This window comes from Trachurus trachurus (assembly GCF_905171665.1).
Source record: "Trachurus trachurus genome assembly, chromosome: 22".
NCBI classification, from domain to species: Eukaryota; Metazoa; Chordata; class Actinopteri; order Carangiformes; family Carangidae; genus Trachurus; species Trachurus trachurus.
The window spans coordinates 23774305-23846393 of record NC_139907.1 but is presented as its reverse complement, the minus strand read 5'-3'; the positions used below and the strand labels follow the sequence as shown (position 1 = coordinate 23846393).

Genomic DNA, 72089 nt, shown 5'->3' with positions numbered 1-72089 from the left:
AATTTAAGTTGCATGATATGTTGAGTATTTATTTTGGACTGACAGAGAGTCAGTCGGATGAATGGTCCTGAATAACTTGCAATTTCAATTCTTTGTCTCTTTTTTTTTCTTTTTTAAATCCGAATACCGTTTGTAATCTAAGCTGTTGAACAATCAGGCTGTACTAATACCTTAACTTGCAATAATATCTGTACAGTTTATCCAAATATACAGATTACTCACTCTGCTTTCATGCCACAGTTTTTCCTCTACTTATCAGTTGTTTTGTGTATTAAACAGTCTGTAGTTGTGTTACTGATATTTCATAAAGGCATTGAAGTGACTTGATTTGAAGTCAATGTTTTATACAATATGATTTAATGGTCACCAATGAATAAAATATGATTTTATTCTTACTATTTTACTTCAACTAAATAAAAGTCGGTTTTACCATTAAATTACAGATTCACTAAACAATTAAATTCAAGTCAACTTTTTTTCTTCTTGGCCGTACTTGAGTGCCAGAAACCTGAGGTGAAAGGGTGTGGAGCAGACAGTGATCCTGTGGATGCACATTTTGACCCGAGGACGCCTTCAACAGGAAACAACAGCTGTAGGTGATGAGGCAGGAGCAGTGACTCTGCAGCTGGAGTTCAGCTGAAGAGAGAGAAGAGGCGATGTTATCAGTACCAGCTCACTGAAAGTCTCTTACACACTGACGAGGTGAGTTTAGGCCCGTAGCTGTGGGATCTAGTGTTTGTAGAGCTGGATCCATACGAGGCGCTAAAAGTCAGAGCAGCAACTCTCTGGTGTGTCTGCAGTGTTTTGCCTGAACGTCCATTAAAGGTCGTCATCATGTGGACAACCTGTGTGATCATGCTGCCTGCTTCACATGGAGGCCTGCACCGCCCGTGTTCTTCATTAGTCTAACGACGTCGCCATGTCTCCAGGCCTTACTAATTAACTGACGAACACAGACCGGCGGCCAGCGTACAGACGTCTTAACAAGGAGAAGAATCCTGTAAAGCAGAGCGAGTCAGGTTTAATGTAGCTCCTCCATCATATCTTCACTGACAGACAGACTGTGACTGGGAACTAACAGGCAGACTGAGTCTGATTCTTGATTTCATCTGTTGCACAAGTCGATTATCTTTAGATTGACTGTGGTGCAATGGATTCTGGGTAATGCACAACTTCAGAAAGAATTTGACAAAGACATTTTACTTTGAAAATCTGTTGAAGACTGAAACAATAAATAGAAAACTCTGATTTCGGTTGTGCTTCTGATCAGCAAAGGTGTGATTGATTGTTACCATATCTTATTCGTCTTAAAGGTCCAGTGTGTAAAATTTGTCGAGGTTTATTGGCAAAATCTGAATATACTAAAGAATACATTTGTATAAGTGTATAATGTGTTTGGTTTTCATAGACTTATAATTCTTCCTTTATATACACATGGGAAGGGTCTTGCTTAGAGAGTGTCGCCATCTTGCACCGCCATGTCTGTATGAAATGGAAAATCCAGCCAATCAGAGAGCATGTTTCAAGAGTGTCACGTTCATAAATAAATAATATAATTATTTAATAGATAAATAATAGAATCAGAATGCTTTATGTCACTGTTTTCCCTCATTTTGCATAATGGACCTTTAAGTCCAGTTTGGGTTTGTGGTGTCTAATCTTTTTTGTTTTTGTCTTAGAGTGACTCCGTCTTTATTTGAGTAAAACATCAGCAGATTGAAGACTGGACCAGCACCCCAGAGCCTTATGCGTGAAGTCTCCTAATGTAGACGTGGTGAAACAAAGTCACAGCCTGATGTGTGAGGAGCAGAAATCCATAAATAAAGGTATCAGTCTAACTGTGGTCACAACCTTTTGTGCAGCCTGCGTGTTCCCAGCTCAGAAACATGTTACACAGTCTTTGTCTACTCTGCGAGCGCGGAGGCTTCCGACTGTCTTTGTGTGAGCCCCAAGGCCGCGGAGTATTGTCAGGGACCCAGCGCATCACGCAGGTTGATGGTGTGCTCTCAAAGACCTTCAGTCTGAAGAGCCTCAACAACAGAGTCCAAGGATCGGCTCAGAGAGCCCTCGACCCCTTCTCCTCCTTCCTCTGTTATTACCACCTCATATTTTCCAAGGGTGCCATGTCACATGTGTCTAACTGAATCCCAGCATTCATCCGCCAGCCTCTGTGGTGGGCGAAGTCCTTCACAAGGGAAGCCGAGCTGTTGGACATGGAGCCCTTTGCCGAAGACGCCCGCCATAGACAAAAGGGGCCTCTCCTTCGCTGTCAAGATAACGCCACAGCAGCTATTGTAAAGTCACAAGGCTTTTGTGGAGCTGATTTCTCTGCCAGTTTGTAAGGGCCCACATACAGTCAACACACAGAGAGAGCGACACACACACACACACACACAAAGACGACAGAGAAATGTGACAGAATTGGACGCTTCTTCTCCTCTGAAGATGCCGCTCGGAGGAAAAAAAGACAGGACTGAGGGGGGAACAAAAGAGGAGCATTTCAAAAAGCACTTCTGAATGCCCAGATCAAAGGCAGCGGAGGCAAGGAAAAAGCGCCGTGTGTGTGTGTAGAGAGGAAGAAAAAAAAAAAAAGAAAAAAAAAAATCATAAATAGTGAGTAAACAAGCAGAAATGGAGTGAGTGGTTGAGCGAAGCGAGGAGAGAGAGGTGTCATAGCATCTTAACCACGTCCACAAGGTGTCTTCTCTCGCTGCACACACGAGGCCAGGTTATCGCATGGTAGAAATGACTTTTCTCTTGGTGTTGCGGAAGGCCGGCAGGTGTTTGTATGAGGCAGCTGCAGCAGAGTGAGGAGATAACAACCAGAAAAACAAGCCCTCCACCACCACCTCCTCCTCCTCCTCCTCCTCCTCCTCCTCCTCCTCTTCTTCCTTTCTCTCGTCTATTTTTTTATTCTTCTTCTGTCTTTCGGTTGCGAGTAGGGTTTTCTCAGGACGACAACAATCCGACAAACCCACAAGGTCGCCTCTTTCTCTTTCGGCAGCTGGGAGAAAACACCCCATAGCTACCACCCCCCCAGTGCCACAGTCATTTCTCCCAGTTTAGAGGCAGCGAGCCGCTGACGTTTTGTAGGACAGATGAGGCGGAGGACAGCGTCTGAATTTTGCACCTTGTTGTCTACAGCATCGACCTATAATTACCTCCTGTTAGGGTAAAAAGCTATCAAGTGTGTGTGTTTACCTCCTTATTACAGAGACAATTTGTGACTCTGAGGAACTGGTTTGGTTTTAAATGTGTTTGAGAAATTCTAAGTCATTTTCACATACAGTGCAACACTAAAGACATCATTCGCTGCTACGGTTAGAGGCGTGTTGAAGGATGTGTGTGAATTCTGACCCACAAATACAGACAGTGGTTAAACTACAAACAGGCGGAAGTTAGAAAAAAAAGCATCTGGTGCAAAGTTACCCGGTAACCGCCCTCTGTAAGAAGACATGAAGGGACTTTTTGGGCACTTGTGTTTGTGTAGGCTCTATGTTTGTCTAGGCTGTACAGTATATGTATGAAATATGCAGGACAGATTGATGTCATGTTCATGCTTATGATTTATAAATAACTGTCTTAACCTTTAGCCCCAAATCTAAGTGAATAAATGAAATTAGCATGAACAACTTGCTGATCACTTTGTTACTTTTATTGTATACTAAGTTAGTTAATACTAACAGATAGAGTACAAGAGTAGGGACATATCACTCCACCCTCAGGTGTTATTCCTGTTAATTAGCGTTACATTATCACTTGTTATCACTCATAGATGGTAACCAAATAAGCAAAGATGAAAATATGAACTTTTCCAGAGATCATTTGAATCGTAGAGCTTCAGTCCTGCCGCCTTGTAGCTTCAACCAAATCACAGCTGTGCTACATCAAATAAAACACGGCTCCCCTCTGCAGTTAGGTCTAGGAGGTTTTGGTGCACTGATGTCTTTACCTGGCCAAAAAAAAAAAAAATCTCTTTAATTACCAGTATGAGTCAACTTAACTAAGCTGTGTTTCCAAAAAAAAAACCTCACTCGCTTCCACATTGAAACAGCGGCAGATGGGAACCATGGACTGTCAGTAAACATGGATGTGACCTCTGTGAGGTCATCCACAGGTTTCTGAAGAGCAGTTTTAAAGCTCAACATGAACTGCTCTGACATCACACAGAACCTGATACCACCAAACTTTAGCTAATGCAAAAATAAACAAGATGTGGACGTGTGGAGCTGAGACTTACATAGTGTATTGAGGGACCTGTCACTCAAATAGACCATACCCTCAATTATGTAGAACTTTAAAGGAGACATATTATGCCCATTTTCCACGAATTAAAATAGTTCCCAGGTGTTTTAACGACATGTCTGTGACATGCTTTGCTCAAAATACCCCAAGGATCAAACATCACAGCTCTTTTCATCCTCTCAAAACAGCCCTGTTCAGAACGGCTGGTTTCAGTGCCTGTCCCTTTAAATGCAAATGAGCCACTGCTTGCCCCACCCCGCCCCGCCCCCATTACCGGTACCAGTACTCACAGGTAGGGGTGGTATTATGCAAATTTGAAAACTAATATGACATCATTGTATGACAACTGAGGGAACAGCTCAGAAAACCACATGGATTTCAACCTCGGGAGCCTGACTATTACAGATTTATTTGGTCAATTCTCACAATTTGAAGGCCGGGAATCAAGTCAAAGAGCTTTCAAAAAGTGATATTGTCCCCTTTAATAGAACTGACACAAATGACTTGCGTCATGTTTAAATTACAAACTGTAACCAAGGTCACAAAAGTAAGACAATGTATCTTTGTTAATGGATGGCTATATCACAAGCTAGCTTTAGCGTGACTTGGCTCTTATAGCGAGCTACAGCTAGCCGTGTGACAGTGTGTTAGCATCAATGGCTCGGTCAGGAAAGAAACGTCACAGCGGACTTCTGAACTCCTTTTATCTCAGGTAGGTCCAACCAGAAAACACTTAATTACTCATACATGTGGATTTGTGTGAACAAGTAGTAGTACACACAACCCCCTCTACCCACCTTTACACACACATATGCCCACACAGCAGTTGTGGACAACATTAAGGGCCTTCTTAGAGCATTACCAAAACATGTAAGAATATCTGCGTTGGTGTCTGTCTGTGTGTGTGTGTGTGTTGAGGCTGTAGAGAACATGCTCGGTGCTCGCTGATAGAATTACACCCTGATAACACTTTTGATCACAGAGGGGAGGCAACAATAACACATAATGAATACAGCCAGCTAATAACCAGATGCTGGAAACACTCTCACACAATTCAGCCATTTCACCATCAAATGGGAGCTTCTCGGGGGCAAATTCTCTTAACAGCGCTGCGATACAAATTGACCATGCTGGAGAAATGGCAACAACACACACACACAAAGACACACACACACTCCCTCATCAGCATTTAGTTTTCCAGGTGCAAAAGAAAGAAAAAAACTGAAACAATTAGCAATATGCGGTTAACGGCTGCAGGGTTTCTCAAGGTTTTTTTTTTTTTTTTGGCTGACCTGAAACTACAAAATCCTACTTGTGAGACAGAAAAAAATGGCTGAACACACGCCTACATGCAGCATCTGACGCCATGGCAGATTAACAGCTGTTCTGCTCCGTAGACGTGGCTGCAGCACAATACACAAAAAGATCTTGTGTTTGCTTTGTTTTAGCTGATGATGTAAGCCTAACAAACACTCACTCTCTCCGTATTCTCTTTTTTTTTTTTTACTCACGCGCCGCATTCTCGAGCTGACAATCCAACATAATTGATATATCTTTCTCTTCCTTTTTTTTCTTCTTTTCCTCATACCAAAGGCAGTTCAATTATTCATTCTCTTCACTACTGAGAAAGAGAGAGAGAGAGGGAGATATCCTACATACCACAAAGCCTTAACACACACTGTCACAGTTAATGGAAAGAGCAATCAAATATTTTACAGAAAACCAAATATGCAGATGTGTCGGCGGCAATTTAGCAAGACATATTTTAGCACGAGGAAAACGAGGAGGGTGGTGGGGTGGCGATGGTGGGAAAAAATCGAATGAGACATTTGATGAATATTCGCCCATTGTTCCTGGGAATGTAAGTCGCCACCTACTTCAGAGGATCGGAAGGAGGAAATAAGTCAAGCTCCTCTGAGCGCGGGGTGTGGCACGGCGGCATTAAGTGGCGTAATTAATAGTATTCTCACATATCTGGAGAAGTTATTAGGGTGCATGGGAGAGAAAGTCGCGCCTAAAGAGGCTCTTGAATTGCACTCCAAGATTTGTCACTTTCAGCAGTCGTTTAATAGCTCATTTGAAACTGTTGACCCCAGTTAACAGAACAAGCCCATTTGAGCTCTTAGTGAATTAGTTCAGATTTAAATGGGCTGAATGAAATCCCACTCTCCTGCTTATGCACACACACTCAAACACACACAAAAACACACACGCATGCAGCCACCGAGCCATTTGCAGCTTCAAGTCAACACTTATTATTAGCAGTTTATTATCATGAAGGAAGAATAACTGCTTTAAAAGTCATTCTGACATTCAGCTTTTTTTCCCCCTCCTCTCATATCAACCTGCAGAAAATTTAATGTACAGATGAAAAGAAAGGGAGAGAAAAAAATAGATCATATTTGATAAGCATCCATTGTTGAAAATAACTCGAAAATATCAGCAAATGTCACATGTAGAGGGGAAAAAATAACTATAACACACTTGATGAAATATTTGCCCATCTAAAAATTTCATATGGTAAATGTTAGCGGTGAAACAGTGCTGCCAATGAAATCCAATTAAAGGAACCTGCCTAATGTTTTTGAGGATTTTCGTAGGAATACCAGCAACTGGAGATATCGGTGCATAAATTAACTGCGACGGACTTAATTACACACAAGATAAAGCGAGAGGAAGAAAGAAAGGAGAGGAGAGATGTGGGCAAAACAAGGAGGGATGGGGAGGTGTGGAGATTTTTCTCTCTTTTCCTGGCTTACACAGATTCTCCAAAGTTTAAAAAATATGTTTATATATGAGAAAATGACAGATACACTCACCCTTGTTCCAGGCATCTTGCTCTCTTTCTCTCTCACACACACACACACACACATAGATGAACACATTTCCAGTCCAGCAGGTAGCAGGTTAAAGGCCTCCGTCCTCCAGTTTGGAAATCTTCACACACTCTTACACACACACACACGTACACAAGCGCAAAGCAAAGAATATAATCAGACTTCCACTGTACCTCCTAAATTCTGTCTCAGAAGTTTGTACACGACACAAACAAACAAAAAGAAAAGCAGCAGTTCCCCCCTCTGTGAATCAATTTCTTTCTTTTCTTTGCTCCTATTTTTTTTTTTTTTCGTGCTAGAGAAGGTGGGGAGTGTGTGTGTTTATGTGTGTGTGTTGGGGAGGAAAGAGGGGGGGAGCTGGGGTGTCTTATTTTATGCTTTGCACATAAATGTGATGCATAGACTGAGCTTGCTCATATCTGCCTGCATTGTACGTGGGCGAGTGTAAATCCTCATCTTCCTGTATATCCATTAGTAATGCAACACTCTAAAAATAAAGTGCGCCCCGGCGTATCAGTGCCTATGAACATGTTGCCTGTGTAATCACATTTTATATACTTCTTTTTTATCTGTTGTCAGGAGAGAGGGAGAAAAGGAGGGATGGAGTGGAGTTTTCCAGCAGCCAGCTCCAGTTGCGGCGGCTGCAGCTTGCATGGGTGTAGCAGAGATGGCACTGATAAGCCAATTGTGAACACCAGGGTTTTTAACCTTTTTTTTTTATTACAAAAAAATACCAGCAAGACGGCCTGTACATATTGTGAAAGGTGAGATTACCCCCCTCTTTTTTCCCCCTCTAACGCCATTCCTCCTCCATCCCTCCATCCACTCCTCTTTCTCTCTGCTGCTGCACTGACACAAATCAGCATGCTTAGAATAAACTGCATGAGTTATCAGCTCCTTGGAAAGCAACGCATAAGGAGAGAGCAAAAAAAAAAAAAAGAGAAAAAAAAGGAGGAGACAGAGAGAGGAGAGACTTCTATCACTTAATGAAAAATAGCTTCCCTTTTGGACAGAACTTCATAGGGCTGCAATCAAGCCCTGGCCCCCACTTCTTGACGTGCAATCGAGGCAAATCAAGTCAGCATCTATTAATAATATTTCCCTGGCTCCTTTCATTCCAGCGCGTGTCCTACCACTGTCAACGCTGTGATGGAGCACTGCCTTTATCTCCACCCCGGCCTGCTCTGTCACAGTGATAAACAATTCTAACAAGAATCAGAATAAAGATCTCCCCAGTAGACTCCCGGAGATAGAGGGGGCTCTTTTTTCTCATTTTCTAGACGGCAAAATTTAATCTAGTGCCTAGGCCCCCCCAACACACACACACACACACACACATGCACATACCCCCAACCAGAACACCCCTCCACCCCACCCCACACTCACACACACACACCCTCCACCTCCACCCCCCCCCTTCCTCCTTCCTCCTCTGCCACCCTCCCCATCTTCCTTTTTTCCTCCTCTTCCTTTTTCCCTGCTCTTTTTTTTTTCTTTTTTTCAAGCGTCACATTCAAAGAGATGCAAATTTCCTCAGAGCTGGGACCTGATGGAGTTGGAGCGCAGAGTGAATGTCAAAGGGGGCGGAGGAGTGGAGTGGAGTGGAGTGGAGGAAGTGGGGTGGGGACGGGGGGGGGGGTTCGATGTCACTCCTTCACTCATTGGTCGGCTCGGTCTGTCACCGAATTCGGGACAAAGTGTCGGTGAGAAAAAGGTGAGGCCGGTGACCTAATATCTACCCCTGCCCCCCGCCCCCATGGACAAACTGCCCCCTCCCTCCCATGGCAGTGAAGGCAGTAAAGAAGTGACAGTGACAGCGAGCATCACATCAGGATGGCAGTGAGCGCTCCTTTTCTTTTCTGCATGGGTTGAATATTTTCCCACATGGGGAGTTAATCTGTGGTTTCTTTTTCTTTTTTTTTTACCTCAACATTTAGACGGTGAAACTGATGGAGGTGATGAAATACTAAAAGTTAAATTGTAAGCGCAAATGGGAAAAGCAAAGTTTCATGAAGTGTGTCTTGGAATGCAAATAACATGAAGTAAAAGAAATGATATATGTTCCCCTTTCTTTCTGAACTGGAAGCTGAAGTGTCTGTCACTGTCACCTCGGTGGTTAGATGTTTTGTTCTCAACCACAATGAACTTTAAAGCTGCACTCATCAGTATTCCATACAAATAATGGTTCATATTACAATGTATGGACTGGGTGTGTCACTATTTGATACACTCTCTGTGTGTTTATTACTGTAACTACTTGAGAAGACACTCCCATGGGTTGTATACTTGCAGAGGAACTTTTTCATTTTAGCGGCGTGGCCTTAGTGTCACAGTTTTACGACACAACGGTCAAAGAGTGATTTGATGCCGTCAAAATAAAACAAACTTATAATTTCTGATGAGAAAAAAACGGAAAATAACACAAATGACATGAAAAACATTAATTATGAACTGTTTATATAAATAAAAATTGTTTCAAGAAGTGGCCATGTATGAATAAAGATGCATCATGTATCGATTCACCAAAATAAAATGATCAGTAGAATTTATTATTTGAAATGTATTTGATTTCAGAATAAAATCCAGCACGCTCGGCAGATGAATGTAAGAACAGTCTTTAAGTGTCAGACTCACATCAATCATTTCGTGCAGTAAAGTTAAATATTGTATCAGTGGTTTTTGTCATGTTGGTGGGCGTGACCTTCCCGTCGACGAGGACAGGTGCTTGTCAATCCGCCCTTGACTGAGCTTCTGCCGTTGAGATGAGTGATGATGTCGCAGCACCGTATGCCAGCGCGTGTGGAAACTAAACTCAGTGTTAACAGGCAGCAGTAGTAAGTAAAGGAGCAAATTACATCAATTTGTCACCTCTGTGTGAGATCTGCAGAAAGTCTGAGAGAGGAACAGCGGTGCCTCTAGCTTACATGACGAACATGGTGGATACCCACAAATATGAATGAATATATCCCACAAATAACATAGACAACCAAAATATTAAACTGCTGCACCTTTCAGGAAGAGCACAGTATGTATGTTATGTGTGTAAGAGAAAGAGAGAGTGCTGATGGTGACTGGATAGAGAGAGAGAGAAAGAGTTATTTAGAAGCTGAAGTTTTGAAATAGTGTATAATGTGCACAGCCAGTCGAAACTGCTGCAGTGACACTTTTATACCTTCAGATTTTGACAGTACCATGGGCACAGATGTCATGGTGACCACAATGTGTAGTGTAGCCTACTTTATATAATTGTTTATTTATTTCCAGGGCATCAAAGCTAGAGGGAGGGGTCATAGTATCCCTGCCCTAGTCATGTCAGATGGTTGGGGGGGGGGGGGCGGGGGGAACATCACCTTTAAAGTTGTTCAGGTTAAGTGACAGAGATTACCTCACACTGGAGGAAGCAGGACAGCAAAGTCAGTTTGCTAGTGAGAAATCTGGCTTGGTTGACTAAAATTGCTCTGTCAAATGCCAGCAAATATTGTCACTGGAGTTTACTATGAAAAAAAGTCTACCTCAAATCCCCTGTTCATACACACATGCTGAGAAATGTGGGGTTCAGTACTATCATGCTACTGGAGGAGGAGCTTGGAATTGAACCGTCAACCTCAAGATGACCTGCTCTACAGCTGGCCTAACAAAAACCAAGAAAACACACCATCCTGGTATTGAAGGGAAAGTGTACATGCACCACACAACGTGTCATGTCTGATGGTGGTGGCTGCCTTCAATTTGGTCAAAATGTAAGGAAAAGGGGGCCGGGCCTGTCATATATATATATATATGTGTTTTAATACATTAGAAATATAATTGAATCATTATTCATATCAGATGTAGCTTAACTACCAGCAAGTTACTGTCAAATGTTGTTAAATTGCTGATTTAATTGCATGTACTTGCCACAGCTCATTTCCAGTCATTTCTGGGGAAGAGCAGAGGTGAACGAGGAGTGTGAACAGGATGGAGCAGGACGGTGTGACCTAATCACAGGTGAGAGTCAGAGAGGACTTTCTCTGGCTCATCATGTCAGATAGGAGGAGAGAGGGTATTGATCAGCCTGTATAGAACTTCACCAATCTGACATTAACTTATTTCAACACAGGACTTTATAAAATATTGCTGTCTCTAGGATAACTTCACGTCCATCCACTGATTGTCTTGGTTCAAAATGAGGATGGGCTCCTGCTGTAAGATCAGTTGAATGTACTTTTTTGTTTGCTAATCTGTTATTGCATAAAATAGATAAAATAATGCTCAAATCGAGTCCTACTCAAGGCTACACAAGTCAGCATCCTCTCTGACCAATCCACAACCAGAATAGCCTTCAGTCTTCTCACGTATGCGACTAGGGTTCTCTCAATCATAATAAAGGGCAACACTGGGTGACATCATAACATCCTCCCAGTTTGGAATCATTCAAAGTCAGTAGTTCAGGAAATCAAAAGGACACAGTGATTTTAATAAGTAACTGTTGAATGATGCTGCTGACTTTTGTTTTCATCGTTTCTCTGAGAAAATTATGAACCAGACATTCGGCAGGTGGAGTTATCCACACAGGTGTCCTCCTCTTCACAGCACATGAACCAAGGGATTAAAACCAGTAATCAAATCTAACTTTACCTTCATTTTCGCTTTAAAAGTCAAATATTCACCAACACTTTTCAGGGGACACAGGACGGATGTCGCCAGCAGTTGAGAGCTGAACATTTACTTTTTTTCCCCTTAAGATTCCAGACACAAAATGACTTAAAATCTTTCACCTGCTTGAAAAACACCAAGGTGTAAATAATGTACATGGCTTAAAAACATTTGGGATCATACCTGAATGTTACACTTCTTACCCCCACTCCGACACTTAATGACACTTTCGGGGTGTGGGGTGAACACCTCTCAGTCTGAGCCTGAGTGCTACAATTGAACCTCAGGTGAGCTTTGGTGATAATTTTACAATCATGGATGGAAGCGGTGAGAGGAATAAATGAGAGGAAGAGGAGGTGAAGGTGGAAGAAGAAGAAGACCAAAACAGAAAAAACAAGTCACAAGTGTGATGTTGTTGCTTTGAAAAAAAGTTGTCATGTAGTGCAAGTGTGCGTGGTTTTGTTTCAGAAATGTCATTTTGTAAAAGGCTGGTCAGGTTTTTGTATTTTGACAGAGAAGTGAGATGTTCAGCTCCAAGTGTTGTTCTTGTTTGACTTGTGCGTGGTGTCTCGACAAAGTGAGTCCAACTGTGGATTAAGTGTGCGAACAATCACACAAAAAATGTTAACCCCGCTTTTTTTTTTTTTTTTACACTCTCATATCAGACAGCACCAGGTGTCACCTGTTTTTTTTTTCTTGTTTTACCATGAACCACCGTGAACTTCAGAATCCACCCCTCTCCCCCTAACCGCTCCGTATGATCCAGATCCAGATGTAGAGCTGCTTCATACTACAGCTCAGCTTCAGGCAGCACTGGCAAGTATAGCGAGAGAAAAAAAAAAAAAAAAGTGGGGGGGTAGTAAAGATGGATTGCGTGTGAACAGATCTGTGGCAGGCAGAGTGAAAGAGAAAGAGTGAGGGAACAGGAGAAAGAATGGAGCCGGGACAGTGGGACAGCAGGGGTGGAGGGAGGGAGGAAAGGCTACTCAAGCCAACAGACAGGTGAGGGATGAGGCCGCTGAGGGAGGAGCAGTAAATAAAAGAGGTGACTGAGTGTGTGCTGAGGGTGAGAAGGAGTCGGTGGTGACAGAGAGAGGAGGAGGGGAGGGATAGGGAGGTGGGGGGGGGGGGGGGATTGCCAACCTATCCATCTCTCTTCCTCCCACCCTCCCTCCCTCCCTCCCTCCCTCACCAGTCTATCTCTTGCACTCCCCCCCACCCCATTCCAACCCTTTCCGTGACAGCTTCACACTCCGGATCAGTAGAGCTGGGGATCATGCATCTAATCCGTTCCCTGATGCATTTTTAATTGTGTGGCAGAGCAGAGGAGGGTGGGACAGGATGGGGATGGGGAAGGGGATGGGGCGGTGGGTGTCATAGTAAGGGGAGGGTGCGCTCACCTCCACAGTGTGACGCCGCGTGCGAGTGAAGTTAGATTGGTGACAAATCAGTCCATACAGATGAGGTACGGTGGGTGGGAGTGATGAAATACAATGAGTGCTCACTGTCCTTTTTGATTCCAGAAGTGGATAATTATTGAGTTCACTTGAGTATGTTCACTATTACACGTCAGACTGAGCAGTTTGTATCGACTCAGGCTGTAGTCACAGGGACAGAATCACATGTGTGAGTGATATTATTATTACCAGAGATTACACTCATTCATGTCAGTTCAGTTTAATTTGTACAGCCATTTATTATCTCAAGGCTCTTTATGTACTCAGGTCAGTTATGTTAATTGTTAAAGAGACCCTGAGGAGTTTGCGTTTGGTAATAAAAGAGTCCCATATTAATGTGAATGAATCTACATTACCCACACTTGTTAATGGGTCCATTTTCGATAAATATATTGTTTTGTCATAGTTATTTTGATATTATTATTTAGTGGTTGGCTCACCCAACATTTCCCTGTTTCCCGAAATAATGCCATTGCATCGCTTGTTGGCATCGTTTATGGTCGGAACTACGACGGTATCTGATCGTCTTCAAACCTCCAACTTTCACCTTGATTAATGAAAATATTATTGGCATATTATGCTTCTGCTTTCGTCCGTCTTGCGCCTGTCCAAGAATTTCACAGTGCACGCGGGGGCTCATGGGAAATGTAGTGTGAAAACACTTCCACTTTCCGAAAGTCGTCGTAGTCACTTTAATTTTACTGTTATGACAGTGAGAAATCATCCAACAGAACCAGTCTCACTGTGTGAGAAGGTGGTCGAGACGGCTTCTGCCTCCTGAACCCAGACTGGGAGCTGCATGGTTCCACAGGAGAGAAACCTGATGGCTGATGGACCTGATTGTCATTGAAAATATATAAGCAAATATTTTTCATTACAATTTCAGTCTTGGTTCAAAACAGTAACATTACACCCTTGTAGCTTCATTTTGTAAGTGTGGAGAAGCAGCAACACTACTGGGAAAATCAGATAGGGTGGTGACAAAAGGCCATGCTGGTTAAAACTAAAGTGGAAGAGATTTTCTCAAAATGGCAAAATGATAATGAAAATAACAAGTGAGACTGTTGAGCGACCGGTCAGCAGAGGAGAAAACCCCTCTTTTCTGGACATTACAGCATACAGAACATAACAGATGATAGCCTGCAAGCCCTCTGGGGCAACTTTGCTAGCCTTTGAAGTGGTAAAATTATAACCGTAAAAGATGTCCAATTCAGAGGAAAAATGCTCAGTTTTGGTGGGTTTGCATAAAAGCTGTAAAGGGGGGGGGTATAAATTGCCTGACTCTGAAAAGACAAACAGGCAATCCGCACTTAAGTGAAAATGACACGAGATGCCTCACAAAAGGCGGGAAAAACACATGATGGCCATTAAGAATTGTGTGCTTTTTGAAAAGATGCCCAGTCTAAGTGCCTCTCCTCTTTCCTTGATGCACCAAATTGAATGGAAGTTCAAATTGTGGACTTAGACAATAGTGTACAGTGTGAGCATTCATCTATCAGGTTCTCTAAGATGCTGTCTGTTCAGAATGGGGAAAATGCTTCATAATTCACAAGTGAAGTACTGGTGCTGGTAATTTTAACCACCAGTGTAAGTGAGAAATAGAATGCTTGCTTTCTTCTTCTTCTTCTTCTTCTTCTTCTTCTTCTTCTTCTTCTTCTTCTTCTTCTTCTTCTTCTTCTTCTTCTTCTTCTTCTTCTAGTGACACAAGCCAGACAGTCATCTGGACTTCCTGAATACAAACTGATGCACCTGCTGTCTTATCTTGTCTAAGGTTCAGGGCTTGTGGTGGAGATGCAAAGCTTGTATCTCTCTCTCTCTCTCTCTCTCTCTCTCTCTCTCTCTCTCTCTCTCTCTCTCTCTCTCTCTCTCTCTCTCTCTCTCTCTCTCTCTCTCTCTCTCTCTCTCTCTCTCTTTTACCATCTTTACTTCCTGTAGCCTATATATATATATATATATATATATATATATAGTTCATATTTCATAGTCTCTGGCCACTAAAGTTAATATTATTGCTGTTCCAAAAGAACCCCTTATTTAAAGAGAGGTTGTTAGGTGAACTGTCTAAGGACTCATAATGAATAATGCTTTATACTTGTTACTTAAACTTAGTTACACTGGAAATCCTACTTGCTGTTTTTTTTTACTGCCTTTGTTGAAATTAATATTGTTTTCAAAAGTGCAATAACTTCAATTTCTGATTCTGCTTTTGTGATAACTGTGATGACCATCTCTTCTTCGCCATTGCTATCAACATTTTTAGTATTTTTATCTAAAACAAAAATGGACACATAAATTACAAATTACAAGGAGCATAGGTAAAACAACAGTATGATTAACTGGACATGGTTAAGAGGTTAAATGCTGCCCCCTATAGATGTCAAGAAAGTGGCATGATCATATACATTCTGATAATCAGTGTCTGGCCTTGTTGTATATTAGCTACAGCTATGTAAAAGTGCCATCCTCATGCTCTTACCTTTGTGAATCACTGATCAACTCTGTAAAGTTTGAGCCTGATCTGCAATGAGCCAATTTACAGAAGTTTCCATAAATGGAGCCAAAATGGATTTGCAGAAAGATATGCGCTTCAACCCACAATGCCAAGCCACCAAACAGGTAAACAAGGGGCTGTGTCTGTGTGTGAGTGATGGAATGTGTGTGTGCATATATATGTTTGTGTGTGCGTGTGTGTGTGTGTGTTGGAAATAACACCTCGGAATGGTCTGCTATGCGACGTTCCCTCATGAAATATGATTTTATAAATCCTTCCAAAAATTTATAATAACCCAGATAAGCTCGGGGCTTAAGTGATCCGCAGAATCAGTGGTTTGAGAGTTTAACATCAGTAGCCTACCTCTGGAGGTAATTCTGATGCAAATGTGTGTGAAGACTCAGATAAATGCCTTTGGCTGGTGAATGAGGTCCAGGTGGGAGTGTGCTTTATATGTTTCAGGGAGTGAAAGGAAGAAAAAAAAAAAAAAAGATGCAGTGTGGTGGAGAATGAAAATACAACAAATCCTAAACAAAATGCGGATGGCAGCTGTGCTGACTCGCGTCTTAGTGCATTGTGACGGGCTTTGCTCCATTTCATGTGGGTATCATCCCTGGTCCTCATCCCTCCCTCCCTCCCTTCTTACCTCTCTATCACCCATTCACCATGAATCAGCCACTATTCCAGGCACTGATTAGCCCTGTGACTCCTCATCTCTCACTCTAATTACTTTTTTTTTTTTGACCATGTCCACTGTAGGATGGATGCTACACTGCAGATATAGAGAGAAGAAGAAGAAGAAGCAAGGACAAATGAAACATTACACACAAACATGTGCTGCATGGAGTCGAAGCATATTAAAGGATTACTTTGGCATTTTGAATGTTATTTATCTTTGCTAGTTCACAGAGACATCTTCTTGTGGTATTTATAATGTCATTTATTTTACTAGCAAACCAATATCTTCATATTATTCAACAGCATTAATCGCCTATTAAAAGAATAGTTCGCCAAAAAATGAAATCCAGTCATTATTGACTCACCCTCATGCTGATGAATACTTCGGAGTAGTTTTTTATTCCTCAAAGTGCATCTGGAGACCCGGGAGGGGGGTTCGTAGTCCAACAAAATCCTCATATGAGAGTCAATAGGGCCTGACACAAAAAGGTCCATAAAACTACACAAAAACCTTGCAATCTTCCTTCATACTGCTCGTCCACTGCAATCCAAGTGTCCTGAAGGGATATAGTCCAGAGTTTTGGGTAGTTTTATGGACCTTTTTGTGTCAGGCACGATGCACGTGTGAATGGCGTGAAGGCTAGAGAGCGCCCCAGGCAAATTCAGTACAGAACTATTTAGGCTGTAAAATTAATCAGCATGAGGGTGAGTCAAGTATGAATGAATTTCATTTTTTGGTGGACTATTCCTTTAAGTACTGTACGCTCCTCTACAAAGCAGGTTGTAGTTCAACTTTTGTCATTGCTAGAGTTGGTTAACCTAACTTAACATAAAGCTGTCAGACAGCCAAACTGACTCTTTTCACAAGCAACATCTCTAATGATCACACATTAAAATGCAGTGTCTTGCTTGATGCGCCTGGATGTATGTTTCCAGTGTGTACGTACGTTTTCACAAAAACACTGACTCAGGGATGAACTGTATAGATTTTGGTGTCCAAAGGTCAAGGTGTCCTCATATACAACACGGTTTTGGCCATGATCACAAGCTTAGACACTAAACTATGAATTTTTTTTTTATTTTTTTATTGTGATATTGTGATGTTCTGCAAAAGAAAAGAAGAAGAAAAAAACACTCCTCATAATTAGCAAGAGTGTCCATATTCTCTACACATCTTGGTATAGGTTGGTGTAGGAAACAACCACTAAAAAAAACAAGAACTCTAAATTCCCTTAAACTATAGCCATGCTCACTGCTCTGATGAGAGTCTGATAAATTCCTCAATCAGCAACCTGATCAGCAGCAACAATTACAGAAAGGAGAATAACAACATGACAGCTGTGCTTTACTCTGTAACATCCTGTATTAGATTCCTGCTACTGTGTTAAGAGACCTGTTCACCGGTTCCATTTAATACCATTTCAGAAAAGTGAAAAAGATACAGCGGTTAAATTTACAAGGCATTTAAACCTTTATTTGGCCCTTTATGACCGGTAGAGACTGGAAGCTCATAAGAGCCCATTTCAGCCACATTCAGTGGAGCACTTAAGCAAAGGAGAACCGGAGTTGAGATGTCATGGATTCTTAGATCTGATAATCCGTGTGTGAGTGTGTGTGTGTGTGTGTGCATGGCGTTAATTACCAGCACATACACAGACCCTAATGCCTTTCAAATTAACTCCCCAATACCCCCTTCTTTTAAATCTGGGGCTCTAATGAATGGTGAAATTGAAAATCCCCATATTGATGTCATCTTTTGCCAATGTGATACAGTGATAATTTTTTCTACCTATTATTAACCATGCCGTGCCTTTAAAAGTGAAATACCCCCCTGCTGTTTCAGTTTCCCTCAAAGGCCATCACTAGCCATTTTAAGCACATACTAATAATTGCCTTGACAAACCCAGACCTCAGAATCAATTAGCACCTGAATGGAGGACTGCGGGTGGATTTAATGGGAGCTGTTAGTCCGCCGGTGTGTTGCATAAAACTCAAAACGCACTTCCTACAGTAAGTGCCTGGCCAACCAGGCACCAATCTGCTAGACTGAAGGCTTTTGTTTCATTTCTGTCTGCTTTTGACCAGCTAATGGAGCAGATCTCACAGCCTGGCATGAGCTATCACTCTGCCTGAACAGGAAATTAAAACACAAAATCATTATTCCACTGTGAGAATAAGAAAGAATAAGAATTAAGGTGTATTACTGTCAGATATAATTTGGACAGCAGGGACCTTGACGTTGTTGGGTTTTGCAGCATATATGCGTAACATAGAGAACTGATATGGAAGGGACAGAAAGCACAGCCGCTGTGGTTGATGGATTCAGAGCAGTGACGGTTTCAAATGCAAATATTGTTCTACTCTGTATCCAGAAGAAGACCCTGTGAGTATGAAGAGACAGAGGGCCTAAAATTAGATGTGCAAGGCTTTTTGACATTTTAATAACCATCAACAGGGGTCATTCTTTTTTTCTGTTTTCGCTTTTCGGTGACATGAAGGGTGAAAACTCAAAAAACAAACAAAACAAAAAACTTTGCTATTCACCAGTTTGTCTGTACACATGCAACATGGCAAAACACCTCACTCCTTTAATTGTTAACTCACCAATCAGGATGAATGCACTATAAAAAGATGCATGTTAAAAGCAAACAGTGAAAGCATCAGTAAACAGCAGTGCACATACTTCACCATTTAAGCTGCATAACTAGGATTCCCCCAGTCATCACTTGTTGCATGCACTTGTCACAGAACCAATGCAGATGGTGTCCCCCAGCACAGATGTGGGATAGTATAGGGCAATCTCAACCCTGATCCAAACCTCAAAGTGGCTACTTAAGGAGTTAAATATAGAAGATGCTGCTTCGTGGTGTTCTTTTCTTTCCTTTTGTCATTCTATTACAAGAGTTTTTTGTTTGTTTGTTTGTTCCTAAAACCATAATGTCGGATGTATTGCTCATTTGATTGATAAAAGGTTTTGTTTTTTTCTGCAATTACATTCTGAACTATGATGACAAGACCAACTATAAAAGTGCATTTGACTAAGCACGACAGTGTGTTGGTTTTAAAAAATGACATTGTTATACTGTATATAGATAAGTGTTTGCCATTTGGTTCAAAGGTTTGATTTTAACAAGGGTTCATGTCGTTTTGAACGCAGTGCAACGGTGCCGAGTGTTTTCAAAGAGAGAAGGAAATAAAGAGCCTTGTCATCAGAATCATGCAAAGCCCCACCCACCTGGTTGGTCGTGACATCACAAAGTTACAGAAGTCCTGACGGCTGTTTTTTTTTTTTTTAGGCTCAGTTTCTAGATACAGGCTGTGTACATTTCTCTGTGGAATGAGGCTTTGATACTTACACAGTAGGCTATACATATAGAATCTAGACCTGATTTATAGTCACATAACACATGGATATCTTTAGACTATGGACCTGCACTTCTATTTTTAAGTTTCCTCTGTATAAATTAGCAGCTACAGAGAGTGTGAGGTTTGAAATCAGACTGGAGTAAACACAACACCAGACACATTTTTAAATTTAGTAGTTTTCCTCCCTTCACTGGATGTTTCAAATGATAAAATTCTATTGATCTGATCTGATCACACAGACTTTGATTTTTTAATTAGCATATAAGAATTTTTGATGAAGCGAGCAGGAACCAAAGTCTGGGTTTATTACCCTGCTAAATAAACACACATTAGATTTCCGGTTTTGGAAATTTGGACTAACCAGGAGTTGTACTGGGAGCTCTGGTCATGAAACCACTCCGCTGCTGTCTGTTTTATGCTGAGTGCTGCTTGATACACTGTTTTTGGGGTCATTTATTCAGCAGCTCATTTTGACCCATATAGTTACATCTTTGTTTGAGGCTATCTAGAGGCCACAGTAATGATGACAGGAGCAGATGGAAAAGTGTGTTGTCCAGTGTCCACATTGGGAGGAGGGTGATGTCTTTGCCTTAACCAAGTATTGCCACAACCTAATGAAGTACTGTACTCTAATGTTAACACAATTACAACCATTATTTTACTTGCTACTTTGTTTGTTTAGGTTGGAGGACCAGTTGGGATTTTTCCTTTCTCAAAAATGTTCCTTACCTTTACCTTTCCTTATTTAACCTTAAATCAAGTCAGCAGCAGTAGCTGGAGCTTCAGGACGTGAGGCAGATGATGGCCACAGAACCAGACTGGGACATGCAGCCTGCTCCACTGGGCCGATCACCATGACATTGCCACATTTCTCTTTCTTTGATTTTTTTTTTTTTTTTTTTTTTCCTGATTTAGCCACTGAGGGTTTCCTATTTTCTGTTGCCATGGTTAAAAAAATGTATATGTCATGAAATAATTTCCCAAATTAGACTGTTTGCTGCTTCTAGGGGTCTCTCAGTCAAAACCAAAAACAAAAGATGTCATTGGGTGAAGCATGGGATCATGGGATCCTCACCATCAGATGGAGACGTCAGGAAAAGATCTGAAGGGCGCTGAGACTAATCTTTGTTTTGATTGCTTCTGTAATAACCAGACGTTTTGGAGAGCTGAATGACAGAGCAAACAAACCCGGAGGATTAATACCAGTAGAAACACTGAACAGAACAGTTTCACTGTTTCACAAAAAAAAAAATCAGAGACTCTCCGACGCTCTTCAGTGGACACAGGACAGGACGTCTCCAGCAGCCGGGAGCTGAGCTGTCCAACATAACAGCTTAACATAACAGACGTCTGATGACTGAAATCCTTCATCTGGTTCAGATATGAAGCCGAAAACCATCAAGGTGTAAAAAAAAGTGTATGTGACTTAACCCTTACATACTGTTCGGGTCAAATTTGACCCGTTTTGACATTTGACAGCAGAAAAAATACCCTAAACATCATTCTTTTAGGCTGAAATTTTATGACTTTTCCTAAAGTGACCCAAAATACACAAAAATAAAAATATTTTTAAATTGTATACTTTTGAACAGGTGCTACAAATTTTTAAACACTGAGGCTGTTTCGGGTCAAATTTGACCCGTATCTGTTTAGATGGATTTTAGATCCACCAATGTGGGTCAAATCAAGGAAAATTGTGGTTTTAGGGAATCTTGAAACTGTGGAACTGTACAGGCCATGTTTGTGTGTATAATTTATGGGACAGTGGTGACAGAAACAGAGTTAAAGGGGGACTTCGACACTGTCACGAGAACTGTCTGTGTTCCCACCACATTTGCCTAGGTTCCCACAGAGACAGACACCTGCTGGTCTTTGAGGGAGCATGGGGAAACCTCGAAACAGTGAAATAGTAAAACAGCATAGTAGTGATCATACAGTATGGTGCACAAATGGAACAGAGGTCATCTGAGGTCAAGGGGTGCCTTGACACAGACACGAGATCTGCACCTGCAAGCACCTGCACCTGCAACGTTATAAAATAATCTATAAAGTAACAAATTTGAATCAATTTGCGTTGGGAGGGTTGTGGTGGGGGGTCATGAAATAGAGGTTCCTGAGCTGCCATTTCAGTGACTGACATCATGGCAGCGAGACTTGGTGCAACAGGCCCTTTATATGATCTCCCAAAAGGAGGAGGTTGATAGTGATTTGGTGGAGGATGTGTCAGAGCAGGAAGACAATGCCAAAGAAAACCATATTATATATAAAGCAGGGAGAGTGCATTTTTTTTATAATAAACATTTTATTATTTAATGTTTTTGTGTTCTAAGTGGTAAATGTTGAATTAATATTGATAATTATGATTTCTTATGATATAGCATTTAGCTTATAATATATAGCACGTAATGGTTGCAGTGGTTAAACATGGTCATATTATGAATTCCAACAGTTCCACAATGTTCATGCCATTTTAAAATTCAATGAAATATATTTAAATCATTGTGGCTTTTATGTGTTTATGCCTTATGTAGAACAGGATGTAATACTGTGTAATAGTAGAAGTTTTTCTCCAAAAACGAGTGTTGTAAAACTTAAAAAATGCACTCTCCCTGCTCTCTGACTTTTTTTTTAACACTTAATCATACATTAATGTATGTGTCATAGGCTATTTAAACATTCTAAATAGATCTGTAGTTTAAAATTCAATATAGACACTTACTATGAGGGAATTCTTGGTCCGGGTCAAAATTGACCCGAACCATACTGTGAAGGTATCAAATTTAAACAGTATGTAAGGGTTAAAAGTAGATAAAAGTCAATTTGAGCTTCTGGCAGGAATAGACACATGAGGATATGATGTTCCTAATTTGAGAACACAATAACATACATAACGTAGCTCATAGTTTTAATATGGAATTCATACAGATCATAACTCCATAACTTTGAAGTATATGAAAATGAATGGTACCTATAGGCTGGAATGCTGGAAGTGCATGTACGTATACACTTTGCGGTGCTCTCCTCCTTGTCACACACTCAGTTATTAGCAGGGGAAGGCATGGAGAACACATATACATGAGAATGTTCTGAGCAGCGGTGGCATCTCTTCTCAGCCGTCTTTCCAAGTGCTCCGGAGGGAACGTGTCCCAGCCTGAGGGATGAGGAATGGCCTTAATGAAGTCGGACAAGCCAGAATACATGCATAAGAAAGATTTTAAATATTGATGTCACTGCGCAGCTGCAGACATGGGTTACAGTGGATCAGTTAGCTCTTGATGGCCCTGGTTTAATACGGCAGCACAAGGGGGATGATTAGGCTCATCAGAGGTGATTGTGTATTCTCTGGGAGGCGCAAACACAACTCACACACCATTTGAATCAAAGCGGCCTCGGTGCAGCTCCGACGGATTACTGTACCATTCATTTATTTTCAGACTGTAAATTATTCATAGGGACATGTAATTAACGGCTAGTGAATTTATGTCATACAGCTATGTAAAGTACAGTATTAATGGGCTTTTATCAAAGGCCTTCATCAAGGTGCAGGAGGCCTTTCAGCAGCTAGAATAAATGGTGCTGTAATTGTTCAAGGAAGAAGAGTTGCGTGGTGGCGTAAATGGAGGCGATCGGTTCTGAGAAGTATTTCTTTTGCCAAAAGTTGTAGGTTCAGGATGCTCAATTAGCCCAGAGCATTCAAACAAACTACAAAAAAAATAAAAAGGCCCAAAATGTGAAGCATGAAAGGCGTCGTCAAACTCCCACCACAGGCCGGCAGAGAGGGTGTGGGGTGAGTACGGAGAGACAGGAGAGTTGAAACAGGGTTTATGTTCAACATTACATAAACATGAGGGACATGCCAGTTTCCACGCTCTGAAGACGGCATAAGGCGGCGTTTACTTTGAGCCATCTCCCCCTACTAAAAAAAAAAAGAAAAAATCTCGGGGTCAAACTTCAGGCCCGTCCACTCCGACGGAGTTGTAAATAATTCAGCCAATCGGAGACTGCCAAGACGGACCAGATCAAGCAATGTCGGGCGATGCCAGCAACACACCAGAGACCCAGCGGTATCCAAAAGACTGTAAACACCATCTTCAAACCACAGACACTTGTTTATTTAAATAGCAGCACAGAAGCGGCAAAAAGGGGAAAAAAATAGAAAAAGTAGAAAATAACATATTTCTCACACTACATCTCAACATGAGGGCGAAGTAGAGTGAAATGCCCAGAGTCTGGGCTGAACTTTGATCTCACAGATCAGTTAGTCACTTTGAATCTGATGCTATTTACTGGGATGATTCTTATGTATGGCTGTAGGGATCTGACTATCATGGGTGGACAGATTCTTTAGTTTCTTTTTTCTTTTCTTTTTAGCTTCTCATTGATTTATGGGAAGAATGTGCCTCAAAGTTTCATTGGATGTAATGTAATCCTCTTCAGTTGACTTTCAGGTGGAAAAACCATCACAACAGACAGATATGAAGTTTAACAACTGTTTTCCTTTGTTGCATTCACGGAATTTCACGGCCCACTTACACAAATCACAAAATTCAACTTCATATTTTGTGGAAATAAAAACTGGTAAGTATTTGGCCTATAGGATTTCTTTGTTGTTCAGTTTTTCTAAAGGAAACTTGATATTGACTAGAAAAGACTTCTCTGATTCTTTTGTTACTTTGCCACCCAATCATTTTTTAGGCTACATTGCTAAGATGATTTCATATTCTTACGGATTTCCCCTGTAACTCAACCACTGAGTGACTGAATTTGTTTTGTTGTTGCCATAAGAGCTACTGACGTGCACATGAACACAGACAAGTTCCACCGTGGCTGTTGTTTTTCTCACCATTTCCTGCCAGTAGTAATATTACGTATTTCCTCTGAAGGTCTCCACTCTCCAAAACTCCAGTCATGAGACTCCTGGGTGACAAGGAAAGGCTGAGATCATTACATGCTTGGAGAACAGGAGGAATATTATCATATGTACAGAGAACATGTACTGTATGTTCACTGCTATGGGATATAATGTAGATCCCATTCCAATTCCGGGTTCCCATGGCTGTTTCTCCTCCTCTGCCTGCCAGTGCACCAGTTCGCCTTATTAATCCCAACCGGGAAGTCCATTTCAGTCAGTAGTACATCTCCCTGTGCTTTCTCTTCACACCGCTGCCGTCACTCCCCTCTCCATTCTCAGGCATCGTCAGGGTTAACATGCTAATTCCATTTTATGAGCTCTGATGGAGCCCACTCTCCAACACTTACATCTGTTCAACAATTATTAGACCGTTTTTTGCTATAAAAAATTCATCACCTCCGAGTGTCACACAGGCGAAACCTGAAAATTTATGCAGTGAATAGAATGGTTAATTTCTCAAAGGGAAAAAGGGGAATGGTCTAAAAACAGAGATTTGCTTTGAGATTCTACATTTAAATGAGAAGAATCTGGTGGAGTTGACATGGCTGGATAAAGCTATGGACAGAGAAATCCATTTGTACTAATGAACAGAAGGAAAGTAATGTTCAGACATTAAAGACTGGCTGGAATAATGAGATGTCCTGTAAAATATGATATTCAAGTTTTACATTTTACTAATAAAACTGTTCAAACTATGCAATTTCTTACTCTGTGGTACAGTAATTGGCTACATTAAAAACTCCAGAGTAACACAAAGCAGAGAGATAAACAAGATTTTTTTAAATATTATTATTTATTTCATTTTTTCCTACGTTAAATTAATGGCCAGATGACTTAAGAGGTTACTGCTTTAAATTATTGTGCTTATCTATTTTTTTTATTCTTAGTTAATGTTGTTAATATTATTATATTTCATCTTTGTACAATGAACTAAATGTAATAATGAATTGTTACATTACTGTCAAAAATAAGTCAACAATTTCTCTTGGAACTAGTATTAGCCTGTATCCTATAATCTACTCAATAGTGTAAAGGTGCAGAAGTGATAGACTTTTTGGATAATTCAGTAAAAGTAGGAATTATGTCGAAAAAATCCTAACATGTAAGTGTCTTGCATTCAAAATGAACGTAACATGTTTATATGAACACTGGTTCGGACGATGTGTAATGTGAAAGGTGCCACTTGTGTGACAGACTCAGACATACTGTTAAAAATGGGGAGTCTGTCCTGTAGGAAGCTATCCCATAGTTACATTTTGTTGCCAGATGACATCTAGTGGTGGTAGCAAGTATAACAGGAGCAAAGGGAAAAGATCGATGACATGGTATAAAGAGACAAAGTCCACATCAGGAGGTTGTGATGGATTCATGAATTGGATGGAGAAGTGTTTGATACTGATGTGAAAGCAGATGTTCCTGCTGTTTCTATTAACCATGACTGTTCAAAGGTAACCATCCTGAACGTAACCAAGTCATGACCCTTAACAATGCTGATAAAGGTACGTAAGCTGCTCTTGATAGAGTCGACATGTTTATTATTGTAACCATGTCCGATAGAATAGAAACAGAATATAACCGTAATTACAATCAAAAACATTGGAGTTAATGTAAGAACAGTATTATATAATGTTGGTGAAGTTTTACTAATTTACTATACATTAGTTTATCATTTATTTTTTACGTGTAAAATACTTAAATTTAATTATAAAAGAAAAATAAAAACAAAATTCTACTGAGAAATAACCATAAAGAGTATACAATTGTTATCTGAATCATGTACAGTGCAGCACATCACTTAAATTAAAGTACATATGCCTCCCATGACAGGTAATTAGTGACTGTTAAATACATGTATTCCCATTAATTACCATGGAGTAGGCCTATACTCAAGAAGTATCATCAAGTGGAAATGCTTAAGTCAAAGGAGGGTAAATGTTCCAACATTAGGAGCCATCTTACTCAGTAAGTAAGTCGTATTGTGTATTTTCATATGTTCTGCGTGTTTGTGCTGTAACATGCAATCAGATATAATAAATAACCTTTTATCCCCTGCACTGCACCAACCACAGGAATAGCAAATTAATTCAGACTGGTGTACAACAACTTGACACCAGCAAAAGTAATTCTCCAGATGTATGAAAGACGCATTGTGTTTTTAATCAGGTTTGTATCCAGGTAACACATGTCTCAATGACACATGCTAAACAGCAACTGCCCACTCCTCCATCTGCAGAGAGAGAGAGAGAGAGAAGAGAGATGGCGGAGCTGAGCCTGAGCTGAGGCACTTTCCAGCAGGGCATCAGTCGCCCTGCCTGAGCGGCCTTATTAACATATACCACCGTGTGAAAAATGTGTGAAATAATGTGAAAGAAAATGTAAAGGCAGGCTAATACCCTGCCTAATGCAATTGCTGGGCCTTAATTGATGAATCTACTTTGTCATGTCCACACAGGGAGACCGGCGGAGGAGCCGCCATGACAGATATCTTTAATAAAGTTGCTCTTCACGTGTCAGGATATATGATCATAATTGCCTGCCCGGGAATCATTTTCAAATCAGTATCTCCTGTGTAAGACAGGAGGAAGTGAAGACCTCCAGTGTGCAGCTGGACAAGGAGAAATGGCGGGATCACACATTCAAGTTAATCAATTTAATTCTAAATTAGACATGATAGAGTCCTAATTACACTGAACAGAAATAGAGATAATCAAACAGTTACTTATTAGCCGCACTAAGCTGGGATAAGTATACATTTATAGAAACTGTCGCACATTTTCAGATTTAATTACGTTACGGTCCCTCTGGTGCTTGGCCCATCAGTAGCAGCCGATGACACACCTTATGGCTGCTGGGGATCTATATGTGTGGATAATGATAGTGGCGAGGAGCGGGGATGATGAATATCTGGCCAAGGCCTAATGGGGGCTTTTATTCAGATGAGAGCCAGGGAGCTGGACGGCCACCTCGCCCCCCCCTCCCCCTCCTCGTCCTCCCTCCACCCTCGGTTCTACATACCACCTACCTCCTCAACTTGACAGGCTGGAGGGATGACCCTGAGAATCACATTATGTATATTTCTTTAGCGGTCGCCGCGCATTTGCATGTAGAAGACAGTTAAAATAAGGCCATAAATCAGCAGGCAAACATATAAATGGATTTGTGGTGAGATTGAAACCCCCGGTGAGTCTCCTGAGCAAATATTTCAAGCCTTCCTTTCTCGCCGGGCTCGGAGATATCGGCTGTCATTAACTAGCCCGGGCCTCTCTGACCACTCGCCTTGTATATTCGCTTCATTACACGACTGGGGGGACGACTGCACGTCTGGCTGCCCCCGATAAATCTACCTGCACATTCTGATGTGTGCTTAGTCATCAAGGGAGACACACTTTAAACTGAAGCTTTATCTTATTTCTCCAATAGCTTGTTTGTCTAACGCAAAGAGAGTCGGCTGAAGCTCTTTGTATAGTGTGGATATCTGTAAACACTCAAGCAAGGGGCTGATTACTGACTCATCTCACATAATAATACAGTACATTCACTCTGTATTCATCACCATTAGTGAACAACAACAAGAGGACATAGAGGAATTTTACATTCTGCCTGAATCCAAAGACCTGCAGCCTTCACATGAAGACTAGTGGGACAGGAACTGTCCAATTCCAGGTTCTGCACATACTCTACTGACTCTGACACAGCTGGTCACACAAAGGCCTACTCCTGATCTTTGGACCAATCATGTCTTCTGCTGAATATTTTCAGAATGATCCAATAAAAAACATAGCAGACCTTTGAGACAAACTGTTTGTAAAAACGGGCTATACAAATAAAATTTCCTTGCCTTGCCTTGCCTCTGATGAACACTCAAGAACAAATCCTACAAGGTTTGATAGGTTCAGGTAGGCGGGACTTTGTGACTGCTTTGTTGTGACACCAGAAAGTCACAGCTGGCTGGTTTTAGGGCTCAGTTTCTGAATACAGACTGTGAAGTTTTGACACTTTCACTGGGTTAATGGAAAATCTAGACCTGCTTTATACAGTAATCACTCTAGAAATCATTCGGTAACGTGATAATGTCAAGAAATAGCCAATAAATAACAACTAATTGCATCATATTGTCTAGAAATAGCCTTGAAATTGACTATTTCTTGACATTATCATGTAATTAATGGCCTGTAAATTAAAGAGTTACCAATTTTTCTTCTTGTCTGACTTTGCCATTGCTATCAGGTTAGTTTCAGGCTACACCACTGTTTATCCAGTGACATGAGAATTAACGATCGGTGTGAAATTGTCATAATTGTTGTGTGTGGTTCAATGTGGTTACACTGACCTTTGACCTTTGACCACCAATGTCCAATATGGGATCTTTAAATACACAGTGGGGCCCTCAAAGTACACTGTTTTAAACTGGCATTTGGCAAGAAAATGGTTAACATGTTGGATACTGGTATGAATCATAATACCAGTTTTCAGCAGCTGCCGTGTGAAACCTTCAACACCTCATGTTGGTCAAACTTTTGCAGCAACATGTTCCCCCCCAGTCTCACAGATGCCTCTTTGTCATCACGCAGCCATCCAACATGTCACCGTGGTCCAGCGCAGACTACTCAAGTCAGCGCAGAGCGTCAACCGGTGAGGCCCAGATGTTCTCCAGCAGCTGACTGAGGGAAAGCGTGGCGTGTCCAGTCAAAGAGGCAGCATCCTGCATGTTGGCCGACACCTGCCTCTGCAGCTGCTCCGCCTCCCGAGTTCCACCTCAATGCATCCGTGTGACTACGGCAAAGAGGGAAACATCTTGATAGAAGTTGTTGGAAGCCAATCTCCACTAGCAGAGTTGTCAGGCTCACATATGGTTGACGAGAAGTGGTGGAGCTGCTTATGGAGGACATGGTATACTGTAGGCCTACACTCGGTGCAGCCGACACAGCAGGGGTGTCCTCCACTAAGGATCAACTCTGATTCGTCAGATGTTGCCCATAGTCGACTAATAGTCCAATCATGTTGTTTTTTCCCTCATTGATTCATGATCTCATTTGCGTCTTTTTCCGCTCTGGAGAAAAGAGCTAAAGCACCCGAATAAACAAATATAATTCTTCAGTTAGCGTAAGATCACAATAACAGGACATTCTCCAACCATCCTCTTCCTGATCTCACTCATTAAGCTTGCGTGCATGACATCACCATCTCTTTTCAGAGACGGTGCAGCGATGACGAGAATGAGTGTGTGTGCCGTGAATTAATAAGTGTGTATGGTGGATGAAAAGGGTTAGGGAAGTCGTGAAGTCCCATCATAGTGTGGCCGTGATATGTGCTTCAGTGCTTGAATAGGCCAGGGGTTCCCAACCTTTTTATCATCGCAGACCAGAGTGTTTTTCATTCTTTTGCGCTTGCACTGGGTAGATGCACAAATGGAAGTGGCGGAAGTATAACAAAATAAACAATTTTATATTTTTTCATTCTCTCTCTGCGGCCTGGTACCAAATGATCCATGGCCCGGCACCAGTCTGTGGACTGGGGTTCGGGAACCTCTGGTACAGACAGCACCATGGACAGTGCTGTTAGGTGTGTATGTACAATCGATAGACACAGAGAATGCGTCACTTAGTTTAATATTGTAAATAAAACTTTAGGCCCAAATCTAATTTTCCCTCCATTGCAAAATGACATAAAATGGTAAGAGAGAGAGATAAAGCAACAGCGAAAGCGAGTGCGCAGGAGAGAAAGAGAAGAGAAACAGTCTTGCCTATATTGGCCTACTATAAGAAAATTGAGAAATTCTGTATAATATCAGATGTTCAGCAGTGGTGAGCACCCCTATATTCAGAATGGTACAATCCTTTTTTTTTCACATCTTCACATTTTTCTTCTATTCAACGACAGGGTTCATAGTTGAATCAGACCTCTCCGAATCAAATCGTTGAATAGTCGACTATTTTCGAGGTCACTCCTACGACACGGTCAGGAACAAGCCCTCCTAAGTGGTCGCTCATCTGTGAGTAAACATCTTGGCTTTTGTTTTGTGCCATCAACACAAATTTGAGTTGTTTTAAGTTCTCCTCAAAATCCCTCAAAATTGTCAAATGGAGGGTGCAAAAGATCTGAAATGCGTGAATAACATGGACCATGGAGCGAGCCAATCAGCTCCGAGCGACGCCTCGGCTCCTGGGCTGTGTTTTTAAGGGGATTCTGTCTCACTGTTTGGGCAATGTGCAAATGGCTGGGTAGTGCCTGATAGATTTCATCAGGCTCAAGTAATCTACTTTCACACACTCGTGGCGTGTGGGGTACACCAAGAGCTCAAGTCACCGGGACGCCACGAAAGACTTGACTTTTTTTTTCTTTTTTAACATATTTATTTTGAAGTCAGGAGACATCAAAATGTGTTACAAGGTAAAACAGTGAGACAACACTATTAAAATGGTCCTATAAAAGGAAAAAGAAAGGAATTAAATAGAAAACAAATGGGTTTAAATGCAATAAATGTCTAAAGGTCTGAAATGTAACAAATTGATTTAAAAAAAAAAAAGATATATTAGACAAACACACGCCACACAGAGGCCGTGTCTCTCCGCTCGTGACTTTCTGTTTGATTTCTGTGGCAGCCACACAGACGAGCAAAACAAATGAAAACACATTACATTTTAATTAACATCAAAGCAAAGGGAGGCGACACCTAATCGCCATGTAAACACAGAGACGGCGCTGCCAGCTCTTTTTATCATTTATGGGAGTGGACACATCCTCGTCACATTACATTAGAGAGTGGGGAGGCAGGCCGTGTCGGGGTCAGCGCAGAGATCCAGCAGCACGGCACACACACACACACACAGTGGCTCAGATCCCTGCCTGCTGCTGCACCGGGCATCCTGACTGACTTACAGCCCCCCCCCCCCTCCAATAGGCCAGTGTTCAGCTCTGGACCACAGTCTGGGACGGGTTTGCTTCTGGCAGCGTGAACTCACTGGAGTTAAAAAATGTCTCAACATTAGTGAGAAATTCACTTAGTGGTGCTTCGCAGTGTGGATGTGTGAAACTTTCAGCAGGTACAGTTGTAACGCACTGAGAGGGCCACGGTGAGGGTCACAACACCTGCAGAACGTGTGATGTAATCAGGGCTCATTATTTTCACTGTTCATCCAAATGAAATAATCAAATACAGGTTTTTTTCCTGCCCTTCCACTGCATCAAAAAGAGCCGGTTTTATGTGAATGGCTCTTTTTATTTCTTAAAATCACACACAATCTGCACACAATGAAACTGATGAGCTCCAGCTCTCTACCCTGGACCTGGCTGGGTGTTCACTGGGACTGCCCTACAGTAGGAGTAATAAGGGAAGGGGTTTTAAGGGTTGCTGATTTGGCGCCTCAATTACAGCCCAGCCTCTCTCAACCAATCAGCTGGCTGGCTGCTGAGGGACAGATCTGTCCCTGCTCCACTCCTCTTCCTGAGCTCAAAATGTATTGTTTCCAGGTTGCCCATATCTGTCCCATCCTCAAACAACTCATGGGGGAAACATCCTCTGTTTGGCACAAACATCCATTTGATTGGATTAGATTTTGAAGGTCAAAGGTCAAGGACGCAGTGACCTTACAAAACACTGCAGTCTCACCTTGAACACAAAAAAGGCTCAGTGCTTTCCTAAATCAGCTGCTCCCTGCTGTTTTAGCAAATATTTCTCAAACAGAAGAATGGCGTACAGTATTTGTCAGGGACTATTTTCAGCTGTGGATTAATCCACATTTCTTGGTTAAGTGAGTATTTAACAGATATATTTTAATAGTTTTTTGTTTTAGCTCAGCAACTCAAAGGAAGTGGATACAATAAATACAGTCATTATAGGTATTTTTATTTTACATTAATTGCTGCCCTCTGATTGCAGATGGCGGAAGGTGTGATGACTGATGCTGTGAAAGTGAATGACATGAAGGTCAGATATTAATCAGCAGCCACTTCCACATTCACACTCACAGTTATGTTTTGTGTAATTTTTCAGCCATTGGTTTAAACCCTTGCATTTAGCATGGATGTTGTTTGCATACTTATTTCAGTGATTTGATTGGATGTTTGTAGATTCACAGTCTGAGAAGCATATAAATGCAACTGAAGTCATAAAGTTCTCTTTTTTGTACCTGACAGTGAGTGAATATCTTTATATTTATATTGGTGTGCACAGTTTGGGTTTGTTTTTAGTCTTTGTGGCTTTTAAAAGCAGAATCAGCAGGAAATGAGTGATGTGTATATGTCCGGTAATGCCATATAGTATATAGCCTACACATATATAAAGCCTAATGCACAAGTGTGAGGTATCTATGCACTTAGAATGATCATTTCTATGCACTGGACACAACACAGACACATTTTGTGGCTAATTTAATCGTCCCACATTCAGATGTATCGTTCTGTCCTCACCGTTGGAAGCACGAGGAGTTAATAGTGCACATGAGCAGTGTCCGAGACATGCAAATTCACACAGCTGCAAATGGAATTTCTACAATATCAAGCCTTGTTAGTGCAGGAGTAGCAAAGCACTAAGGACAATCAAGACACCTTGTCACTCGCTTCTATTTTTTTTTTTATCTCCTACCTCCTTGTGAAGAGAAAGCACTTTGAATCTGCTAGTTTTTCTCCTGCATTTACATAACAAAGCCCCCAAAGAATAAGGTAGAGATGTGATGAAGCAGCTTCCACTACTGCTTCTGAACACCCATCAACATGCTTCAGACACACACACACAAACACAGATGGAGGTGTGTGCTCAAACACACAGATCTGCATGCATTCTCTCTCTCTCTACCCCCTCTCTCTCTCTCTTTCCTCTTTTTTTTATCTCTCAATAAAAGTATCTGACAACCCAAACCCCAAAGATCCCCGATGCATGGCTTCACACTGCGGCTACGCAGTCAGCAAAATAAATTGAAAGCATTAAGAAAAAGTCAAAAAGAGTGAGAAACTGAGAGAAACAGAAAGTGAGACAAAAAAAACACAAAAACAAAATAGCCTCTGCACCAACTACAACCCCCCCCCTCCACCACCACCACCACCACCACCACGTTATCCCACACCCCACCCCGCCACCTACATATAACCAACCCCCACCCTCAGCCCAGCACAGCTCCCCACTTGGAAAGAAACAGGATGAAATGACATTATGCATATGAAAATGTCCAGAAAGATGTTTGATTTATGTATGCATTAGATGCAAATTCTATTACGGGACACAAGGCGGGCTGTGAGATTTCCCACTGAACACTTGGCTGCCCTGATCAAACCCCATCTCATTAATTCAGACAAGGGGGAGAAAGATAGAGGGAGTGAAAGAGGAAGAATTGGAGAAAATTTACAACCCAGACACAGATTTCTCAAAAAAGCAAGAGAGAGAGAGAGAGAAGGGTGGTGGTGGTGGTGGAGGGGGCAAATTACATTCTTCCCTCTGAGGCTGTAGTCGACCGTTGTGGAGGAGGATTTTCTGACCAAAAGCCTGTCCAGTCGACAGGAAACATCTGAATAGGACAGAAAAGAGGCAAAAGGAAAAGAAAAAAAAACAGTTATTGTGTTTGTGGAGCTCTTTGGGGAAAAATGCTGGAGAGAGGTTCAGCATTGTGGGGAAGAGTGTGAATTTAATTATAGTTCTAGAAAATCAGCAAAACAAAGAATGAAGAATGTGAATTAATTCATCTTTGTGTGTCCTACTGTCATGTGAATATCAGGAGTTGTTAAGAGATAAACAGCCGATGGAGCTGATGATTCTCCATGCAGGTGCTGTTAAAGCAAAGAACACAACTTTGAACTTTGTCCCGTTTTATTTGTATTCGTCTTTTCATGCGTGCGTTGTGACAAAGCATGGTTCATGGTAAAAGATCCTGCCACTGATCAGTCGTGTATAGTGTGAATACAACTGTGCAATGTTGTATGTTGTGAACTGTCCTCTGCCTCTGCTGTTTGTGGTCCATCTCTTCACACCAGACACTGACTTATACCTCTGTTGTAGCTTTGCTCTGACCTACTGGCTCAGCATTTTGTCTGTATTGTCCAGCAAACTGGGTTTCAAGTGTGATACTTTATTCTATTTATTCCCTCTCTTTCAGTGAAGCAAAGTGCTGTATTGTTGGCAGGCTGTGCACCACGCTGAGGTCCCTGCACTTTATGTGAGTTAAAGTACTGGACATGAATGTTGACTGCTCTGTTAGTTGCTGTGAGGTTTGCAGTTATTTCATTTGAGCAGCCTTAGCTCTGGTTCCCTATAGTTCATCTTTATTAATATGCAATTTATAAGAGAATGTTTAATCTGTATTAGTTTATTTTGTTTCAGTACAGTTCATTTGGTTGTTAATGTTCTTTTCTCTTGCAACAGGTTCTCGTCTTTCCTGGACTCTTTTTTCCCGCCTTGCCCTTGTTTCTGTCGCTGCATTAACATAAGAGTTCACACATTCTTACCATGTCAGAAGTTAATTTAGATACATCAGTAGATGACAGTGAAATTACAGCGTCGAGTTACTGTTCAGTGTGGTAGTGGTGGTGTTAAAATTGAAAGATCACACTTTAAATTAAATTGAGAGTTGTTCTCATGAATCTGTCTTCAGAGCTGCTGTGGTTGGAGATTTACGTTAGATGAGTTCTGTCCTTGTCATAGACCTGCGCCCCCCCGCCCCACGTTTTTTCCTTCAGGTTAATAGTAGCTCCAAACCTGCCAGTTTAGGAGAAACTATGAAAAAAGTATGTGCCTTTTTCTCTGACGAAGTAATTGGAAAACCCAAGTCCAGGATAAATTAGAAGTAGTGGAAAAGGGTCCAAAAACTATGTTTAGCTGACTTCAACACAGATTAGTTCAGAGTGATTTTGCTAATGTGGCCTATTTATCTCAGCAGATGAACCAAGTGACACTGTGTCGTCTTTACTAATCAGTTCTGTTTCTATCGGTCTCTGTTGGTTTCAGTGAAGAGTTTGGTTCATCATCTGATCATTTGAGAGGTGTCAGTGAGAGTTATTTTCTAATGGACACATTGTGTAACGTTACATAGGTGCCATTAGAGGCATGATAAACATCAAGCCATATGGAAAAGTTTTGTTAAAGGAATAGTTCAACATTTTGGAAAATTAGCCCATTGCCATAATCCCTATAGTTTTAGGAGTAGGTTTGTTACCTTTAATTGTCGGTGCAAGCTATTTTTAGAACAGTGGAGCAGAGCCGCAAGCTGCTCAGAGCTAAGCTACGAAGGCTAATGGGATTTCTTGGTTTCCCTCATCAAACTCATCAAATACACAATCCAACAACTCCAAAACACTCTCGTGGACAAGTTCTGACCTGCACATTCACCACACATCTGAAAGCATAAAGTCTTTGCGGCTCAGGGATTGAACGAAAGCAGTGGCAGTGGCAATTCTAATTCAAAGACTTTATGTACATGAATGGCTTCCATCTGCTTTCCCCATGCAATATGTCTCAAACTGCTTACACTACAACCTACACTTTCTCTTTCTTTGCCTGCCTCCAGGGACGATCATATGACATGTCCAAACTCAGGTACCAAAACTCATCAGAACTTTATTCTCAGCTGTTCTGCCTAGCAACAAGAAAAAGCTGACACTGAAGTCCTAGGATGTCCCAAAAGAAAAAGTAGTTTCATAGTGTAGCGTTAGACTCCGACATCTGGCGCCACCCTAATGAGGCCCGATATAGAGTCCTGGAGTTTGACCCAACTACAAACGGAGAGGGAAAGCTGCAGGTGACAGCTGCAGCAAGACGGAGGCCCTGCAGCCGGGGCGGCTCGCTCCATAGCAACCGCTGGTGGGATATGTCTGCAGCAGGTTCCACTGATGGAGGCAGAATTTAAGTCGCCAGTTCACTAATTTTAGGTTCAGTTTTCTATTTTAATGTTGATGATGGAGTTAATGATTCACCAGAAGATAAAGAAGCACCACAGTGAGTTCTCAGCCTCTCCTGGATGACTGGAGATGGATCTATGGTTGTCTAAAGCAAATAAAGCTGGATCATGATGATTGGTCAGGAGATCGAAGTACTCTGAAGGTGGGAAAGGTAATCAGTGAAGAAACCAGTGCAAAGGCATGATCTCACTGTTTCTTGCTTAGACAGAACTACAGTAGAGGTGAGCTATAACGTCCACACATACTGCATGGTTTGCATCCTTTTTTGTATACTGTATATATATATAATATATATATACCAAAGTAAAATCTTGAGACCCAAAGACCAGCAGTATTCCCTTCCACTTCCTGTATATTCAAATCAGCGTTGACACATTTAGGGAACTGCAAATTTCCATTAAACCTTCCAGTCTGTCAGTTCATCAGGCCTTGTGTCATGTGACACTGTGTCAGCTCTGCAGGCGTTCGAACATGTGAAAGGCATGAGGGGAGAAAAAAAAGAAAAAAAAAGAGGCGAGAGAAGGTGAGATGGTGACAGAGCGAGGCTGGCTGCAGGTGATACAGGAGCCTCTCTCTCCTCCCTCCCATCACCTCCTCCTGCAGCCCTGTGTATGATTGAGGTCAGACAGGGAATTCTTCCCTGGCCTAACTAATGTGATTGCATCAGAGCAATACCCTTAAATGACATCACACCCCTGATCTACATACTAATTGGCCCTGCTCTGTCCTTGACACTGACCTTGGGAGGAAGAGGCCCTCATTCCCCCCAAGGACGGGTGAGGAGGGTGGGTGGGTGTGAGGAGGAGGGGGGGTAGAAAAAAAGCGTCCGTCCATTGCTCACATTTCCATGCAAAGACACCCTCGCTCTGCACCCACAACCCCCCAACACACACACACACACACACACACACACACACCCTTGCCCTCTGCTACCCCTATCTCTCCTCTCTATGCATCAATGCAAATTATAACAATGGCCGAGGCTTTATTCAGCCAACCCAGTCGCCAGAAAGAAACGTTCACTATGGACTATTCTGCAAACTCCAGAAAAGTCCAGGATCAACGTTTCCGAGCGAAAATACGTTATACACCAACATTACGTTGCCCATTCATTTAACGTGAGCCAATTGCTGCGTTCATTATCAACGTTTTACATGTGGCTGTACAACGTTATTTTTTCGCTGGAAAAACAACATTTTAGGATATATTTGGCATGGTTTTGATGACTTTTGTAGCGAGAAATGTGTGTTTTAGTTTCCAAATGTATGTTGAATTAATGCAAATAAGCTTGTGTTTGTAACATATTCTGCGAATTTGAAAATTGAGAACGTATATATTCAACATTATTCATTAAGCTTTCTGGCGGATAAAATGTGATTATTTGGCACTATTTGAGGACATTTCTAGCGAGAAATGTGTCTTTTACTTTACATATGTTGAATGAATGAAAATTAAGTTTTATTTGTAGCCTACTCCAGCGATATTTTATCCGACTGATTGGACTCTCCCACTATGCTGTGGGCACTGAATTATGATTATGAAAACCTGATACTTTTTTCGTTTTGACGAAGATTTTTTCAGCTTGTAGTTGCTGTCGTGGTTGTTTTAAACGCTATTTTATGAATGTAATTTTTTTTTTCATTATTGTGGTAGGCCAACGTTTGGTGCATTATTTTAATCATAAACGTTATATTTATTCAGTTAATGTGTATTTCGTTTGTTAGTTATTACGAAGATTGCTCAGATTTCCATCGTTGCTATGGTTACAGTGAACGATCAGCTGATTTCATTGTGACTGACGTAGCTTCCGGCATGTCCGTCATCGTCTCACCGACAGGCAGCCCCAGCCCCCGTTCAGGTAACGTAAACAAACAACATGGAAAATTGTGATAAAATAATTAACAGTTAAAGCTATTTTACCTCCAAAAACCAGCCAGTGTCGTCAACCACAAACAAAGTTTGACAGATGTGGTTGATCAAAGTTGTTAAACTGGCTGACTTTACTAGCTGCACTGTTTGATGTAGATTTTAATGATTAGGCTAACGTTAACATAGCTAGGCTAACATTAATGCTACATGCCAGCCCTCACTGTACTTTTCTCACTGTTTTACAGGTAACAGATAATACCTACAATGGCTACAGCTGAAGCTGAGTTCAATGAGATGCTCAGTAAAACGAAGAGCCTGACACAAAGGTAATTTAAATATCTTATTCCATGCATGGGGATCAGATATTATGATGCATTTGTGCAGGAAGTCTGTGTGGTTAACTGCATTACTTTGATTATATTGTGTTGTTTTTTTTAGGTCAAAAAAGAGGACAAAGGCATCAGACCTGCCACGATGGAGAAAACGTGATGATCATCTCTGTGTCCTTGAGGAGACCGGTGTGGAGATGCTTGATGAACAAGAGCCAGGATTTGGTATGTGATCGTGATAATTTGTGCATCATTATTCTTATTTTGGTAGAAAAACATCATGTTAGGATTTCTATGCGGATGTACCAGTCCAAGAAGCTTTCTGAAGTCTGTAGTAGTTGTAGTCGTAGGCCTGCACACCTCAACATCACCATAATACTTCATTTAGAATGTGATTTTCACAGGGCCTGATTTAAGCCACAGTACCACCTTAAATTAGCTCAGTGCAGCATCACACCGCAGCTCTTACCAATCATATTTCCAACACACGCAACATAACACCACCTGAGAACTCTCTCCTAAACTTCATATGGATGCTGGCAGAAAATGGAGTATGCCAGGGTGGGCTGGCTTATGCAATATTTACAGTTGCCACCTTTTAATTCTACATATAAGTGTATTTTCAATTATTCTGTCAACAGACTGGCAAAGTGTGTTTGAACACCGTTTTACCAGAGTTTTATGGAGTGGGTGATAAGCTCTTTCAAGGTGGACAAGCTGTGCGCAGAAAGAGGATGACACTTGTTGGAAATTCCCACGGGTCACGTGATTCCCGTGGGATGGGAGTCAAAGTTTTATTAATCCTGTGATTGGGACGGGACGGGAATAAAAATGAATGGGAGCGGGCAGGAGCGGAAACTCCATTAATAGATGATGATTTTCAGCCGTGTTAAACTACCAAAAGGACAGATGCGTCCATTTTTGCCGTCATCTTTCAGTGAGCCAAAACTATTTTGGCTTGCGTTAGTTAAATGGGGAGTGGGCGCAGGAGACACACAATAACAACAAAATGCAACATTTTTGCAACATGTTTGGGGTTCATTTGTGTATTTTCCACATAGATTCTCATTGAACTTCTTGTACTACTTGAAAGTTTATTTTTAAAATAACATTAGAAACTTTTTGTCTTTGTATGCACCAGGAAAGGGCATCTGTGGTCGGTCTCAGCTGAATGCAGCAAAGGCGAGGACAACGAGGAGGAGTAGCTCCAGCCTTGATGAGCAGGTGTGTATCATATAAGAGTTATGCCATCATGGCATTATTCTTTGTGCTCTAAATATGTATGTATATCCACACATCAGCTGACCCACACTATAGGCCCAGTTCCAATCCGCCCCATAAGACTCAGGCCCTGAACCCTCACTGACTAAAGTGACGTCAGATCTAAGACAGAGTGTGAGAGACTGTGAGGGTCCAGATGCTGTAAACATGACTGGAACAGCACTTACCCACTCTCACGATACGTTACCTTGACAACAAAATGTTGTTGACTCCGGTCATGAAATGATAATTCAATTTGCCTTGATGAGCAGGTGTGTATCATATAAGAGTTATGCCATCATGGCATTATTCTTTGTGCTCTAAATATGTACAGGCAAATACCGTATAATAACATTCTTATTCTTGTTGATATAGTCCTCAACTACATTCTCCTAAATCTATGCAACCAACATGTTTCACTGTTTAAGCTGACACACTATACTCTTCTCTACAAGTCATTTTGCACTTCATCTATTCACAACCGTACTACACTTGAATAATTGATTAAGGTTTCACTAACTCACTTTCACAGACTAACAAAAACCCAGCAGTTGAATGAATCTATCTATTGGGCACTTTTGGTTTTGTTTTGTTTGTTTGTTTTTTGAAAGAAGACAATAAGAGTTTAACTGCAATTTTACTTACTACTTTTTGTGTGACTGTTAATATATTTTCACCATCAGTACAACAATTACTGCTATTAATGCTGTATGCAATCCTACAGGGGAGAGATCTTCGCATATCCCATGTTCTCAAGTCCTCCAGTCTTCTGTATGGACGTAGTTGGCAAGTACTGGTCCTACATAAATGAAGCCTGCCCTGAATACAGCCACCTGACCACCATGACGTCCTTGTTGTCTGTGCTTTATGCCAAGGCATATGGCATCAAGTGAGAGGTAACTGTAACTGTTTCAGCACTTTCAGCTGACTGACACTATACTCTTCTCTCCAGGTTATTTAGTACTTTATCTGTTAACAACTGTATGAAAATCAGTGTTGATCAAGGGTCAAGATCTTGTATACAGGGATGCACATGTACAGGCAGGCAGGTGTATATGCATTCACACACATCCATTATGTAGATAGCATCACTAACATTAAGAATTGCTCAAATTATTTTCTAAGTATTAATATTTGTATTCATGTCATTCATGGATGTCTCTATCAAAACAAGTGTTTTAGTCATTTAAGTAATTTAGCTTTTTGTGCTTTTATGCTAAACTTACAAACTTTCACTCATTTCCAGACTGTGATGTCCACATAAACCTGTAGAGCTTCCCTTATTCCAAGATTGTGGGGCAAAGGATTACCAAAGTAAGTTGTCCTTGTGGTGGTTGTTGTTTCTGTTGTTTTTAGTTGAATACTGTTTACTAGTGTGCAGATATTACAAGGGCTTCTACCAACACTTCTCATCTTTTCAGGGTTTTATGTAGGCTACATGAACCATTTAATATACACATTCACCATGCAGAGGAGAATTGGGCAAGTTGAGCATAGGAGCATCTAAGTTGAGTCCCCCCCCGATCCCCACCAGCTCCCACCTCCCCCTTTACTTCATATTCCACCTGTCCAGGTGGCAGGTGAACACAAACTGCAGTGACCTGCTGCTGAGCCACCAACTCACTGAGCTTTGGGGAGTTTTGTGATTACATTGCATCTTGGGAAGAATCCTTCATCTTTCTCTTTTAAAGTAATACATGGCTCACCATAAACAGCAGCTTGTTTTCAGCAGCGTACTTACTGTAATCATAAACATCCAGAATCCTGATTTAGTAATCGGGACAAGTAAAGACAAAATACATTCATTTAGGAGCGTCAAGTGACCAGATGACAGTCCTCACTGCAGGCGGCCCCGGTTCGAATCCCGCATCGGGCAGTCCTTTCCTGCATGTCATTCCCCCTCTCTCTCTCTCTCTCTCTCTCTCTCTCTCTCTCTCTCTCTCTCTCTCTCTCTCTCTCTCTCTCTCTCTCTCTCTCCCCATTTCCTGTCTCTCTCAACTGAACTAAAAAAAGGAAAAATATAAAAATGCATTGATGTAGTGTATGTGGCAGGTGGCACAACGTACCCCACAGTTACCATATTGACTTTAATACTTCCCACAGCTAAAAAGTTTCAACTGATGCATACTACACATTTATAATAATCTCTTTTGGTCTAAACACAATTCTCATGAAACTTGTGATTGACAAAAATTCACTTTCGAGAGTTAAAATGTTTTTTCGGACATAGATGTCTAACCGTTTAACCCATGTGGTTCTTACGTCACAAATTCCATGAAATGATGCCTTCCTCGGTCCTCCTAAATATTTGGTCACATGCTCTATTTTTCTTAATGGTTCCCTAGCAACAAGGGGTGGCTCAGCTTGCCCTATGCTGCGTACCACAGTCTCCCCTACAGATTTACTGCAAACTTTCTATAATCACCATTTCACCACACACAGTTTAAAGTTAAGATCTTATGTTATAATAGCCTGACAAGCCAGACTATATCATTAAAATGTCTAGTCTGGCAACGACCGGTAGACCTCGGCTCAATCCAGGGGGCGGGATGAAGGCTGTCTTTCAAACTGCCTCTGCACGTAATGGGGTAGTGCTTGAGCGCTACGACTAATCAGAGCAAAGAGCAGGATGACGTTAGCCTGACAAGCCAATTAAAATGTATGTCGTCATGGCGTTAAGCCGCCCAACGACTCTCTAAACAGATAGAGCGCTGTGATTGGTCAACACAATATTTTTGCTGCCGCTAGGGTGCGTCTAGATTTCTAGGCTAATGTTATAATAGATATTATTATAGATTATTATTTCTGCTTATTTTTTGTATTAATTTTCAGTCATTTTGGTTATTGCTTGTTTTTCAGGGGTTTAAGGGAGGTGAAGGTGAAATGGCTGCCCTGCTCAAAGAGGTACAGTATGTATGTTGTGTCATCATAGATGCATTACCACAAATGCAACATCTCAAATTCTGTGCACAACTTTGCCATGAAGCGTAGCTGTATGAGAGGCTTCTGGGTTACAGGGTGAACATTCATGCTGGAGTAACAGATATAGTTCAGAACACTGTAGTTACCAATCAACATTGAATGCAAGTAACACCATACAGTATTTCTAAAAGAAGTGTGTATGTCATGTTCAACATCATGTTTAATTCATGATTCATTGATACTAAAGCAACTGTTACTAAAAAGAATTTCTCTTTTTTCCATTTCTTCTTTCTCGTAGCAACATGATGGAGAGATTCCTGGGTGCCACACAAACAGCTTAAAACAATGTACAATTATGTGGTTAATGATTATAGTTACATTGTTATGAATGATTGAGTGGTGGATCAGTTGATAGATTGGTTAGTTATGCTTATCCAATTGTACAGTTTTTGTGTGTTTTTGTCCTTTTAATCATTTTTTAAACGGTAGTCCATGAGTTCATCAGTTGTATACTGTATTCATGTTTGAAAATCTCTTCCCACAGATAACAAAATAAAAGTATCTGCATTCATCAACCCGAATGGAAAATATGCATGCCTGTTAATTGAAGAAATGTAGTACATTTACATACACTATGTTCTCCAGAGTACAGTTTACCTTGTAGTATGTGTTAAATAAAGGTTGCCTTAGACTGTCATCTTTCAGATTTCGTTTTTATGAGCATTTGCATATAAGCCCATCTTGACAAGTCCATCAGTGGAAGAAGAGAAGACCAAGAAGAAAGGGCTGATCTCACTCAACCAACACGATTGACTGCTTCATGGCCAGAGGATTTCAACAGTGATCCAACTTCCCAAACACAGCCACTGCAATACTGACAATAACTATAGACAAAAACAATGGTTTCTCTGTGTGTGTGTGTGTGTGTGTGTGTGTGTGTGTGTGTGTGTGTGTGTGTGTGTGTGTGTGTGTGTGTGTGTGTGTGTGTGTGTGTGTGTGTGTGTGTGTGTGTGTGTGTGTGTGTGTGTGTGTGTGTGTGTGTTTTGTACAAATGAAACAGCAATGACTAATACCTTTCACTAATGCCTTGGAGAAAAGGAAGGTGAGGAGACCATATGGCTTTCAGCAATTATAGAATAAGGTGTTATAACAGACTTATAACAGAGTTATGTAATAATTTTTTATATACTTGGGGAGGAGGGGTATCCCATCCAACATACAGTGCACTTGTGATTGTAAGACTGTAACATATCCTAAATTTGGGGGAGGGGCTAACACAAATCAAAACTGCAGTATCAATTTGGTGTAGATTTATAAGAGAAATTTAGATTTATAGATAGATTTTTATCAGGGCAAGTGGGAAAATTGTATAGAATGATTGGTTAGGCTATTTAAAGTTTTGTTCTCTGCTGCTGACCTCCTTTCTCAGAGTCAGGGCATCCTAATTAGAGAGAGGACAGCTGGTCTTCCTTGTCTGACCTTTGTGTAGATGTAGATTATGAGGAAAATTAGTCTAAACTGGTCAAAATTTTAAAGTCTAACAGTGTATAAGTCAGACACCAACATCTTGAACAATTTTTGGCCACTCACTACCCCTGAAAACATGTTTGACTGATTTCATCCAGTTAGGCTCATAGATAGGGCTAGGAACGTATATCTCAAAGGGCCATAGTTTTCAAGCAAGATGAAAATTAAACTTTGTCGTAGGACAACAATGAAGACATCGTTGGAAAGGTCTTGACCTAGGGAGTAACATGTGTCAGTATGAAAACTGAGGTCAGCTCTTGCTCCCCACAAGTGACCTTTGAACCTTGATCCTGACACACTTTTAAAGGCTTCTAGAGCAGCAACAAAATGTGCTACAGACAAGTTATACACATTTTTGGAAAGCTCTTGACCTCTACTATCAGGTCCAATGGCAAACCAGCAGGAAGGGGTCAAGAATAGGGTCAAATATGGCACAAAACACATTTTCTCCCTTTTAACAGGAACACACATCAAATCTGACCAAACACATGTGCTCAGCACCCCAGAAAACCTATAAAAAGATTACAATGTTCCTGGTCTTAGACAAACATAATAGGGAAAACACATTAGAACTACAACCAACATGGCGGAGCGCACATACAGTCAACGTGTCACTATGGCAACATGTAGTTCTTGTGTCGTTCTCCTGGGTTGGGGTTGGGGTTGTCACACTAGGGTTCAAAAAGCGTCTATTCGCTCATTCTTTAACAAAAAACGCATAACCATGACATATATGTTTATATCGTGAGAGATTGTATGTTATAAAATATAAAAATAGTAATGTATTAGTGCTAGTTTAGACGTGATTTCTGCCACGCTGTTTCGCGGTATGAACGGGATGCGTTCAAAGGCAATAGGATTAGGCAACGTTTCAAAACGGAACACCCAAGCATCATTCCTCGACACATTTTTGTTGCTATAAAGTGAGAGTGTTGTTTGAAGACTGTGTTCATAAAATGTGGCTTAAAAAATATGCAACCAGATGGGTTAATAGCCAGTTTAGCTTACATTAGAGCATTGAGCTATTGAACGCAGCCCAAGGTGTCCAAGGCACACAACAGAGAGGTTACAAGAAGTTGTGAGAGAGGAGATTTACTATATCAATTTTATCAATAAAAGATGGCTACATCTATCCAATGCAATATGGTGAAAAACTCAAAAGATTGCAGATTTCAGTGTAGCCTATTGAAATGAAATTATTATATATATTGGAATATGGTGATAGAAAGAAAATTGTGTTTTAAATACTAACGTTTCTGTACATTTGCAGGGTCAAGAAGTGAAGGAATCAAGGTCATTTGATTTGAATTCATTTAATTGTCATTTTATAACACAGGGTGGTAAAAACAAAACTTAAAGAGTCATTTTCATACTACAGATAAAGAATACATACACAGATCATTACAACTAGAATAAAACATGGTTAAGTAAGACCATCTACACATATTTATACACACATACACATTTAGTGGTGGAAAATCTAACCACTTACGGCATTGCAAGTTTATCTGTATAGCCTGTTTTTACAAACACTTTGTCTCCAAGGTCATTACATAGCAACAACATCCTCTGCCCTTAGACCCTCACATCCACTGAGGAAAAACTTCAGAGAGAAAAAAACAGGAGAAACTTCAGGATGAGCAGCAGAGGGATCCCACACCCAGGACGGCCAGACGGGACATAGATGTTGGACATATAGTATACAGAGAAGAAAACAGTTCACAACAAGCAATAGGAAGTACTAACCTTTACAGTTTTGAGGAAAAACGTTTAATCTACTTTGTCGTTGACTACAACCCACAGTACTGTGGTGATGAAAAATGGTCACGAAATAAACAAAGCCCTATACACCTGGCCTGATCTGTTTCACAAGAATGTATTAATTTATCTCCTCCTTGTGGGTCTCTAGGCTTTGCCTTTGCCTGTGGAGATGCTGGTGTGTCTGGTGCAAAGAGAAGCTAAAGACTTTCATGAGCCCCTGTTGGTCACTTTTTGAGTCGGGTTTTAACTGTTTTAGTATCATGTTGTGCTCACTTACTGTAACTAACAACAATGTAGTCGGACTATTCCACTAAAATACCTGAAATACAATAGTCATGTAATGCTAAAATGTAGTGAAATGTAAATCATAACTCTATAACAATGTGTAACAGCCTAAAACAAACCTCCCTTACTGCCATTATCACTAAGCTCATGAGTATACTCATGAGCTTAGTGATAATGGCAGTCCTGGAGAGGAAAGAGTTGCCCATTTCCTCCACCAACGTAGATCCAGCTCCATCCTGGTTGTCTGCTCCCCACTTTATCTGTAATTAAAGAACAGTGCACATCATTAGTCTGAGTCTGTGGAACATTCATCAGTTTGTTTGAGCGTTGTAATCCAGCACGCTCACTGGATTTGAAACTTTCCAATGACTGTCAGCATTATCATGCTGAGTTTCACCTTTAATAATGATAAACCATGTATTACCTTGTGTCTTATGGGTTGTAGAATTCAATACAATTATGTAAACATCATCAAATTATAGCTAATAAGAACTGTTAAATATCACTGTAATTGGATATGAAACGAATAATAAATAAAATGATATTGCACTTGATGCCATATGCCTTGGGATAAAGCACAGACAACAAGGACTTCATGGCAGTCAGGTGGCTGCATTCTGGGCAGGCTTCACTTATTATAGTTGCGTACACCCTTAATAGCAGTAATTGTTGTTGTACTGATGGCAAACATATTAACAGTCACACAAAAAAGATGAAGCTAATATTGTAGTTTCAAAAAAAGAGCCCAATAGATAAATTCATTCAACTGGGTTTGTGTTAGTCTGTGAAAGTTAGACAGATTTTCATTCAAGTGTAGTACAGTTGTGAATAGATGAAGTGCAAAATAACTTGGAGAGAAGAGTATGGCCCAATTCCAATCCGAGCCCTTACGGACACACTGACTAGGGTGCACTCACACTAGGCACACTAGACTAAAGTCCTGATTCTATTGCCAGTGTGAGTGCAAGTGTACCGTGCCTGAGCACGGTACACTTCCCTGGCCCGGCACGGTTGGTGAGGTGTGCACGGTACGCTTGGCCAGGAATGCGTACAGTAATGCGTCGCGGGCTCGTTCTCAACCTCGTGTCTGCAACCGCGTGTAAACAACAGTCACGATTGCGTCGCGCCATAAACATAGCTAGTTGACATCGCTTTGATTAAACTTCAAGATGTTACCATGACAACCGGTCAAACAATTAAAAAGCGCTGTTCTTTCTGCAGTCAGAGCGCATCATGGATGTATTGGTATATCAACGCGATGACGTATGTGTCGGAGGCAACCGTGCTTCAGCACGCTTGGGTTCGAGGTAGTGTGAGTGCGGGCCAGCGGTGGACAGGGGAGGGGGGGCATTCGGGCTTCAGCACGGTACGGATCAAGTGGCCCTAGTGTGAGTGTGCCCTTAGAGGCGCATTCACAGGAATTCCGTGAGTGTGTGAGGGCTGTTCCGTTGTCAGATCATCAAGTCAGTGAGTCAGTGAATGAGCCCTTACTGCCCCCTTACCGTAAGTTAGCACCGATGCATGGTGATGCCGTTGGAACGCAAGTGTTCAAAAAAAAAGCAAAAAGCAAATAAACAAACGTAGTCAGAGAGAGCTCTGCCGCTCTCTTTATTGTTAATGGACAGGGGCAACAAAAAAATAAAAAAAGAAGTTTACCGTCAGTATTAACATGTGCAGTCTGCACACGTTAATACTGACGGTAGTAGTACTGCAGAGTATTGATGATGATTTGATCAGATCTGATCCAGGAACATTTTGTTTTGAGTCCGTCCCCCTCACACACTTTGTGCGTGTTGAAATTACAGTAAATTATCATTTCATGACCGGAGTCAACAACATTTTGTTGTCAAGGTAACGTATCGTGAGAGTGGGTAAGTGCTGTTCCAGTCATGTTTACAGCATCTGGACCCTCACAGTCTCTCACACTCTGTCTTAGATCTGACGTCACTTTAGTCAGTGAGGGTTCAGGGCCTGAGTCTTATGGGGCGGATTGGAACTGGGGCTATAGTGTGGGTCAGCTGATGTGTGGATATACATACATATTTAGAGCACAAAGAATAATGCCATGATGGCATAACTCTTATATGATACACACCTGCTCATCAAGGCTGGAGCTACTCCTCCTCGTTGTCCTCGCCTTTGCTGCATTCAGCTGAGACCGACCACAGATGCCCTTTCCTGGTGCATACAAAGACAAAAAGTTTCTAATGTTATTTTAAAAATAAACTTTCAAGTAGTACAATAAGTTCAATGAGAATCTATGTGGAAAATACACAAAAACACTTACTGTACATGCTTGGCCCTCATTTGGATGTCATCATCATTGCAGAGAAGCACCCGTCAAAGTAGCCCCCTTCCTCAGAGCTGGAGAAAATAAAAAATAAAAACAGTACATTGGTCAGACCATATCCATTTATGTCCATCTCAGTTGAATGAACCCAAACATGTTGCAAAAATGTTGCATTTTGTTGTTATTGTGTGTCTCCTGCGCCCACTCCCCATTTAACTAACGCAAGCCAAAATAGTTTTGGCTCACTGAAAGATGACGGCAAAAATGGACGCATCTGTCCTTTTGGTAGTTTAACACGGCTGAAAATCATCATCTATTAATGGAGTTTCCGCTCCTGCCCGCTCCCATTCATTTTTATTCCCGTCCCGTCCCAATCACAGGATTAATAAAACTTTGACTCCCATCCCACGGGAATCACGTGACCCGTGGGAATTTCCAACAAGTGTCATCCTCTTTCTGCGCACAGCTTGTCCACCTTGAAAGAGCTTATCACCCACTCCATAAAACTCTGGTAAAACGGTGTTCAAACACACTTTGCCAGTCTGTTGACAGAATAATTGAAAATACACTTATATGTAGAATTAAAAGGTGGCAACTGTAAATATTGCATAAGCCAGCCCACCCTGGCATACTCCATTTTCTGCCAGCATCCATATGAAGTTTAGGAGAGAGTTCTCAGGTGGTGTTATGTTGCGTGTGTTGGAAATATGATTGGTAAGAGCTGCGGTGTGATGCTGCACTGAGCTAATTTAAGGTGGTACTGTGGCTTAAATCAGGCCCTGTGAAAATCACATTCTAAATGAAGTATTATGGTGATGTTGAGGTGTGCAGGCCTACGACTACAACTACTACAGACTTCAGAAAGCTTCTTGGACTGGTACATCCGCATAGAAATCCTAACATGATGTTTTTCTACCAAAATAAGAATAATGATGCACAAATTATCACGATCACATACCAAATCCTGGCTCTTGTTCATCAAGCATCTCCACACCGGTCTCCTCAAGGACACAGAGATGATCATCACGTTTTCTCCATCGTGGCAGGTCTGATGCCTTTGTCCTCTTTTTTGACCTAAAAAAAACAACACAATATAATCAAAGTAATGCAGTTAACCACACAGACTTCCTGCACAAATGCATCATAATATCTGATCCCCATGCATGGAATAAGATATTTAAATTACCTTTGTGTCAGGCTCTTCGTTTTACTGAGCATCTCATTGAACTCAGCTTCAGCTGTAGCCATTGTAGGTATTATCTGTTACCTGTAAAACAGTGAGAAAAGTACAGTGAGGGCTGGCATGTAGCATTAATGTTAGCCTAGCTATGTTAACGTTAGCCTAATCATTAAAATCTACATCAAACAGTGCAGCTAGTAAAGTCAGCCAGTTTAACAACTTTGATCAACCACATCTGTCAAACTTTGTTTGTGGTTGACGACACTGGCTGGTTTTTGGAGGTAAAATAGCTTTAACTGTTAATTATTTTATCACAATTTTCCATGTTGTTTGTTTACGTTACCTGAACGGGGGCTGGGGCTGCCTGTCGGTGAGACGATGACGGACATGCCGGAAGCTACGTCAGTCACAATGAAATCAGCTGATCGTTCACTGTAACCATAGCAACGATGGAAATCTGAGCAATCTTCGTAATAACTAACAAACGAAATACACATTAACTGAATAAATATAACGTTTATGATTAAAATAATGCACCAAACGTTGGCCTACCACAATAATGAAAAAAAAAATTACATTCATAAAATAGCGTTTAAAACAACCACGACAGCAACTACAAGCTGAAAAAATCTTCGTCAAAACGAAAAAAGTATCAGGTTTTCATAATCATAATTCAGTGCCCACAGCATAGTGGGAGAGTCCAATCAGTCGGATAAAATATCGCTGGAGTAGGCTACAAATAAAACTTAATTTTCATTCATTCAACATATGTACAGTAAAAGACACATTTCTCGCTAGAAATGTCCTCAAATAGTGCCAAATAATCACATTTTATCCGCCAGAAAGCTTAATGAATAATGTTGAATATATACGTTTTCAATTTTCAAATTCGCAGAATATGTTACAAACACAAGCTTATTTGCATTAATTCAACATACATTTGGAAACTAAAACACACATTTCTCGCTAAAAAAGTCATCAAAACCATGCCAAATATATCCTAAAATGTTGTTTTTCCAGCGAAAAAATAACGTTGTACAGCCACATGTAAAACGTTGATAATGAACGCAGCAATTGGCTCACGTTAAATGAATGGGCAACGTAATGTTGGTGTATAACGTATTTTCGCTCGGAAACGTTGATCCTGGACTTTTCTGGAGTTTGCAGAATAGTCCATAGTGAACGTTTCTTTCTGGCGACTGGGTTGATTCAGCGGGGGTAAGCCTGCGTGACCTTCTGTGACGGAGAGCAGCAGAGACAAAAGGCCATTTCTCTCTGAATAAGCACATGGACAGCAGCATCTCCCCGTTCCGCGGCGGGGTGAGGGGGGCGGCGGTGGTGGAGGTAGATAGGGGCCAAATGCAAAAGAGGCCACAATTGCAAGGATTTTTTAAAAGCAAAAGAGGGCAGAATGGAAATGAATGCAGAGAGATGCAGTGGGGAGAGAGATGAGGGAAGCTCAGGCCCTTTGGAGACTGCTGACGGAGGATGTGTTGGGGTTGTTGATCGGGATTTAGCTCTGTGGAACTGACAAGAGCAGCTGGATGAGAAATTTGCATGTTTTATTTATGTTTTTTTTTTCTTTCTTTTTTTCATTAGGAATGGATTGCTGTGATCTCCTGGTGGTGGCTGTGCTGTGTTGGCTGCCATGTAGCCAGGAGACCCTGGGTCTGAATCCTGCGAGGGATCAACTGCACCGATGCCACCAGCCCTCCTTTAGTTAAAGTGTAAATTCATTACATGGGACTCATTAGACACAGTCTATAATTTCACTAGACTAGAAATTAACTAGATTATCTGGTGCGGGACAGACTATTACTTTATTATTGCTGCTAATACAATGATTTCTGGACATCATGATCAGTGACATCAAACTCCATCTACTGTTTTCTGTTTGTGGACTGGATGGGTAATTGTTATGATGTTTTTTTGCACAACAATTGTGCCCAATTTTCATTCTTCACACATCTTCACTTTTGTATAGAGAACCAGAGCAGCCAACACTGCAGTTCATCTAAAGACCACTAGAGTCTGACTCCAACAGTGAGTCGTGATTGTGAATGACAGACAAGGCAAGACAGTTCTGTACAGACAAGAAAACAGTGTACAACATGGAATATGGGAAAACATGGACACGGATGGATGATAGAGATTGAATGTGTCCAAGTACACATCATGAAACTTACCATTGACAGAAAATGTATCTGATTTTTGATACTAATGCCTTAACTGGGAGAATTCATTCTTCTTGTTTGTGGCGATTGATCTGGTTTATGTGACTCACTGATGCCATGATTTTTCATTTTGGCTTTGTCAGTTACAGAACACTTTATAATAGGTGCACACTATTAAGCATTAGTAAAGCATTAATAAATACTGATTTCTCCATTTATAACACGTGAATACTCATATGTAGTTTATAGGAGTCAGTGCGTATCAAGGATGAGTAAAACATTCTAACTTTTTCTCTACTACATACTAATGAGTATTAATGTGTTATAAATTATGTATTACCCAGAGCATTCAGAAAGTATCCAGACCCGCCATGACTTCATGGTTTCCTATTGCTGAAATAATTTCAATATTTTTTTTTCTTTTTATTAATCAAACAACATTTTAGACATTATTTTAAAACTATATTAAAAGTAAAACAAAACCCAAAATATCACATGACAAAACATTTAGATACTTGACAATGAAACTTGGATTTTTTCATTGATCATCTCTGAGATGTGTCTACACCTTAATTAGAGCCAACCTGTGGTAAACTCAGCTGACTGGACACACAGCACTATGTGTAGTCTCACAGCTGACACTACAGATCAGAACAGAAAACATGAGTGGGAAGGAACTTACTTTGGGGTTCAGTGGGACTGAAAAACATTTCTTCAGCATTGAAGTTTCCCATGAACCTCCATCAGTCATTCATATGAGGAAGTCTGGGACAACCGTGACTCTAGAGCTGAGAGACTGAGTTCAAATGGGCACAGAAACATGCTGCAAACATATTAAAATGAACACCACACAACGTTGTCACATAACAGAAGCAATTCTGTTTTCACTTTGTCATTATAGACGGTGGAATGTAAAATAGAGTTTAAAAGATTTCAGTGCAAGGCTGCAATACAAGAAAAAAATAAAAAGGAGTCTGAATGTGTTTATTCTCAGCACATAAGCTCTGGTGTTTTCAGCTGATAACTGTGCCATTTAGCTCGACTCTGATTTGTTGAGTCTGATCTGGTGCTGTCGTTGTTTCGAGCTGCATTTGTGCATACTGAGTTTCTGCTGAGCGATTTGTGGTGTTTTCCCTCCATGCCTATTTGTAAGCTGATCTACAAAAACCACACTGAGGGGGGGAAAAAAGCAAAGCTGTAAATTCAAGAATAAAATCACAGTATTATGAGAATAAAGTCTTCATTTTGTGAATGGAATCATAATATTACAAGAACAAATAATCTAAACAAAAATTAAAAAATGTAAAATTTTGAAAATCATAATTTTCTGGGTTTTTTTTTTACAAGCAGCCAATCAAACATCTGAAAAGGAGCGTCAGTGCAGCCGAATCGGATTTTGGCAGCTGTTGTTTGTGTAACAACAGAATAGACTTGTGCATCTGCATCTTGCACTATCTCACTCTCCCTGCTGCAAAGAAGACTCCATGTTCTCATGTAGCTACTACATGTTCATTATTTCCGCTCTAAAACATCACCTGATCCAATTCCAACTTTCAACTTTACTTTCATAACATTTAAGAAAAGTGGACAGAATAAAAAATATCTCAATCCAAAAAGGTCTGGCAGCAATGAAATATGTGTAAAATAGACAGAACATGTGTCTGACATTACCAAGACAAACAAAGATGTATGTTTTAAGAAGATACTTAGTTTATTAGACTTTATGGTAACAGTATTTGACGCTCAATCTCTATAACGCATTATAAAACCATACTTATAATGAGTTATAATGCAGTTATAGCACTGTATAACTATAAACACTCATAAATGATCATAATGCTGTATAACAATTGACCTTATAAGCCATTATAAAATGCTCTATGAGTGTTATGCTTATTGTTATAAAGTCTTATGATAATTGTTGAGTGTTTATAATGATAGTTATACACGCGTTTATAAGCCAATTATAACACATTATAACTATATTTATTATAGTATAGTGAGTTACTAACAACATATTATAATACCTGACCTTATAAGTCATGATAAAATGCTTTATGGTGTGTTATGATTATTTTTATAAAGCATTATGATCATTTATGAGTGTTTATAACTATACAGTGCTACAACTGCATTATAACTCATTATAAGTATGGTTATAATGCGTTATAGAGATAGGCGTCAAGTAAAGTGTTACATAGTTTATTTTTATTATTTAAAGGTTAAAGAGTTACAGTGTCTGATTTGGGTTGGATCAGAGCTCCTGAGTGTCAGGCCTGGACATCCCAGTCACAGCTTTGACCTTGGGGTGACCAGATGTCAAATCTTGTTTGGTCACAACTTTATGCTACATGATTATCTGTTTGAGTTTCAAAGATTGTACCAAAGCACCTCGGTCCATAGAGCTTTACAGTCCAGTGCCATGATTTAAATCTGTGTTTTTGGGTTACCTTCTTTTTTTCTCCTCACTGAATACTGTCAGCCTTTTCTGTTTGGGTATTCCTGGATGTGCATGGGCTTTCTGTAAATTTCCATACATATAGAGCAACGATTTTTTGAGCAAACAGAAAAATGGCCGTAGTGCCGCATTTATCAGTGTATATAAGGGAACGTTTCAGAGGCGAGATGTCGGACAACCTTCTCTGAAATGTACCGTTATCGCAAAACAAATGAATTTGCTCTGGGAGTGATTATTCCTCCGCCAGCTCTGCTGCAATCTGCTAGCTTCCCGTACTGTCTGCCGAACACAAGACGCATCAGAGGAGTCCCAAAGACTGCAAAAAAAAAGAAAAGAAAATACTGTCCTCAGGTTAAAGCCTGCATACGAATCTCACACTCAGTTACAGGCATGAGATTTTCCTTTTCTTGTATTGGTGTCACTGCTACGCTGTGAGATGTGAGGAAATGTTGAAAAGGAGGAGGAGGAGGAGGAGGAGGAGGAGGAGGAGGAGGAGGAGGAGGAGGAGGAGGCTTTGGCTATTTTGTCCCCCTCTAATTCTGCACCACGGCCACAAACCAAAAAAATGCAAGGAGAGTCTTATTATCCCTTATGGGATTTTGTTTTTTTTTGTCTCTCCAGCTGTGATTATTGGGATGGTTTTGTCTGAGAGCACAGCAGGTTTAATCAAGCTCGGATAATTTCACGATGCCTTGTAATGGGGTCCCTGAAGACAAACCTGCTCCTGTTTTCACAGGTTTTCACGGGGCTGGAAGAACTGCACCTTTTTAACCAAAATGTTCTAAGAGCAAGGAGATATTTTAGATTCCTGTGCGCTGCCCTTGGGACCAGGTAATATACAGTCACCCACTGTCAAATACACACACACACACGCACACACAGAAAAACAAAAACCTCCATTCACACCCACTATACAGGCCCTGTGCACTTCCCCTTAATGTCTGGCAATTTGCCAGGTTGTCATTGACAAGGTAAGTGTTGATTTCAGTGGCAGCGATAGGCAAAGCAAAAAAAAAAAAAAGGGAGGGAAACTTCAGAACAATGAAACACTCCTTTGGAGTTTTTTTTTCTTCTTTTCTTCTTCTTTCTTTTCTCCCTCACCTCCTCCTCCTCTGGAAAAGGAGAAAGGTGTCAAGTTTGTGACAAGTGAATTGTTTTTTCTCTCCCGCTCCCCCCACCTCGCTGTGATGGCGAAGACGATGCAAAGTTTGTGGAGTTGCGTTCTTTGCAGATAGTTTGACCTACTTAGGTGAACGCCGCACACCTCGCAGAGCGCCGCCCTGATATGCAGCTGCTATCTTCCTCTGGATGATGCTGGTATGATGAGGAAAGGTAAACAAGGCAGGGGATGAGCCAATATAGATCCAGATGTTTTATTAGAGAGGGGGTGGGTGCTTTATATTAACCCTCCCTAATTATTTTAAACACAACCCTGTTACAACATATTTAATGAGCTATTCCTGAATATTACATATTAATTAACATAAAAAAACGTCTATCTCCATACAGCTGTAATTCTGCTATAGTGAGACTGCATAGTGATTAGAAAAAAAGTTATTTACACTTTCACTCTGAGCCTCTCTTCTGATTGGTCGACTGTTCTCAGAATGATCTGATAAAATAAAAAAACAATACAGTCCAGTTAAAAAGAAAAAGAAAAAACAAAGAAGTCAAATCCTGCATTGATGGATGGATAATGGGTCCATTTGGGCGGGGTTTTCTTTTGTTGTGAGATCACAAAGTTACCAAAGTCTTGATGGTTTGTTTTCAGTTTCTGCATACAGGCTGTCTGTGTTTCTCCATGGACTGAGCATTTTATACTTTAACAGCTTTAAAAACCTAGACCTGCTTTATAACCAAAAATACATAGACAACTAGTTCATGTACAATATTATGGACCTTTAAGATTTTCTATTTCTCATCAAAACACTGTGTAACAAAGTATTGAAAGAACCTCCCTCCATCATTCTCATTAGAACACATCCTCAAAGAAAACTATATATAACTTAAATATATTTTTTAATCACCTTTACCTGCTGACATGTGTTTGTTGGCACAGTGCTGCAGTCAGCTGTCAAGCAGCAGACTCACTGAAACTCAAGGTCAGAAGTTCCACAGGGTCCGATCTCAAAACAATCCCATCGGCATACCTGTACTGTATGTCAGCCACTGATCACAGCATAAAGTTCACTGGTATTCCAAAAGTACACTGTGCACACTGTGTGATTGTACAGCTCATGCATCCGTGTGCAATTTCTGTCTATTGTGCCATTTTTACACAAGACAATTCAAAGCACTTTACACAGGTATGCAAATACATTCAAAATGTACTATTAAGGCACTATTAAAACAGCATTTTAAAACAATAAAAAAAGAAAATGGGGACATGTGGCATGATAATTACATTATATACATTATATTTGGAATTTACTAGTAAAACGCAGCAAACAGCAATGCTTTAAGCCCTGGTTTGCATGAGCTGAGTCTTAGCAGATCTCAGGAAGCTTGTTCCAGGTGAGGTGGAGCAGAGGATCTAAAAAGACAGAGAGAAGCTAAAAGCTGGAGATATTGTATATGAGTAAACCTGTCCCACATGATGCCTGAGGCGTCTGGATGCTTATTATCATAAAACAAGATCAGAGATGTGTTTGGGCCCAAGGTCCTTCAGCTCTTTATAGACCGGTAGTAGGATTTTTAAAATCTGTCTTTTGACAGGTTGACATACTCCACTTTCTACAGCATACAGTATATTCTATACACACTGGTTTCAGGGCAGAGCCACTGTCCATAATTTCAACATAGTTAACTGCAATTTTATTGTATGTTTTTGGGCAAGGCAGTCAATTTTGATTTGATTCACTCACTGTACCTACAACTATGAATATTAAGGTTAGTAAGTTTGCACACACTTCCTTCAGGAAGAGCTTCACTAAAATTGAAAGTGTTTCATTAAGAGGTCAAAGGTTAAAAACAAAACACCCAAAATGATGATGACTTCCAGTCAGTGGAAGATAAACAGCAGTTTATCTTGCAGGACAGGACTCTGAGAGAGTGTCATCTTGATGTAGCAGCTAATAATTGCAGGATTAATGTTGTTACTTCTGAGACTAACAATGCATTTCTGAAGCGTTGGTCTACAGATGCTGTAAACTGATAAGACATAGTTTCAAATGAGAATTCTAATGATTGCGTTTGACTGCCTCGGGCTATTTTGACCCAAACATGTCACATCTTATCTCTGTCTTCTGTCACGAATGTGGAAGTGTAGGTTTTTGTCATAACTCCCATATTAATGAACGTGTGAACGAAGGAAGACGCGAGAAATGTTTGGAACAGTAACAGACACTTTTGTTTGAACCTCAGAACACATTTTTCAAAAAAGTTGAACGCGGAGGAGAAGTCAACGAGGGAAAATGCGGCAAAATAAACTTCAAACAGCCGCCACCGTCTGTGCACTCGACGGACACGTATGAAGATTACAATATATTCTGTTAATGAGGAGCCGATATCTGGAGCTGCCCCGTCACATTTAATGTGACATCATTTGACAAACTGCCTCACACACTTGTGCAACGTTTGTGCTGAATGGGCGACACCACAGTGAGGATTATAAAAGAAAAAAAAGAAAAGAAAAAAAAATAATATCTTATCAGAAAGCTATTACCAGATTATTTCCTCCTGGAAAATCAAGATTGAGAACTTGTGTGGTCACTGAAGTGGTCGCACATCAAATGTTTCAGATGTGGGTCATTAGTAAGATTATGTTTTCAGCAGCATTTTTTTCATTATAAGTGGTGATGAAACAAGTACTATGTATATCTCACTGTTGATTTTGTTTACAGCCACTGTCTGAACTTTATCCTGTGACACTGAATTAAAGCATGTGTTAAATGATTGTCAAGTGTATGATATGAAAAAAGGATAATTTTGATGAATGTTGAAATAGTGACTTAAGTAGTAGTTTCATTTTCACTGGGGAAAAAATGAAATGTATATTATAATAAGTAATGATGTGATTTTTTTTTATTGGATCTTGTACAAAATAAATCATAATGTTAGTTATTTGCTTTATCCCACAACAATGATGTGACACATTCATCCTTTGTCGAAAAAATGGAAGCTGTTGTGATCTGAATATTGGCCGTTTGCATTATAATATACTCTGATTAACTGTGCTGTCTGTGTTAGCAGCTCTTACTGAAATATCCATGTATCCTGCCTACTGACTGATGGGACAGATGTTTTTGGACCTGTAAAGGATTTTTTTCTTCTTTTTTTTAGTAACAGTTTTAGGTATCAGGTATCATAATTTAGGCATTTAGTGGGTGCAAATTGGCATTGACTGAACCCCTATTCACAAGCCTCTTTCCTATTTTCGTCATTGCTACAGTATTAACATGGGGGGTTGTTAGTATCCTTGTACTTTGACTTTATTTGACTCGAAAAAATAACATGAAAACATGTGCTTCGTGAGGTTTAGCACTGACATTAGTCCTTATTCCTTTCATTTTTGTGCAGGCCTGAAAGTGACCATGCAGCCAGGAGGCCTGGAATCCCCTGCATGGTTCACCTTGTGCAAATCAGTTGTGGCACTTTGATTCACTGCAGGTTTTACTGTATATAGTTCTTATATGTTCCTAAAAAAAGTGTTAATTAGTTACACAACAGCTGACACTCTGGGGACAAGTGTGTGAGGAGAGCTTGGACTGTGGCTATGATGACATGAGTACATACAGAGAACAGGACACAGACAGCACTGTTTTTGTCCCAGGGCCCCTCAATCATCACAGGCCTGTTCACTGGAGCCAGAACCTGGAATTAGTGACTGGACGTCTTGAAGATGACATGTTTTCCCTGATGAATATTCAGTGATTTAATGTATTCATTCCCTATTTTCCCCCTTTTTTTTTTGCATTTTCTTAAAATGTATCATTGTAATTCAATGTCACCAAGTCACACATCTTTACATGAGGGACAAGGGCAGAGTCATATGATGTTGATAATGTTGCTGTCTTTCTTGTTTCCAAGGAAGATGGATGGCTGAATCTATTGCCCCCCCGTCCCCCCGTGTATTGTTTTTTTAAGGTGATGGAAGAAGTTTAGAGTCTTTGTATGTGTGTATGTGTGTGTGTGTGTGTTGCATATGTAAATTTACAACATGACATCTTCCAGGTTGCATTGTGTCGGTGAAAGAGCACAGCGATGGGCTGAGGCCTCTGATCATTTCCATGTATCTTCATAAGGACCAGTACCGCTTCTCCTCCTCCTCCTCCTCCTCCTCCTCACTGTTTGTGTGTGTGTGTGTGTGTGTGTGTGTGTGTGTGTGTGTGTGTGTGTGTGTGTGTGTGTGTGTGTGTGTGTGTGTGTGTGTGTGTGTGTGTGTGTGTGTGTGATGTTCCTCCCTCCACCGGCTCCAGGTTTGATGTCCCATTAAAGAGTCCTCGCAGACATCAGACCAGTCACTCAGAAACAGAAGGTGGGACTCGAGGGACACTCAGGATGTTCATCATTAGACTTTGGTGCCATTCACCCGACTCCAAACCATTGCTTCACTGAATTAAAAAAAAAAAAAAAATGACGACTTCAGAAACCTTTGGTTGAGAAACAGAGAACCGAGAAAGGCTCCGAGGGATGGGTGGGGATGGGAGGGAGGGGGAGGGAAAGGAGAGGGAGGTGGGGTTACACTTAAAGATATTTAAAGGCGAAGGAGATGGGCTTTGTTAAAGATGCGATTCCCCTGGGTTTCTCTCCTTGAGTCGCAGGGATCTGATAGCGCTCCGCTCCTGTTCGAGCAACACCTCCTTTGCTGGGGGGAGATAGGCTGGTGTGTAATTATACTGCGAGGGCTTTCAGGGCCCTGACATACCTGTCACCTGGGAAGGAGAGGGATGAGAATACATCTGCATACCTTTCTAGTTGTTACTTCAGAATATAGAAACTTGTCCTTTCTCGTTTGTTTCTGACAATTGTGTTTTTCCGTTTATTTTTTTTTTATTATTATTATTTTATTTTTTTCCCTCCGTCTGCTCGCCTGAAGAGGCTTCTTTTGGAAGTTCGGGGCTCGTTCTCAGAAATCATTTGATGACTTTCAGGAAAGAAAAAAAAAAAGTGGAAGCGAGCAAGTGCCTTTGATTTGGATTTGAGAAATGGTTACTAATGAGAGGAGATAATCATTGTGAGAGTTGAGACTTTTGTCACCGATTCGAGTGTTTGAACAGATTCATTTCATCATTTGCACAATAACAAATTAAACTTAATAAGTGACAGTGATAATCAGTGATCAAACACGGCAATAAGAGCAATAAAAAAAGACAGTCAGACTCTTTCAAAGGCGGGAAATGGATTCAGTCAGAACAAGCGAAATGAGCAGGGTGCAACGTGATAATTATTTCATCACCACACATTTCCACCGTTTGTCCTTTTTATTATGAAATGCATCCGCGCAGCACAGGGCACGGAAGGTTCAACCGCAGCAACCGACCCAATATATCTCAGAAGATTACAACGCAGCGTGCAGAGAAATGTTGTGACCCAAGTCTTTCTAGCATTTGAAGGTGTCATTTGCGGGCAAACCTGCACGTGTGCATTAACACTGCTTCACTTCAGCCTGGTGAGCTTGATGTTTTTTTTTTTTTTTCAATGTGTAAGACAAACGGGAGTAAACAATGTTTCCCCCTCACATCTGCGAGACGACGCCTGACTCTTTTCCTCCCTTTGTTAGAGAGAGAAGCTGGAAGAGACGGCGAGGTAGAACCGCATTACCCACAATTGTCGGCGGAAGCTTTGTACAGGTAGCTAACAGACGACTGGACCCCACTGTGTTCCCTTTCATGTCTAACAGCAGGGTAGAAATGTTAAATTGTAGCGGGCCCTCTTATATGTATAGAAAAAAAGTGTCCTGGATAAGATGCTTATCTTAATAGATGAAGTAGGAGCAAAAGGAACTATAATTTTAATCAAATCTGGGCCTCACTGGTGTGACGGCGATGAGTGCTATTGAAGCTTAAAATTCATGTTGTTGGGGGGCTCAGAGAAAGGGACTCAGCGGGTGGTGTCTCGCAGTGTAATTATCCCTCACTTACAGGTATTTCTGTTGCCACAGTCATTATCTTCCCTTGTAAAGAGGAAATCAATTTGTACAGATGTATATGAGGAGTGGGAGATTGCCCAGAGGAAAAGAAAAGAGGAGAAGAAAGGCATTCTCATGAAAGAGGGACAGTGAAAATTGGGGATAGATGACTTGTTATTGGTCTGCGTGCCGGGCTTGTTTGTTTGTTTGCCTGATTGGCTGCAGTTAGGGTGGCGTTGGATTCAGGAGAGCAGCACAATAAAAAAGCGTGTCAACTCATTATTAAGTTTTATTACTGTGTTCCAAACAAGAGCCCAGTATCACTTTTACTGACTATGAAATCCTGTTTGTGCAGCTTCTCTGAAAGAAAGCCCAAATTCAAATGTTGTTTTTTTTTCCTCTTCAAAATATAATAGTGAATAGAGTGGCTCATCTTTAGACACTTCTATTTTTCCATACACCAACTATTTTCCAAGTAGAAAGTTAAGTTCATCTGAATCTTAAAAAAAAAACACACACACACACATACTGTTTTGTGGCAGAATTTCAAATACAATCATCTTGTCATTCATTCATACAGTTTCCCCAGCTCACACTGTGGTGGCATCAGGTCATGATGAGACATGAAATCCTCCTCAGTGTTTTCTGGCTCTACCTTAGAATTATTGTGCAGAAGATGATGGGAGACAACCTGGGTCAGCTTTGTAGACCATAGACTGAGAATAACGTTTCTGAGGAGCAGGTTGAGCTGCTCTGCCGACGCCATCGTGGCAGTGTCTTAGTCTGCTGCTAACTCCCTCCTACTCCAAAAATAGACAAAGAGGATAGCATGTGTAGGGCCGAGACTGCAGTGCATGATGGTCTATGGCAGCCATACACACCCACCTGTCACTCAAAGTGACCACGCCATAAATTACATGTAACTTTTAGATTATTGTATAAAACCCCTCCCTGTACTGTTGTCATGAGTGTACACTCCCTGGTAGTGTCTTGGTTGTTTAACTACAGCTGTCAAATACATAATGGTGTAGAAAGTTCAATGTCTCTGTCTGAAATGCTGATGAATAGAAATAAATAAATAAATAAAGTAGCATAAAATGGAAATAGTCAAGTCTCTAAATACTGAACTAAAGTGCATTTCTTACAGTCAATTAAATTACTCAAATGGATGTTAATACTGTTCAATGACCCAATACAAGTGGACCATCTTAATATGAAAAAGGTAAAAGACAAACTAAACCACAACAGACACACAAAGACAGTGTTAAAACAATTATATCATAATGATATGATGTGTTAGATTGGTAATGAAATTACTAATTGGAAATGAAAGGGAACATTGCCAGCCAGCTAACTTGACTTATAGCTAAACTGTAACATTTGGCCAGTGTTGGAAACTTGTAGCACTTTTTTTTATTATTATTAGGAATGATTCCCTGTTATTCATTACTATTCATGGATGATGTGTTGGTGACAATTTTTGTTAATTGTTGGTGCAGAAATATCTTAAATGACTAAAATGACTTGATGTTACCACTGAGACTTGTATTAGAAAAATGGTCCTTGAATATACTGTAATATCACTTCTCTTCAAAATATGTCTTTGTGAGATTGTGAGAGTTTGGAATTGGTTTTTGCCAGATTGTAAAACAGGAATGGTAGAAATCAGAAACATCCTGACTTTTAGAACCCATGGGTCAAGCTTCAAAAGTACTGGATCACACATCTCCCATACTGAAACCTCTAGCATTTTGTTGTAAACCTTTTAACCACTGGATTCCTACATGCTGCTGTGAAGGAACCCATCAACACTGGACCCCACAAGTCTCTGTGCTCATGTCATGTCAAGCATTTATCTGGCCGCATTAGTTGGCCTCTGGGCGTTGTAATGAGAGCAGCCGTGTGATTGGAGGGCCGGCGATGTGGATGACGGATGGCCGCGGTCCGGCCGGCGAGTCATACAGTATGGCTACTAACTAAATTACCGCAATTAAGGTCAACTGCTGTCCTGCTGTAGAATGGTCAAGAGAGATAACGTCACCATCCACACACACACACACACACACACACACACACACACACACACACACACACACACACACACACACACACACACACACACACACACACACACACACTCACAGGGTGTGATTAGCTGTAGGAGACATGACACCATTACTGTCCGGTCTGTAAGCGAGCGCTCTTCAGCGGTCAAAGCTCATTGCTAATTATGCGACAACATCTTATGACCATATTTTATAGATGTAGAATGGAAATGAGGGGTGTGTGTGTGTGTGTCTGGCTGTGTGTGTGTGTGTAAGCGTGTGGCGGGATGGGGAGGGTCTGTCATGGAAGATACGCCACTGTCCCTCTGTGGTGTCCAGCCCAATTACTCCCATTAGAGCCATGTCTGTCTGTTGGGGGGGCGACTGCCTGGAGGTGGTCAAGGAAAGGCTGAAACACACACACACACACACGCACACACACACACACACAGACAAGAAGTGTGAGACAACGAAATGCATTTACACACCACGTAATGATGATCATCATGTTGTGTCCAGCTGCCTGGACATGAAGCGCCCACACCCCGACCCCCCAGTCCTAATCGCCTTGCTGATGTCCCCCACTGAGGACACATCTTCTCAAATGACAGTCTGACACTCACATGGCACTCTGGGAGATAAAGAGTACAGCCAAGGCGTGGACATGAGTCACATGATGTCCATCCAGCCGCTCTGCAGTCTGCTCCCATGGCATCTGGGATAATGAGGCCAAGCACATGCCTGATGCTGCTTTTAGCCCCAAAGGGCAACTGGAAGGACGGACGGCACCTTCGGACACTCCAAGAGTAGCAATGGAAACCATCAATCACCTCATTTGGATGATTTAAGATCCATAATAACTGGTTAGAAGCTGTGACTGCACAGTCATATTACTGATTGCATCACTGTTCTAAAGCACACTGGTAGAACAATAGCTGAACCAAGCACAGTTCAAATCAGTCTCTCCAGAAAAATGCAATTATGCGATCGCATAATTCAACACATAATCAACCAAAGGCCGCATTTTTTCATAGATGCCGCATTTTCGCCACATAAATCGCTGATTTCCGCGCAAAATGTGCAAAATATGGAGGCTTGCATGATTGGAGCGGCAGTGGCTCAGGTGGTAGAGCGGGTCGTCCAATGATCAGAGGGTTGGCGGTTCGAATCCTTCTCTATCCTGGTTGCTGCCGTAGTGTCCTTGGGCAAGACACCTTACCAGAGGTGTGGACTTGGACTCGGGACTTGAGACTTGACTTGGACTCGAGTCCCGATTTTGATGACTTAAGACTTGCTTGATCAAATCAAAAAAAGACATGGACTCGCTTGGGACTTGATGCCAAAGACTTGAGACTCTACTTGGACTTGAGAGCAAAGACTTGAGACTCTACTTGGACTTAACCCTCAAGTCACATGAAGCAAGCACAAATATTAAAATAATCACATCAATGTTATACTGTAGCAGCCAGTCAGAGACGTTCTATATGGAACCCACTCCTGTTATCAGTCTTGGCTGTATGATTAATGCCAACATACCAAAGCCTACCACACACATAAAGATAATCTGGCTGATTTTGCCCCGATTTTCCCCCTTCCGACCAAAGACAAAAATCGCCCAATTATCTTAGGCTTTTAAGATTATTTTATGAGATTCTGGTTCTGGAATGTGGTGTTTTAAGATTTAAATTCTCCCGACAATCGGCTCGTAAAACCGTTTAGCGCCGACAATCGTAAATATTAAACATGTTCAATATTTACGATTGTCGGCTCCGATAATCGTGACCGTTTGGATCAAAAGTCGGCTTGTGTGTGGGGGAACTAGACAATCCTGAGTCACCGGCTCCGCGGAACGTGATGTGAAATTGAATGTAACCAATAAATAAGCGATCTGACTGCAGCACACGTAGCATAACAAACCAGTGTGGCTAACGGCTCCATGGCTACCAAAGACGGTTTAATAGAGTATCTTTGATGGCTAGCATCAACAGAGAAGCTACGTCAGATCACATTCGATCACGCAAGATTTCTGGCGTGTTAATGTAGGCCTACGTCAATTTTAAATAGCATAATAACAACTTAACAATTGAAGCGTGGTCATGATCTTTATGTATCATTAATTATAATCGAATTGTTTGGGACTCGAAACAAAAATCTTTGGACTTGGTTGGGACTCGAAACAAAATCTTAGGACTTGGTTGGGACTCGAAACAAAAATCTTAGGACTTGGTTGGGACTCGAAAAAAAATCTTAGGACTTGGTTGGGACTCGAAACAAAAATCTTAGGACTTGGACTTGACTTGGGACTTGAGAGCAAAGACTTGAGACTCTACTCGAGACTTGAGAGCAAAGACTTGAGACTCTACTTGGACTTGCAACATAGGGACTTTCTCCCACCTCTGCACCTTACCCACCTTGTCTATATTTCAAGCCTGTTTGTAGCAGAAGCTCCTCTTCCTGGTCCGTCCAATTTAACCCATACGAGCAGCATGGAGGTATTTGGTGTGTCTTTTTGTTACAAAGAAAAGTGGTATCCATTTGCAACCGTTATATGGACATGCACTGCTACGCCGAGACCCCCTGTAACTCAGAGAAGCCACGGATAACTCTGAAACTTCTCCCAGCCCTTAGTCGACATGAGGATGAGTAGATAATGAGTGCAATTTGAATTTTGGGTGAACTATCCTTTAATTAATCGGTGGATACAATTTGCCAGCATTTTTTTTATGGAAGCTTCTTCTACTGTTTTCAACAAATTTGACCGGCAAAACTTCACTTCACATGTCACAATGACTTTATTCTGATAAACTGCTTGATGCATGTACACACGTTTTAATTGGATCACTTTATTTTTACTTTCATGTAAACAGTGAAGTTGAAATTTCCGATTAGAATGATTTTAATCAGATTATAAAAAAAATAAATGTGGCTATAAAGATCTAATCGCCTCCACCAATGAGATTATGATTTTTGTCTTGCTGTTGTTTGTTCATCAGCAGGATCAAACAAAAAGTACTGTTTTTTGAACATTGGACAAATATTGGTACCAATGTGGTTAAAGGTCACACAGTGTAAACGTAGATGTCCATGTGTAGTGTGATTATAAAACAGTTCTAGGTTCCATATCAATACCGTGAATTTCTCAAAGCCTCAGTACACAGAGAAATGCAGAAACTGAGCCTTAAAACCAGCTGTCAGGAGTTGTGTGTAACTTTGTGATGTCACAAACAAAGCAGTCACTATTCCCACCAACCTGAACCCACCATCCAACCTTTGGATTTGGACTTCTCTAAATGTTTTTCAGAAATCTGTTGTATTTGTGAGTGAGAGCTGTGGAAGTAGCTGCTATTTCTGTATTGGCAGATGGTAGCAAGGAAAAATGAGGGAAATAAAGAGATAACTTCTTCCCTGCCTCTCACCTGACCTAATTACAGCACTTCGGTGGCTGCTAGTGCAACACTTTACCTTTGGAGTCTACGCTTTCAAATTTCTGAGTTCCTCTCTCTCTCTCTCTCTTTTTTTTTTCTTTTTTTGAAATGTTCCTCTTTGTTTTGCTGCCTCGGTTGTAGCCCTCCGGGGACGCTGCTTGTTGTAGGAGTTGGGAGAGGGTTGTTCTTCCTTCACTTTGGTTTGGTAAAGAGAATAAAAATAACTCCTGCCAGGCTTTCATTCACTTACAGCTGTGAAGACATGATCTAACTGAGGCACTGCACGACTCCGAGTCCAGGGAAAGTCTACTGTGTGTGAGTAAACAAGATCATCTTTGACCCGAGCTAAAGTGGGAGCGATGACGCACATGTTTGACAGTGGAACTGACTCATAATGCTCTGGCTCACTTTGATGAATTTTGTGTGATGTATGAGGTGATGAAGCTAAAATCTCAGATTACAGTGCAAACAATACCCAAGGTGCAGGTATTTTTGCTCATATAACAATATTGTACTCTGATAATTAAATGTATTCTTATATATTATGTGTGTACAGCCGTTTTTTTCCCCTTATATACAGATTTGCATCAATTACTTATTTAATTATGAAGTGTATCAATCCTTTTTCCAATTCAAAATAAACCCAAGTCATTTGGAGTCTACACAGGTTTTGTAGTAACAAAGACACTTACAGATTTATGAGTTATTAGTGAGGAAGGGGAGATGTTTAGTTTATTTGATTTAGGCTTTAGTTAGATTGGAAACCAAATGAACTCAGGTTATAGTTTGAAGTGGCTTCAGCTTTGTATTCTCTGTAATAGTTCATCAGGATGAGGTGGATGGACAGGTCACTAAAATAGGGACACAGGAGAGTGGTGTTCGATTCCTCTATGAATAGCTCTTGTTTCATTCAACAAAGTGAACTTCATATAACATTGTCAAATATAGAGGAAGTGCTCATTTTAACCACAATAATGATCTTTTCCCAAATCTAGCTAAGTAGTTTTAGAGCCTAGCCATCAGTACACTCTTACACTCTTGGTGCAGTGACATATTTATTATGGTAACTATAATAACCAAGGTCTGGTACATGTGCCAAAAATGACAGATAGGTTGATGTCAAAACGATGACTAAATGCTTCCTCTTGTTACATTTTGCATTAACCTTCCAGTCTTAACCCTGGCTTTATCTGGCTTGCTGTTAATTGTAGTAAATCTCTGGGTGTTAGAACGTCATTTTTATTGCGTTAAAATAGATAATAATCCCATTAGATGTGATAGCAGTGAAACCACAGTGGTTAGTGCAACAGATACGATTTGTTCAACACTGTCATGATACAAAACAGATCAAATAAATCCACGGTGAGATGATTAGTTTGGAGTCAGAAACCGATGCAGGAATTAACAGTGTCTATTCGGTTCTCTGGAGTCTGCCAAGCTGTATGTTTAGAGACTCAACAGCTGTTTGCAGACACCGCTGGCCAGGCGCTGGGGGCCGCACCACGGCCACCAGAGGGTGAATTACGTCACCGGCGAGCTCACTATACATAAATAACGACGCGCAGGCCGTTTCCCATCGGGCTCAACCGTTCTCCTCTGCGGGTCCGAAGGGGGCTTCCACGTCCTTCTGCAGAAACATCATCCCTCACACATGCAGACATAATGGCACCTTTTGACACATGCATGCGCGCATTCACAATCATGGGGAGTGTTACTCAGAGGGCTGCAGGATGGTGGCTTTTGCCAGCAGAGGCCCCCGAATCTAAGATAATCTGTGTCATTCATATTCCGCTGCCTGACACAAATGATCTGATAATGCACATGTGAAGTGAATTAACATCTGTTGTTTGAATGGGCCTAATGTGTAGCCATTCATCAATTTCACAGGATTATGGTGTTGACCAGGGGTGTGTGCATATGTGTGTGTGTGTGCGTGTGTGGTCCTAGGTACATTTTTACTGGAGATATACACACACACATAAAGGGTGTGTTTTGTGTGTATGGAGGATGTACACTTATACAGCGCAACCAGAGGACTGAACTGTGCATTTCAGTTAATAGGTCTCACAAGTGCGTCGCCTCTCTGAACTACACTTCACACTTCCACTGGAGGACTCTCAGCGTCTCACCGTGGGCTCTTGAGTGGGTGAACTCTCCTGCATTTTATTTACAAGAAGATCTAAAGGATATTCTTCCTCAAGCACGGAGGCTCCAAAGAAATTTGAATGAGCTTTCCCATCTCAATATATACTTTTCTTTTTGCATATATCTATATCAGGCAGGAAAGCAAAACAGGAAAATGTATGACTTCCCCTGGTAAGATTTTTTTCCCCTTGTTGTGAATGATTGTATCTTTGTCTTTTACAACATTTTCCTGCAGCTGAGAAAGGAGGAAAAAAAGAAAAAGAGGAGCGGAAAGAGGAGGAGGAAGCAAAAAAAAAAAAAAAAAAAAAAAGTCCAGAAGGTTGGTGTGAGTATAGCTGCTCATTCACACAAACACACAGACCAAAAAAAAAACACCAAAAATATTCAGGAGAAAATCTGCTTGATTCAATCAAGCTTAATTCTATTTTGATAATTGTGGGTGCTGGGCGTCTGGGCCCGGCTCGGCGGGAAGCTGTGACTTGTGTACGAGACTGACAATGAAATCGGGTAACAACAGCTGCTGGATGGCGGGCGAGCTCGTGTACCTCGACGCTCAAGTCTTGTCAGTCACATTTCCCCTAATTAACGAACATCTGCTTTCCATTTTTGGTTACACTGCATCGCCAGCTTGTCTCGTATGAATCGCCGACTTCTGACCTCCCCCAAGGTAGGCACTTGCTGTCAGAAGTACCCGGCCAACGCCATCGAAGATTTCTGTTCCTTTTCTTTTCTTTTTCTTTTTTTTTCAAAGAGGCCTCCAGCTCCACAGAGGGGTGGGTGGTGGAAGGGGAGCGGGGGGGAGTAAGGCGGGCGGCTGGGTTCAAAACCCTCAGAGACTTTTCCACCAATAGTCCTCTGGGGCGGCCGATTGCAGGAAGTGCAGTGTTTGTGTTGTGCTGATGTTGGTTCAACTGGTTCAAGTGTCCTCCTGAGGCGCCCGCCTGCCTCTCTCCGTGAAGGACCCAGAGTCCTGCTCCCATCTCCAGAGCTCAAACCTATTCCCAAACTAACCTGCCAAACAGGTGTGTGCGTATATGTGTGTGTGTGTGTGTGTGTGTGTGTTTGTGTCCCTCCCTCTCTGGAAAAACAAGGCTGGGCTTGTAGCTTTTTTTTTCTGCCTGAAAACACAGCACATGAACATTAGAAATAGCAGCAGCTGTTGCCTTCACGCTCTCTGAGATAAATACAGTCTACTGCTTCCTATGGCTCCAAAGTGTTGTGAGGCTCGTATTGTGAATCTGAACCACCACCAACAGATACACAGCGGTGGAGCGATGGAATTTAAATCTTACTTCTCTCCTAAGAAATTAAGCGTGGCAAGAAATTTGATAATATATTTTTGTAACACACCTGGAGTTGATGTGGATTTGGCATCAGCGCTGAAATAATGGCTCTAGCTTTGAGTTAGAATCCATAGTGTCAGGTAGAGTCAGGTTGTCTGCTTGTCCACTGCTATTCTGGTACCAGTGAAAGATAAGTTTGTTAAATGTTAGGAAGTTTATATGGCTAACTGGATTGGTTGCATTTGCACAGTAGTCAAATGAACTTGATTTTCTTTATTCGGTCAACATTTGCAACACAGTCTCTGCAAAGGATGCAACACTCTCTGCTCTGAGACCCTTGTTTCATCCACTCACAGTATAAAGAGATGGATGTACTCTCTGTGAGCTTTCTGAAAAGTGGTTTGAATCTCGGAGTGAGATGCTCCACCATTGCCACCTTGGTTTTGCCTGACTCTGCCTACTAACTGCCAGTTAATCTAAAACATGGGCAAAGAAGAGGGTCTTGTGGATAACTGTTTACCCACCTGTCACTTTAATAGGCCACAGGTATGCATTACTTTAAGCCTTAGTCAAATGTAAGCAGATGATAATCATAAAAAAAAATTAAAAATCACTTCCTGTACCAGTGGAAATCAACTGTAGGTCTCAGGTCTCACCGGGTAACATTTTATTAAGGCTTAAAGGAGACATATTATCCCCCCTTTCCACAAATTAAAATTGTTCCCAGGTGTCTTAAAGACATGTCTGTGACATGCTTTGGCCCAAATACCCCAAGGATCAAACATCACAGCTCTTTCAATACTCCCCTGTTCAGAACTGCTTGCCCCGCCCCATCCCTTCTACCGGCCCCAGGTAGGGGTGGTGTTATACAAATTTGAAACCTAGTTACATCACTGTAAGACAATTGAGGGAACAGCTCGTAAAACCACATGGATTTCAACCTAGGGAGTCTATACATTACAGATGTTTTAGTCAATTCTCAAATTTTAGGGGCAGAAGCCAAGACAAACACCCAAATATATGTTAAAGAGCCTTCAAAAAGTGATATTTCCATAATATGTCCCCTTTAAAGTTATGCATAATTGAGTAGCAGTTCTCTCTTCAGAAACCTGTGAGTGATATCACAAAGTCTATGTCCATCTTCATTGATCAGTGATCAACCAAAATGTGTCAAAAAACACCACAAACACCGCACACCTGTGTCTAAAAGTGTAATAAAGTTTTAGATACAGATTCAGACACAGGAGCAGGACCGACACTCTGAGGTCAACTCATCTGTATTTTCATACACTGACACAAACAACAAGTTCTTAAACAAAGTTAGAAAAAGTTCTTAAACTGTTTCTAACTTTGTGACTGACCAAGGTCAAATGTCCAAAATAGATTTTTAATGTATCCGTGATGATACAATATATTTTACAACTACTCCACATTATGGGAAATCTTTTACCATTTGCCCTCTTCACTTTGATTTCCCCAAACATTCTGACATCTCAGGTAAATGCTTTGTCATTTGCTGATTCCTTCAGATAATGACTCGTCACCAACACTGTGCATAGGCCA

General features: G+C 41.0%; 2 protein-coding genes across 2 annotated transcripts; one reads left to right on the top strand and one right to left on the bottom strand.

Annotated features, from left to right (window-relative positions):
* The first annotated feature begins 38331 nt into the window (after nt 1–38331).
* LOC311005357 (uncharacterized protein) lies at nt 38332–40803 on the top strand. Its single transcript, XM_083997741.1, has 5 exons — nt 38332–38362; nt 38619–38699; nt 38812–38927; nt 39844–39926; nt 40687–40803. Exons 2-5 carry the CDS (start codon nt 38638–38640, stop codon nt 40771–40773), a joined length of 348 nt encoding a protein of 115 aa, XP_083853867.1. The 5' UTR covers nt 38332–38362; nt 38619–38637; the 3' UTR covers nt 40774–40803.
* Nucleotides 40804–45025: 4222 nt separating this feature from the next.
* Nucleotides 45026–50301, bottom strand: LOC311005878 (uncharacterized protein; the record flags this gene model as incomplete). The annotated part of the gene is made up of 6 exons (XM_083998485.1): nt 50271–50301; nt 49934–50014; nt 49706–49821; nt 48553–48635; nt 46586–46717; nt 45026–45082 (listed from the first exon to the last, which is right to left on the bottom strand). Exons 2-6 carry the CDS (start codon nt 49993–49995, stop codon nt 45026–45028), a joined length of 450 nt encoding a protein of 149 aa, XP_083854611.1. The 5' UTR covers nt 49996–50014; nt 50271–50301.
* Between the last annotated feature and the right edge of the window lie 21788 nt (nt 50302–72089).

What these genes read in the sequence shown, in the direction of transcription:
- LOC311005357 (XM_083997741.1), top strand. Translation starts at nt 38,638, where the DNA reads ATGGCTACAGCTGAAGCTGAGTTCAATGAGATGCTCAGTAAAACGAAG. An exon ending in ACGAAGAGCCTGACACAAAG is followed by an intron (nt 38,700 to 38,811) that starts GTAATTTAAATA and finishes TGTTTTTTTTAG; the next exon opens with GTCAAAAAAGAGGACAAAGG. An exon ending in TGAACAAGAGCCAGGATTTG is followed by an intron (nt 38,928 to 39,843) that starts GTATGTGATCGT and finishes TGTATGCACCAG; the next exon opens with GAAAGGGCATCTGTGGTCGG.